This window comes from Pipistrellus hanaki, assembly GCF_964339955.1.
Source record: "Pipistrellus hanaki genome assembly, chromosome: 8".
NCBI classification, from domain to species: domain Eukaryota; kingdom Metazoa; phylum Chordata; class Mammalia; order Chiroptera; family Vespertilionidae; genus Pipistrellus; species Pipistrellus hanaki.
In genome coordinates this window covers 1,097,202-1,169,290 of record NC_140510.1, presented here as the reverse complement: position 1 = coordinate 1,169,290, position 72,089 = coordinate 1,097,202, and positions in this window count along the sequence as shown.

Below are 72,089 nucleotides of genomic sequence, written 5' to 3'. Positions count from 1 at the left end.
ATACAGTGTTTCATGTGATCTTAACTGGAATTAAGGATTTTCCTTATCTTAGGTACCTTTTGTACACTAAGAACTGACTTGGAGAATCTCTTTCAGCTGTTCTAAACAAGTTGGCATCTCTTTACAGTCATTTTCACTGAATTAATCATGTTTTCATGTAGTTTCCTATATTCTGCCTTCTGGTCCAAGTATAAGCTTTGCCCACTTTATCAAACAACTTCCTACACACTGTTATGAACTGAGGGAGCTAGGGAACATTGTCTCTCAACTGTGTTATATAAAGTGTAGTACTAAATTTCAGTGAAGTGTAAGGCTTTCCAAAGCTGCCGAACGTGTTTCTTTCTCTATTTCAATGGTATTCTGCCTTGTATAACACACATTTACCACTCTAGTCTCCTTTAAGTAAAGAATATAGGATTCATACAGTGTTTCATGTAATCTTAACTCGAATTAAGGATTTCCCGGATCTTAGCTACCTTTTCTGCACTAAGAACTGACTTGGAGAATCTCTTTCAGCTGTTCTAAACAAGTTCACATCTGTTTACAGTCATTTTCACTGAATGAATCATGCTTTCATGTAGTTTCCTATATTCTGCCTTCTGGTCCAAGTATAAGCTTTGCCCACTTTATCAAACAACTTCCTACACACTGTTAAGTACTGAGGCAGCTATTGAACATTGTCTCTCAACTGTGTTATAGAGTGTAGTACTACATTTCAGTGAAGTGTAAGGCTTTCCAAAGCTGCCGAACGTGTTTCTTTCTCTATTTCAATGGTATTCTGCCTTGTATAACACACATTTACCACTGTACTCTCCTTTAAGTAAAGAATATAGGATTCATACAGTGTTTCATATGATCTTAACTGGAATTAAGTATTTCCCTTATCTTACCTACCTTTTCTACACTAAGAACTGACTTGGAGATTCTCTTTCAGCTGTTCTAAACCAGTTCTCATCTGTTTACAGTCATTTTCACTGAATTATTCATGTTTTCATGTAGTTTCCTATATTCTGCCTTCTGGCCCAAGTATAAGCTTTGCCCACTTTATCAAACAACTTCCTAAACACTGTTAAGTACTGAGGCAGCTATTGAACATTGTCTCTCAACTGTGTTATAGAGTGTAGTACTACATTTCAGTGAAGTGTAAGGCTTTCCAAAGCTGCCGAACGTGTTTCTTTCTCTATTTCAATGGTATTCTGCCTTGTATAACACACATTTACCACTCTAGTCTCCTTTAAGTAAAGAATATAGGATTCATACAGTGTTTCATGTAATCTTAACTCGAATTAAGGATTTCCCGGATCTTAGCTACCTTTTCTACACTAAGAACTGACTTGGAGAATCTCTTTCAGCTGTTCTAAACAAGTTTACATCTGTTTACAGTCATTTTCACTGAATTAATCATGTTTTCATGTAGTTTCCTATATTCTGCCTTCTGGTCCAAGTATAAGCTTTGCCCACTTTATCAAACAACTTCCTACACACTGTTATGAACTGAGGGAGCTAGGGAACATTGTCTCTCAACTGTGTTATATAAAGTGTAGTACTACATTTCAGTGAAGTGTAAGGCTTTCCAAAGCTGCCGAACGTGTTTCTTTCTCTATTTCAATGGTATTCTGCCTTGTATAACACACATTTACCACTCTAGTCTCCTTTAAGTAAAGAATATAGGATTCATACAGTGTTTCATGTAATGTTAACTCGAATTAAGGATTTCCCGGATCTTAGCTACCTTTTCTACACTAAGAACTGACTTGGAGAATCTCTTTCAGCTGTTCTAAACAAGTTCACATCTGTTTACAGTCATTTTCACTGAATGAATCATGTTTTCATGTAGTTTCCTATATTCTGCCTTCTGGTCCAAGTATAAGCTTTGCCCACTTTATCAAACAACTTCCTACACACTGTTATGAACTGAGGGAGCTAGGGAACATTGTCTCTCAACTGTGTTATATAAAGTGTAGTACTACATTTCAGTGAAGTGTAAGGCTTTCCAAAGCTGCCGAACGTGTTTCTTTCTCTATTTCAATGGTATTCTGCCTTGTATAATACACATTTACCACTGTACTCTCCTTTAAGTAAAGAATATAGGATTCATACAGTGTTTCATGTAATGTTAACTCGAATTAAGTATTTCCCGGATGTTAGCTACCTTTTCTACACTAAGAACTGACTAGGAGAATCTCTTTCAGCTGTTCTAAACAAGTTCACATCTCTTTACAGTCATTTTCACTGAATTAATCATGTTTTCATGTAGTTTCCTATATTCTGCCTTCTGGCCCAAGTATAAGCTTTGCCCACTTTATCAAACAACTTCCTACACACTGTTATGAACTGAGGGAGCTAGGGAACATTGTCTCTCAACTGTGTTATATAAAGTGTAGTACTACATTTCAGTGAAGTGTAAGGCTTTCCAAAGCTGCCGAACGTGTTTCTTTCTCTATTTCAATGGTATTCTGCCTTGTATAACACACATTTACCACTCTAGTCTCCTTTAAGTAAAGAATACAGGATTCATACAGTGTTTCATGTGATCTTAACTGGAATTAAGGATTTTCCTTATCTTAGGTACCTTTTGTACACTAAGAACTGACTTGGAGAATCTCTTTCAGCTGTTCTAAACAAGTTGGCATCTCTTTACAGTCATTTTCACTGAATTAATCATGTTTTCATGTAGTTTCCTATATTCTGCCTTCTGGTCCAAGTATAAGCTTTGCCCACTTTATCAAACAACTTCCTACACACTGTTATGAACTGAGGGAGCTAGGGAACATTGTCTCTCAACTGTGTTATATAAAGTGTAGTACTAAATTTCAGTGAAGTGTAAGGCTTTCCAAAGCTGCCGAACGTGTTTCTTTCTCTATTTCAATGGTATTCTGCCTTGTATAACACACATTTACCACTCTAGTCTCCTTTAAGTAAAGAATATAGGATTCATACAGTGTTTCATGTAATCTTAACTCGAATTAAGGATTTCCCGGATCTTAGCTACCTTTTCTGCACTAAGAACTGACTTGGAGAATCTCTTTCAGCTGTTCTAAACAAGTTCACATCTGTTTACAGTCATTTTCACTGAAGTAATCATGTTTTCATGTAGTTTCCTATATTCTGCCTTCTGGTCCAAGTATAAGCTTTGCCCACTTTATCAAACAACTTCCTACACACTGTTATGAACTGAGGGATCAAGGGAACATTGTCTCTCAACTGTGTTATATAAAGTGTAGTACTACATTTCAGTGAAGTGTAAGGCTTTCCAAAGCTGCCGAACGTGTTTCTTTCTCTATTTCAATGGTATTCTGCCTTGTATAACACACATTTACCACTCTAGTCTCCTTTAAGTAAAGAATATAGGATTCATACAGTGTTTCATGTAATCTTAACTCGAATTAAGGATTTCCCGGATCTTAGCTACCTTTTCTACACTAAGAACTGACTTGGAGAATCTCTTTCAGCTGTTCTAAACAAGTTCACATCTGTTTACAGTCATTTTCACTGAATGAATCATGCTTTCATGTAGTTTCCTATATTCTGCCTTCTGGTCCAAGTATAAGCTTTGCCCACTTTATCAAACAACTTCCTACACACTGTTAAGTACTGAGGCAGCTATTGAACATTGTCTCTCAACTGTGTTATAGAGTGTAGTACTACATTTCAGTGAAGTGTAAGGCTTTCCAAAGCTGCCGAACGTGTTTCTTTCTCTATTTCAATGGTATTCTGCCTTGTATAACACACATTTACCACTGTACTCTCCTTTAAGTAAAGAATATAGGATTCATACAGTGTTTCATATGATCTTAACTGGAATTAAGTATTTCCCTTATCTTACCTACCTTTTCTACACTAAGAACTGACTTGGAGATTCTCTTTCAGCTGTTCTAAACCAGTTCTCATCTGTTTACAGTCATTTTCACTGAATTATTCATGTTTTCATGTAGTTTCCTATATTCTGCCTTCTGGCCCAAGTATAAGCTTTGCCCACTTTATCAAACAACTTCCTAAACACTGTTAAGTACTGAGGCAGCTATTGAACATTGTCTCTCAACTGTGTTATAGAGTGTAGTACTACATTTCAGTGAAGTGTAAGGCTTTCCAAAGCTGCCGAACGTGTTTCTTTCTCTATTTCAATGGTATTCTGCCTTGTATAACACACATTTACCACTCTAGTCTCCTTTAAGTAAAGAATATAGGATTCATACAGTGTTTCATGTAATCTTAACTCGAATTAAGGATTTCCCGGATCTTAGCTACCTTTTCTACACTAAGAACTGACTTGGAGAATCTCTTTCAGCTGTTCTAAACAAGTTCACATCTGTTTACAGTCATTTTCACTGAATTAATCATGTTTTCATGTAGTTTCCTATATTCTGCCTTCTGGTCCAAGTATAAGCTTTGCCCACTTTATCAAACAACTTCCTACACACTGTTAAGTACTGAGGCAGCTATTGAACATTGTCTCTCAACTGTGTTATAGAGTGTAGTACTACATTCCAGTGAAGTGTAAGGCTATCCAAAGCTGCCGAACGTGTTTCTTTCTCTATTTCAATGGTATTCTGCCTTGTATAACACACATTTACCACTCTAGTCTCCTTTAAGTAAAGAATATAGGATTCATACAGTGTTTCATGTAATCTTTACTCGAATTAAGGATTTCCCGGATCTTAGCTACCTTTTCTGCACTAAGAACTGACTTGGAGAATCTCTTTCAGCTGTTCTAAACAAGTTCACATCTGTTTACAGTCATTTTCACTGAATTAATCATGTTTTCATGTAGTTTCCTATATTCTGCCTTCTGGTCCAAGTATAAGCTTTGCCCACTTTATCAAACAACTTCCTACACACTGTTATGAACTGAGGGAGCTAGGGAACATTGTCTCTCAACTGTGTTATATAAAGTGTAGTACTACATTTCAGTGAAGTGTAAGGCTTTCCAAAGCTGCCGAACGTGTTTCTTTCTCTATTTCAATGGTATTCTGCCTTGTATAACACACATTTACCACTCTAGTCTCCTTTAAGTAAAGAATATAGGATTCATACAGTGTTTCATGTAATCTTAACTCGAATTAAGGATTTCCCGGATCTTAGCTACCTTTTCTACACTAAGAACTGACTTGGAGAATCTCTTTCAGCTGTTCTAAACAAGTTTACATCTGTTTACAGTCATTTTCACTGAATTAATCATGTTTTCATGTAGTTTCCTATATTCTGCCTTCTGGTCCAAGTATAAGCTTTGCCCACTTTATCAAACAACTTCCTACACACTGTTATGAACTGAGGGAGCTAGGGAACATTGTCTCTCAACTGTGTTATATAAAGTGTAGTACTACATTTCAGTGAAGTGTAAGGCTTTCCAAAGCTGCCGAACGTGTTTCTTTCTCTATTTCAATGGTATTCTGCCTTGTATAACACACATTTACCACTCTAGTCTCCTTTAAGTAAAGAATACAGGATTCATACAGTGTTTCATGTGATCTTAACTGGAATTAAGGATTTTCCTTATCTTAGGTACCTTTTGTACACTAAGAACTGACTTGGAGAATCTCTTTCAGCTGTTCTAAACAAGTTGGCATCTCTTTACAGTCATTTTCACTGAATTAATCATGTTTTCATGTAGTTTCCTATATTCTGCCTTCTGGTCCAAGTATAAGCTTTGCCCACTTTATCAAACAACTTCCTACACACTGTTATGAACTGAGGGAGCTAGGGAACATTGTCTCTCAACTGTGTTATATAAAGTGTAGTACTAAATTTCAGTGAAGTGTAAGGCTTTCCAAAGCTGCCGAACGTGTTTCTTTCTCTATTTCAATGGTATTCTGCCTTGTATAACACACATTTACCACTCTAGTCTCCTTTAAGTAAAGAATATAGGATTCATACAGTGTTTCATGTAATCTTAACTCGAATTAAGGATTTCCCGGATCTTAGCTACCTTTTCTGCACTAAGAACTGACTTGGAGAATCTCTTTCAGCTGTTCTAAACAAGTTCACATCTGTTTACAGTCATTTTCACTGAAGTAATCATGTTTTCATGTAGTTTCCTATATTCTGCCTTCTGGTCCAAGTATAAGCTTTGCCCACTTTATCAAACAACTTCCTACACACTGTTATGAACTGAGGGAGCAAGGGAACATTGTCTCTCAACTGTGTTATATAAAGTGTAGTACTACATTTCAGTGAAGTGTAAGGCTTTCCAAAGCTGCCGAACGTGTTTCTTTCTCTATTTCAATGGTATTCTGCCTTGTATAACACACATTTACCACTCTAGTCTCCTTTAAGTAAAGAATATAGGATTCATACAGTGTTTCATGTAATCTTAACTCGAATTAAGGATTTCCCGGATCTTAGCTACCTTTTCTACACTAAGAACTGACTTGGAGAATCTCTTTCAGCTGTTCTAAACAAGTTCACATCTGTTTACAGTCATTTTCACTGAATGAATCATGCTTTCATGTAGTTTCCTATATTCTGCCTTTTGGTCCAAGTATAAGCTTTGCCCACTTTATCAAACAACTTCCTACACACTGTTAAGTACTGAGGCAGCTATTGAACATTGTCTCTCAACTGTGTTATAGAGTGTAGTACTACATTTCAGTGAAGTGTAAGGCTTTCCAAAGCTGCCGAACGTGTTTCTTTCTCTATTTCAATGGTATTCTGCCTTGTATAACACACATTTACCACTGTACTCTCCTTTAAGTAAAGAATATAGGATTCATACAGTGTTTCATATGATCTTAACTGGAATTAAGTATTTCCCTTATCTTACCTACCTTTTCTACACTAAGAACTGACTTGGAGATTCTCTTTCAGCTGTTCTAAACCAGTTCTCATCTGTTTACAGTCATTTTCACTGAATTATTCATGTTTTCATGTAGTTTCCTATATTCTGCCTTCTGGCCCAAGTATAAGCTTTGCCCACTTTATCAAACAACTTCCTAAACACTGTTAAGTACTGAGGCAGCTATTGAACATTGTCTCTCAACTGTGTTATAGAGTGTAGTACTACATTTCAGTGAAGTGTAAGGCTTTCCAAAGCTGCCGAACGTGTTTCTTTCTCTATTTCAATGGTATTCTGCCTTGTATAACACACATTTACCACTCTAGTCTCCTTTAAGTAAAGAATATAGGATTCATACAGTGTTTCATGTAATCTTAACTCGAATTAAGGATTTCCCGGATCTTAGCTACCTTTTCTACACTAAGAACTGACTTGGAGAATCTCTTTCAGCTGTTCTAAACAAGTTCACATCTGTTTACAGTCATTTTCACTGAATTAATCATGTTTTCATGTAGTTTCCTATATTCTGCCTTCTGGTCCAAGTATAAGCTTTGCCCACTTTATCAAACAACTTCCTACACACTGTTAAGTACTGAGGCAGCTATTGAACATTGTCTCTCAACTGTGTTATAGAGTGTAGTACTACATTCCAGTGAAGTGTAAGGCTATCCAAAGCTGCCGAACGTGTTTCTTTCTCTATTTCAATGGTATTCTGCCTTGTATAACACACATTTACCACTCTAGTCTCCTTTAAGTAAAGAATATAGGATTCATACAGTGTTTCATGTAATCTTAACTCGAATTAAGGATTTCCCGGATCTTAGCTACCTTTTCTACACTAAGAACTGACTTGGAGAATCTCTTTCAGCTGTTCTAAACAAGTTCACATCTGTTTACAGTCATTTTCACTGAATGAATCATGCTTTCATGTAGTTTCCTATATTCTGCCTTCTGGTCCAAGTATAAGCTTTGCCCACTTTATCAAACAACTTCCTACACACTGTTAAGTACTGAGGCAGCTATTGAACATTGTCTCTCAACTGTGTTATAGAGTGTAGTACTACATTTCAGTGAAGTGTAAGGCTTTCCAAAGCTGCCGAACGTGTTTCTTTCTCTATTTCAATGGTATTCTGCCTTGTATAACACACATTTACCACTGTACTCTCCTTTAAGTAAAGAATATAGGATTCATACAGTGTTTCATATGATCTTAACTGGAATTAAGTATTTCCCTTATCTTACCTACCTTTTCTACACTAAGAACTGACTTGGAGATTCTCTTTCAGCTGTTCTAAACCAGTTCTCATCTGTTTACAGTCATTTTCACTGAATTATTCATGTTTTCATGTAGTTTCCTATATTCTGCCTTCTGGCCCAAGTATAAGCTTTGCCCACTTTATCAAAGAACTTCCTACACACTGTTATGAACTGAGGGAGCAAGGGAACATTGTCTCTCAACTGTGTTATATAAAGTGTAGTACTACATTTCAGTGAAGTGTAAGGCTTTCCAAAGCTGCCGAACGTGTTTCTTTCTCTATTTCAATGGTATTCTGCCTTGTATAACACACATTTACCACTCTAGTCTCCTTTAAGTAAAGAATATAGGATTCATACAGTGTTTCATGTAATCTTAACTCGAATTAAGGATTTCCCGGATCTTAGCTACCTTTTCTGCACTAAGAACTGACTTGGAGAATCTCTTTCAGCTGTTCTAAACAAGTTCACATCTGTTTACAGTCATTTTCACTGAATTAATCATGTTTTCATGTAGTTTCCTATATTCTGCCTTCTGGTCCAAGTATAAGCTTTGCCCACTTTATCAAACAACTTCCTACACACTGTTATGAACTGAGGGAGCTAGGGAACATTGTCTCTCAACTGTGTTATATAAAGTGTAGTACTACATTTCAGTGAAGTGTAAGGCTTTCCAAAGCTGCCGAACGTGTTTCTTTCTCTATTTCAATGGTATTCTGCCTTGTATAACACACATTTACCACTCTAGTCTCCTTTAAGTAAAGAATATAGGATTCATACAGTGTTTCATGTAATCTTAACTCGAATTAAGGATTTCCCGGATCTTAGCTACCTTTTCTACACTAAGAACTGACTTGGAGAATCTCTTTCAGCTGTTCTAAACAAGTTTACATCTGTTTACAGTCATTTTCACTGAATTAATCATGTTTTCATGTAGTTTCCTATATTCTGCCTTCTGGTCCAAGTATAAGCTTTGCCCACTTTATCAAACAACTTCCTACACACTGTTATGAACTGAGGGAGCTAGGGAACATTGTCTCTCAACTGTGTTATATAAAGTGTAGTACTACATTTCAGTGAAGTGTAAGGCTTTCCAAAGCTGCCGAACGTGTTTCTTTCTCTATTTCAATGGTATTCTGCCTTGTATAACACACATTTACCACTCTAGTCTCCTTTAAGTAAAGAATATAGGATTCATACAGTGTTTCATGTAATGTTAACTCGAATTAAGGATTTCCCGGATCTTAGCTACCTTTTCTACACTAAGAACTGACTTGGAGAATCTCTTTCAGCTGTTCTAAACAAGTTCACATCTGTTTACAGTCATTTTCACTGAATGAATCATGTTTTCATGTAGTTTCCTATATTCTGCCTTCTGGTCCAAGTATAAGCTTTGCCCACTTTATCAAACAACTTCCTACACACTGTTATGAACTGAGGGAGCTAGGGAACATTGTCTCTCAACTGTGTTATATAAAGTGTAGTACTACATTTCAGTGAAGTGTAAGGCTTTCCAAAGCTGCCGAACGTGTTTCTTTCTCTATTTCAATGGTATTCTGCCTTGTATAATACACATTTACCACTGTACTCTCCTTTAAGTAAAGAATATAGGATTCATACAGTGTTTCATGTAATGTTAACTCGAATTAAGTATTTCCCGGATGTTAGCTACCTTTTCTACACTAAGAACTGACTAGGAGAATCTCTTTCAGCTGTTCTAAACAAGTTCACATCTCTTTACAGTCATTTTCACTGAATTAATCATGTTTTCATGTAGTTTCCTATATTCTGCCTTCTGGCCCAAGTATAAGCTTTGCCCACTTTATCAAACAACTTCCTACACACTGTTATGAACTGAGGGAGCTAGGGAACATTGTCTCTCAACTGTGTTATATAAAGTGTAGTACTACATTTCAGTGAAGTGTAAGGCTTTCCAAAGCTGCCGAACGTGTTTCTTTCTCTATTTCAATGGTATTCTGCCTTGTATAACACACATTTACCACTCTAGTCTCCTTTAAGTAAAGAATACAGGATTCATACAGTGTTTCATGTGATCTTAACTGGAATTAAGGATTTTCCTTATCTTAGGTACCTTTTGTACACTAAGAACTGACTTGGAGAATCTCTTTCAGCTGTTCTAAACAAGTTGGCATCTCTTTACAGTCATTTTCACTGAATTAATCATGTTTTCATGTAGTTTCCTATATTCTGCCTTCTGGTCCAAGTATAAGCTTTGCCCACTTTATCAAACAACTTCCTACACACTGTTATGAACTGAGGGAGCTAGGGAACATTGTCTCTCAACTGTGTTATATAAAGTGTAGTACTAAATTTCAGTGAAGTGTAAGGCTTTCCAAAGCTGCCGAACGTGTTTCTTTCTCTATTTCAATGGTATTCTGCCTTGTATAACACACATTTACCACTCTAGTCTCCTTTAAGTAAAGAATATAGGATTCATACAGTGTTTCATGTAATCTTAACTCGAATTAAGGATTTCCCGGATCTTAGCTACCTTTTCTGCACTAAGAACTGACTTGGAGAATCTCTTTCAGCTGTTCTAAACAAGTTCACATCTGTTTACAGTCATTTTCACTGAAGTAATCATGTTTTCATGTAGTTTCCTATATTCTGCCTTCTGGTCCAAGTATAAGCTTTGCCCACTTTATCAAACAACTTCCTAAACACTGTTAAGTACTGAGGCAGCTATTGAACATTGTCTCTCAACTGTGTTATAGAGTGTAGTACTACATTTCAGTGAAGTGTAAGGCTTTCCAAAGCTGCCGAACGTGTTTCTTTCTCTATTTCAATGGTATTCTGCCTTGTATAACACACATTTACCACTCTAGTCTCCTTTAAGTAAAGAATATAGGATTCATACAGTGTTTCATGTAATCTTAACTCGAATTAAGGATTTCCCGGATCTTAGCTACCTTTTCTACACTAAGAACTGACTTGGAGAATCTCTTTCAGCTGTTCTAAACAAGTTCACATCTGTTTACAGTCATTTTCACTGAATTAATCATGTTTTCATGTAGTTTCCTATATTCTGCCTTCTGGTCCAAGTATAAGCTTTGCCCACTTTATCAAACAACTTCCTACACACTGTTAAGTACTGAGGCAGCTATTAAACATTGTCTCTCAACTGTGTTATAGAGTGTAGTACTACATTCCAGTGAAGTGTAAGGCTATCCAAAGCTGCCGAACGTGTTTCTTTCTCTATTTCAATGGTATTCTGCCTTGTATAACACACATTTACCACTCTAGTCTCCTTTAAGTAAAGAATATAGGATTCATACAGTGTTTCATGTAATCTTAACTCGAATTAAGGATTTCCCGGATCTTAGCTACCTTTTCTACACTAAGAACTGACTTGGAGAATCTCTTTCAGCTGTTCTAAACAAGTTCACATCTGTTTACAGTCATTTTCACTGAATGAATCATGCTTTCATGTAGTTTCCTATATTCTGCCTTCTGGTCCAAGTATAAGCTTTGCCCACTTTATCAAACAACTTCCTACACACTGTTAAGTACTGAGGCAGCTATTGAACATTGTCTCTCAACTGTGTTATAGAGTGTAGTACTACATTTCAGTGAAGTGTAAGGCTTTCCAAAGCTGCCGAACGTGTTTCTTTCTCTATTTCAATGGTATTCTGCCTTGTATAACACACATTTACCACTGTACTCTCCTTTAAGTAAAGAATATAGGATTCATACAGTGTTTCATATGATCTTAACTGGAATTAAGTATTTCCCTTATCTTACCTACCTTTTCTACACTAAGAACTGACTTGGAGATTCTCTTTCAGCTGTTCTAAACCAGTTCTCATCTGTTTACAGTCATTTTCACTGAATTATTCATGTTTTCATGTAGTTTCCTATATTCTGCCTTCTGGCCCAAGTATAAGCTTTGCCCACTTTATCAAAGAACTTCCTACACACTGTTATGAACTGAGGGAGCAAGGGAACATTGTCTCTCAACTGTGTTATATAAAGTGTAGTACTACATTTCAGTGAAGTGTAAGGCTTTCCAAAGCTGCCGAACGTGTTTCTTTCTCTATTTCAATGGTATTCTGCCTTGTATAACACACATTTACCACTCTAGTCTCCTTTAAGTAAAGAATATAGGATTCATACAGTGTTTCATGTAATCTTAACTCGAATTAAGGATTTCCCGGATCTTAGCTACCTTTTCTGCACTAAGAACTGACTTGGAGAATCTCTTTCAGCTGTTCTAAACAAGTTCACATCTGTTTACAGTCATTTTCACTGAATTAATCATGTTTTCATGTAGTTTCCTATATTCTGCCTTCTGGTCCAAGTATAAGCTTTGCCCACTTTATCAAACAACTTCCTACACACTGTTATGAACTGAGGGAGCTAGGGAACATTGTCTCTCAACTGTGTTATATAAAGTGTAGTACTACATTTCAGTGAAGTGTAAGGCTTTCCAAAGCTGCCGAACGTGTTTCTTTCTCTATTTCAATGGTATTCTGCCTTGTATAACACACATTTACCACTCTAGTCTCCTTTAAGTAAAGAATATAGGATTCATACAGTGTTTCATGTAATCTTAACTCGAATTAAGGATTTCCCGGATCTTAGCTACCTTTTCTACACTAAGAACTGACTTGGAGAATCTCTTTCAGCTGTTCTAAACAAGTTTACATCTGTTTACAGTCATTTTCACTGAATTAATCATGTTTTCATGTAGTTTCCTATATTCTGCCTTCTGGTCCAAGTATAAGCTTTGCCCACTTTATCAAACAACTTCCTACACACTGTTATGAACTGAGGGAGCTAGGGAACATTGTCTCTCAACTGTGTTATATAAAGTGTAGTACTACATTTCAGTGAAGTGTAAGGCTTTCCAAAGCTGCCGAACGTGTTTCTTTCTCTATTTCAATGGTATTCTGCCTTGTATAACACACATTTACCACTCTAGTCTCCTTTAAGTAAAGAATATAGGATTCATACAGTGTTTCATGTAATGTTAACTCGAATTAAGGATTTCCCGGATCTTAGCTACCTTTTCTACACTAAGAACTGACTTGGAGAATCTCTTTCAGCTGTTCTAAACAAGTTCACATCTGTTTACAGTCATTTTCACTGAATGAATCATGTTTTCATGTAGTTTCCTATATTCTGCCTTCTGGTCCAAGTATAAGCTTTGCCCACTTTATCAAACAACTTCCTACACACTGTTATGAACTGAGGGAGCTAGGGAACATTGTCTCTCAACTGTGTTATATAAAGTGTAGTACTACATTTCAGTGAAGTGTAAGGCTTTCCAAAGCTGCCGAACGTGTTTCTTTCTCTATTTCAATGGTATTCTGCCTTGTATAATACACATTTACCACTGTACTCTCCTTTAAGTAAAGAATATAGGATTCATACAGTGTTTCATGTAATGTTAACTCGAATTAAGTATTTCCCGGATGTTAGCTACCTTTTCTACACTAAGAACTGACTAGGAGAATCTCTTTCAGCTGTTCTAAACAAGTTCACATCTCTTTACAGTCATTTTCACTGAATTAATCATGTTTTCATGTAGTTTCCTATATTCTGCCTTCTGGCCCAAGTATAAGCTTTGCCCACTTTATCAAACAACTTCCTACACACTGTTATGAACTGAGGGAGCTAGGGAACATTGTCTCTCAACTGTGTTATATAAAGTGTAGTACTACATTTCAGTGAAGTGTAAGGCTTTCCAAAGCTGCCGAACGTGTTTCTTTCTCTATTTCAATGGTATTCTGCCTTGTATAACACACATTTACCACTCTAGTCTCCTTTAAGTAAAGAATACAGGATTCATACAGTGTTTCATGTGATCTTAACTGGAATTAAGGATTTTCCTTATCTTAGGTACCTTTTGTACACTAAGAACTGACTTGGAGAATCTCTTTCAGCTGTTCTAAACAAGTTGGCATCTCTTTACAGTCATTTTCACTGAATTAATCATGTTTTCATGTAGTTTCCTATATTCTGCCTTCTGGTCCAAGTATAAGCTTTGCCCACTTTATCAAACAACTTCCTACACACTGTTATGAACTGAGGGAGCTAGGGAACATTGTCTCTCAACTGTGTTATATAAAGTGTAGTACTAAATTTCAGTGAAGTGTAAGGCTTTCCAAAGCTGCCGAACGTGTTTCTTTCTCTATTTCAATGGTATTCTGCCTTGTATAACACACATTTACCACTCTAGTCTCCTTTAAGTAAAGAATATAGGATTCATACAGTGTTTCATGTAATCTTAACTCGAATTAAGGATTTCCCGGATCTTAGCTACCTTTTCTGCACTAAGAACTGACTTGGAGAATCTCTTTCAGCTGTTCTAAACAAGTTCACATCTGTTTACAGTCATTTTCACTGAAGTAATCATGTTTTCATGTAGTTTCCTATATTCTGCCTTCTGGTCCAAGTATAAGCTTTGCCCACTTTATCAAACAACTTCCTACACACTGTTATGAACTGAGGGAGCAAGGGAACATTGTCTCTCAACTGTGTTATATAAAGTGTAGTACTACATTTCAGTGAAGTGTAAGGCTTTCCAAAGCTGCCGAACGTGTTTCTTTCTCTATTTCAATGGTATTCTGCCTTGTATAACACACATTTACCACTCTAGTCTCCTTTAAGTAAAGAATATAGGATTCATACAGTGTTTCATGTAATCTTAACTCGAATTAAGGATTTCCCGGATCTTAGCTACCTTTTCTACACTAAGAACTGACTTGGAGAATCTCTTTCAGCTGTTCTAAACAAGTTCACATCTGTTTACAGTCATTTTCACTGAATGAATCATGCTTTCATGTAGTTTCCTATATTCTGCCTTCTGGTCCAAGTATAAGCTTTGCCCACTTTATCAAACAACTTCCTACACACTGTTAAGTACTGAGGCAGCTATTGAACATTGTCTCTCAACTGTGTTATAGAGTGTAGTACTACATTTCAGTGAAGTGTAAGGCTTTCCAAAGCTGCCGAACGTGTTTCTTTCTCTATTTCAATGGTATTCTGCCTTGTATAACACACATTTACCACTGTACTCTCCTTTAAGTAAAGAATATAGGATTCATACAGTGTTTCATATGATCTTAACTGGAATTAAGTATTTCCCTTATCTTACCTACCTTTTCTACACTAAGAACTGACTTGGAGATTCTCTTTCAGCTGTTCTAAACCAGTTCTCATCTGTTTACAGTCATTTTCACTGAATTATTCATGTTTTCATGTAGTTTCCTATATTCTGCCTTCTGGCCCAAGTATAAGCTTTGCCCACTTTATCAAACAACTTCCTAAACACTGTTAAGTACTGAGGCAGCTATTGAACATTGTCTCTCAACTGTGTTATAGAGTGTAGTACTACATTTCAGTGAAGTGTAAGGCTTTCCAAAGCTGCCGAACGTGTTTCTTTCTCTATTTCAATGGTATTCTGCCTTGTATAACACACATTTACCACTCTAGTCTCCTTTAAGTAAAGAATATAGGATTCATACAGTGTTTCATGTAATCTTAACTCGAATTAAGGATTTCCCGGATCTTAGCTACCTTTTCTACACTAAGAACTGACTTGGAGAATCTCTTTCAGCTGTTCTAAACAAGTTTACATCTGTTTACAGTCATTTTCACTGAATTAATCATGTTTTCATGTAGTTTCCTATATTCTGCCTTCTGGTCCAAGTATAAGCTTTGCCCACTTTATCAAACAACTTCCTACACACTGTTATGAACTGAGGGAGCTAGGGAACATTGTCTCTCAACTGTGTTATATAAAGTGTAGTACTACATTTCAGTGAAGTGTAAGGCTTTCCAAAGCTGCCGAACGTGTTTCTTTCTCTATTTCAATGGTATTCTGCCTTGTATAACACACATTTACCACTCTAGTCTCCTTTAAGTAAAGAATATAGGATTCATACAGTGTTTCATGTAATGTTAACTCGAATTAAGGATTTCCCGGATCTTAGCTACCTTTTCTACACTAAGAACTGACTTGGAGAATCTCTTTCAGCTGTTCTAAACAAGTTCACATCTGTTTACAGTCATTTTCACTGAATGAATCATGTTTTCATGTAGTTTCCTATATTCTGCCTTCTGGTCCAAGTATAAGCTTTGCCCACTTTATCAAACAACTTCCTACACACTGTTATGAACTGAGGGAGCTAGGGAACATTGTCTCTCAACTGTGTTATATAAAGTGTAGTACTACATTTCAGTGAAGTGTAAGGCTTTCCAAAGCTGCCGAACGTGTTTCTTTCTCTATTTCAATGGTATTCTGCCTTGTATAATACACATTTACCACTGTACTCTCCTTTAAGTAAAGAATATAGGATTCATACAGTGTTTCATGTAATGTTAACTCGAATTAAGTATTTCCCGGATGTTAGCTACCTTTTCTACACTAAGAACTGACTAGGAGAATCTCTTTCAGCTGTTCTAAACAAGTTCACATCTCTTTACAGTCATTTTCACTGAATTAATCATGTTTTCATGTAGTTTCCTATATTCTGCCTTCTGGCCCAAGTATAAGCTTTGCCCACTTTATCAAACAACTTCCTACACACTGTTATGAACTGAGGGAGCTAGGGAACATTGTCTCTCAACTGTGTTATATAAAGTGTAGTACTACATTTCAGTGAAGTGTAAGGCTTTCCAAAGCTGCCGAACGTGTTTCTTTCTCTATTTCAATGGTATTCTGCCTTGTATAACACACATTTACCACTCTAGTCTCCTTTAAGTAAAGAATACAGGATTCATACAGTGTTTCATGTGATCTTAACTGGAATTAAGGATTTTCCTTATCTTAGGTACCTTTTGTACACTAAGAACTGACTTGGAGAATCTCTTTCAGCTGTTCTAAACCAGTTGGCATCTCTTTACAGTCATTTTCACTGAATTATTCATGTTTTCATGTAGTTTCCTATATTCTGCCTTCTGGCCCAAGTATAAGCTTTGCCCACTTTATCAAACAACTTCCTAAACACTGTTAAGTACTGAGGCAGCTATTGAACATTGTCTCTCAACTGTGTTATAGAGTGTAGTACTACATTTCAGTGAAGTGTAAGGCTTTCCAAAGCTGCCGAACGTGTTTCTTTCTCTATTTCAATGGTATTCTGCCTTGTATAACACACATTTACCACTCTAGTCTCCTTTAAGTAAAGAATATAGGATTCATACAGTGTTTCATGTAATCTTAACTCGAATTAAGGATTTCCCGGATCTTAGCTACCTTTTCTACACTAAGAACTGACTTGGAGAATCTCTTTCAGCTGTTCTAAACAAGTTCACATCTGTTTACAGTCATTTTCACTGAATTAATCATGTTTTCATGTAGTTTCCTATATTCTGCCTTCTGGTCCAAGTATAAGCTTTGCCCACTTTATCAAACAACTTCCTACACACTGTTAAGTACTGAGGCAGCTATTGAACATTGTCTCTCAACTGTGTTATAGAGTGTAGTACTACATTCCAGTGAAGTGTAAGGCTATCCAAAGCTGCCGAACGTGTTTCTTTCTCTATTTCAATGGTATTCTGCCTTGTATAACACACATTTACCACTCTAGTCTCCTTTAAGTAAAGAATATAGGATTCATACAGTGTTTCATGTAATCTTTACTCGAATTAAGGATTTCCCGGATCTTAGCTACCTTTTCTGCACTAAGAACTGACTTGGAGAATCTCTTTCAGCTGTTCTAAACAAGTTCACATCTGTTTACAGTCATTTTCACTGAATTAATCATGTTTTCATGTAGTTTCCTATATTCTGCCTTCTGGTCCAAGTATAAGCTTTGCCCACTTTATCAAACAACTTCCTACACACTGTTATGAACTGAGGGAGCTAGGGAACATTGTCTCTCAACTGTGTTATATAAAGTGTAGTACTACATTTCAGTGAAGTGTAAGGCTTTCCAAAGCTGCCGAACGTGTTTCTTTCTCTATTTCAATGGTATTCTGCCTTGTATAACACACATTTACCACTCTAGTCTCCTTTAAGTAAAGAATATAGGATTCATACAGTGTTTCATGTAATCTTAACTCGAATTAAGGATTTCCCGGATCTTAGCTACCTTTTCTACACTAAGAACTGACTTGGAGAATCTCTTTCAGCTGTTCTAAACAAGTTTACATCTGTTTACAGTCATTTTCACTGAATTAATCATGTTTTCATGTAGTTTCCTATATTCTGCCTTCTGGTCCAAGTATAAGCTTTGCCCACTTTATCAAACAACTTCCTACACACTGTTATGAACTGAGGGAGCTAGGGAACATTGTCTCTCAACTGTGTTATATAAAGTGTAGTACTACATTTCAGTGAAGTGTAAGGCTTTCCAAAGCTGCCGAACGTGTTTCTTTCTCTATTTCAATGGTATTCTGCCTTGTATAACACACATTTACCACTCTAGTCTCCTTTAAGTAAAGAATACAGGATTCATACAGTGTTTCATGTGATCTTAACTGGAATTAAGGATTTTCCTTATCTTAGGTACCTTTTGTACACTAAGAACTGACTTGGAGAATCTCTTTCAGCTGTTCTAAACAAGTTGGCATCTCTTTACAGTCATTTTCACTGAATTAATCATGTTTTCATGTAGTTTCCTATATTCTGCCTTCTGGTCCAAGTATAAGCTTTGCCCACTTTATCAAACAACTTCCTACACACTGTTATGAACTGAGGGAGCTAGGGAACATTGTCTCTCAACTGTGTTATATAAAGTGTAGTACTAAATTTCAATGAAGTGTAAGGCTTTCCAAAGCTGCCGAACGTGTTTCTTTCTCTATTTCAATGGTATTCTGCCTTGTATAACACACATTTACCACTCTAGTCTCCTTTAAGTAAAGAATATAGGATTCATACAGTGTTTCATGTAATCTTAACTCGAATTAAGGATTTCCCGGATCTTAGCTACCTTTTCTGCACTAAGAACTGACTTGGAGAATCTCTTTCAGCTGTTCTAAACAAGTTCACATCTGTTTACAGTCATTTTCACTGAAGTAATCATGTTTTCATGTAGTTTCCTATATTCTGCCTTCTGGTCCAAGTATAAGCTTTGCCCACTTTATCAAACAACTTCCTACACACTGTTATGAACTGAGGGAGCAAGGGAACATTGTCTCTCAACTGTGTTATATAAAGTGTAGTACTACATTTCAGTGAAGTGTAAGGCTTTCCAAAGCTGCCGAACGTGTTTCTTTCTCTATTTCAATGGTATTCTGCCTTGTATAACACACATTTACCACTCTAGTCTCCTTTAAGTAAAGAATATAGGATTCATACAGTGTTTCATGTAATCTTAACTCGAATTAAGGATTTCCCGGATCTTAGCTACCTTTTCTACACTAAGAACTGACTTGGAGAATCTCTTTCAGCTGTTCTAAACAAGTTCACATCTGTTTACAGTCATTTTCACTGAATTAATCATGTTTTCATGTAGTTTCCTATATTCTGCCTTCTGGTCCAAGTATAAGCTTTGCCCACTTTATCAAACAACTTCCTACACACTGTTAAGTACTGAGGCAGCTATTGAACATTGTCTCTCAACTGTGTTATAGAGTGTAGTACTACATTTCAGTGAAGTGTAAGGCTTTCCAAAGCTGCCGAACGTGTTTCTTTCTCTATTTCAATGGTATTCTGCCTTGTATAACACACATTTACCACTGTACTCTCCTTTAAGTGAAGAATATAGGATTCATACAGTGTTTCATGTGATATTAACTGGAATTAAGTATTTCCCTTATCTTACCTACCTTTTCTACACTAAGAACTGACTTGGAGATTCTCTTTCAGCTGTTCTAAACAAGTTCTCATCTGTTTACAGTCATTTTCACTGAATTATTCATGTTTTCATGTAGTTTCCTATATTCTGCCTTCTGGCCCAAGTATAAGCTTTGCCCACTTTATCAAACAACTTCCTACACACTGTTATGAACTGAGGGAGCTAGGGAACATTGTCTCTCAACTGTGTTATATAAAGTGTAGTACTACATTTCAGTGAAGTGTAAGGCTTTCCAAAGCTGCCGAACGTGTTTCTTTCTCTATTTCAATGGTATTCTGCCTTGTATAACACACATTTACCACTCTAGTCTCCTTTAAGTAAAGAATACAGGATTCATACAGTGTTTCATGTGATCTTAACTGGAATTAAGGATTTTCCTTATCTTAGGTACCTTTTGTACACTAAGAACTGACTTGGAGAATCTCTTTCAGCTGTTCTAAACAAGTTGGCATCTCTTTACAGTCATTTTCACTGAATTAATCATGTTTTCATGTAGTTTCCTATATTCTGCCTTCTGGTCCAAGTATAAGCTTTGCCCACTTTATCAAACAACTTCCTACACACTGTTATGAACTGAGGGAGCTAGGGAACATTGTCTCTCAACTGTGTTATATAAAGTGTAGTACTAAATTTCAGTGAAGTGTAAGGCTTTCCAAAGCTGCCGAACGTGTTTCTTTCTCTATTTCAATGGTATTCTGCCTTGTATAACACACATTTACCACTCTAGTCTCCTTTAAGTAAAGAATATAGGATTCATACAGTGTTTCATGTAATCTTAACTCGAATTAAGGATTTTCCGGATCTTAGCTACCTTTTCTGCACTAAGAACTGACTTGGAGAATCTCTTTCAGCTGTTCTAAACAAGTTCACATCTGTTTACAGTCATTTTCACTGAAGTAATCATGTTTTCATGTAGTTTCCTATATTCTGCCTTCTGGTCCAAGTATAAGCTTTGCCCACTTTATCAAAGAACTTCCTACACACTGTTATGAACTGAGGGAGCAAGGGAACATTGTCTCTCAACTGTGTTATATAAAGTGTAGTACTACATTTCAGTGAAGTGTAAGGCTTTCCAAAGCTGCCGAACGTGTTTCTTTCTCTATTTCAATGGTATTCTGCCTTGTATAACACACATTTACCACTCTAGTCTCCTTTAAGTAAAGAATATAGGATTCATACAGTGTTTCATGTAATCTTAACTCGAATTAAGGATTTCCCGGATCTTAGCTACCTTTTCTACACTAAGAACTGACTTGGAGAATCTCTTTCAGCTGTTCTAAACAAGTTCACATCTGTTTACAGTCATTTTCACTGAATTAATCATGTTTTCATGTAGTTTCCTATATTCTGCCTTCTGGTCCAAGTATAAGCTTTGCCCACTTTATCAAACAACTTCCTACACACTGTTAAGTACTGAGGCAGCTATTGAACATTGTCTCTCAACTGTGTTATAGAGTGTAGTACTACATTTCAGTGAAGTGTAAGGCTATCCAAAGCTGCCGAACGTGTTTCTTTCTCTATTTCAATGGTATTCTGCCTTGTATAACACACATTTACCACTCTAGTCTCCTTTAAGTAAAGAATATAGGATTCATACAGTGTTTCATGTGATCTTAACTGGAATTAAGGATTTCCTTATCTTAGGTACCTTTTGTACACTAAGAACTGACTTGGAGATTCTCTTTCAGCTGTTCTAAACAAGTTCTCATCTGTTTACAGTCATTTTCACTGAATTATTCATGTTTTCATGTAGTTTCCTATATTCTGCCTTCTGGCCCAAGTATAAGCTTTGCCCACTTTATCAAACAACTTCCTACACACTGTTATGAACTGAGGGAGCTAGGGAACATTGTCTCTCAACTGTGTTATATAAAGTGTAGTACTACATTTCAGTGAAGTGTAAGGCTTTCCAAAGCTGCCGAACGTGTTTCTTTTCTATTTCAATGGTATTCTGCCTTGTATAACACACATTTACCACTCTAGTCTCCTTTAAGTAAAGAATACAGGATTCATACAGTGTTTCATGTGATCTTAACTGGAATTAAGGATTTTCCTTATCTTAGGTACCTTTTGTACACTAAGAACTGACTTGGAGAATCTCTTTCAGCTGTTCTAAACAAGTTGGCATCTCTTTACAGTCATTTTCACTGAATTAATCATGTTTTCATGTAGTTTCCTATATTCTGCCTTCTGGTCCAAGTATAAGCTTTGCCCACTTTATCAAAGAACTTCCTACACACTGTTATGAACTGAGGGAGCAAGGGAACATTGTCTCTCAACTGTGTTATATAAAGTGTAGTACTACATTTCAGTGAAGTGTAAGGCTTTCCAAAGCTGCCGAACGTGTTTCTTTCTCTATTTCAATGGTATTCTGCCTTGTATAACACACATTTACCACTCTAGTCTCCTTTAAGTAAAGAATATAGGATTCATACAGTGTTTCATGTAATCTTAACTCGAATTAAGGATTTCCCGGATCTTAGCTACCTTTTCTACACTAAGAACTGACTTGGAGAATCTCTTTCAGCTGTTCTAAACAAGTTCACATCTGTTTACAGTCATTTTCACTGAAGTAATCATGTTTTCATGTAGTTTCCTATATTCTGCCTTCTGGTCCAAGTATAAGCTTTGCCCACTTTATCAAAGAACTTCCTACACACTGTTATGAACTGAGGGAGCAAGGGAACATTGTCTCTCAACTGTGTTATATAAAGTGTAGTACTACATTTCAGTGAAGTGTAAGGCTTTCCAAAGCTGCCGAACGTGTTTCTTTCTCTATTTCAATGGTATTCTGCCTTGTATAACACACATTTACCACTCTAGTCTCCTTTAAGTAAAGAATATAGGATTCATACAGTGTTTCATGTAATCTTAACTCGAATTAAGGATTTCCCGGATCTTAGCTACCTTTTCTACACTAAGAACTGACTTGGAGAATCTCTTTCAGCTGTTCTAAACAAGTTCACATCTGTTTACAGTCATTTTCACTGAATTAATCATGTTTTCATGTAGTTTCCTATATTCTGCCTTCTGGTCCAAGTATAAGCTTTGCCCACTTTATCAAACAACTTCCTACACACTGTTAAGTACTGAGGCAGCTATTGAACATTGTCTCTCAACTGTGTTATAGAGTGTAGTACTACATTTCAGTGAAGTGTAAGGCTATCCAAAGCTGCCGAACGTGTTTCTTTCTCTATTTCAATGGTATTCTGCCTTGTATAACACACATTTACCACTCTAGTCTCCTTTAAGTAAAGAATATAGGATTCATACAGTGTTTCATGTGATCTTAACTGGAATTAAGGATTTCCTTATCTTAGGTACCTTTTGTACACTAAGAACTGACTTGGAGATTCTCTTTCAGCTGTTCTAAACAAGTTCTCATCTGTTTACAGTCATTTTCACTGAATTATTCATGTTTTCATGTAGTTTCCTATATTCTGCCTTCTGGCCCAAGTATAAGCTTTGCCCACTTTATCAAACAACTTCCTACACACTGTTATGAACTGAGGGAGCTAGGGAACATTGTCTCTCAACTGTGTTATATAAAGTGTAGTACTACATTTCAGTGAAGTGTAAGGCTTTCCAAAGCTGCCGAACGTGTTTCTTTTCTATTTCAATGGTATTCTGCCTTGTATAACACACATTTACCACTCTAGTCTCCTTTAAGTAAAGAATACAGGATTCATACAGTGTTTCATGTGATCTTAACTGGAATTAAGGATTTTCCTTATCTTAGGTACCTTTTGTACACTAAGAACTGACTTGGAGAATCTCTTTCAGCTGTTCTAAACAAGTTGGCATCTCTTTACAGTCATTTTCACTGAATTAATCATGTTTTCATGTAGTTTCCTATATTCTGCCTTCTGGTCCAAGTATAAGCTTTGCCCACTTTATCAAAGAACTTCCTACACACTGTTATGAACTGAGGGAGCAAGGGAACATTGTCTCTCAACTGTGTTATATAAAGTGTAGTACTACATTTCAGTGAAGTGTAAGGCTTTCCAAAGCTGCCGAACGTGTTTCTTTCTCTATTTCAATGGTATTCTGCCTTGTATAACACACATTTACCACTCTAGTCTCCTTTAAGTAAAGAATATAGGATTCATACAGTGTTTCATGTAATCTTAACTCGAATTAAGGATTTCCCGGATCTTAGCTACCTTTTCTACACTAAGAACTGACTTGGAGAATCTCTTTCAGCTGTTCTAAACAAGTTCACATCTGTTTACAGTCATTTTCACTGAATTAATCATGTTTTCATGTAGTTTCCTATATTCTGCCTTCTGGTCCAAGTATAAGCTTTGCCCACTTTATCAAACAACTTCCTACACACTGTTAAGTACTGAGGCAGCTATTGAACATTGTCTCTCAACTGTGTTATAGAGTGTAGTACTACATTTCAGTGAAGTGTAAGGCTATCCAAAGCTGCCGAACGTGTTTCTTTCTCTATTTCAATGGTATTCTGCCTTGTATAACACACATTTACCACTCTAGTCTCCTTTAAGTAAAGAATATAGGATTCATACAGTGTTTCATGTGATCTTAACTGGAATTAAGGATTTCCTTATCTTAGGTACCTTTTGTACACTAAGAACTGACTTGGAGATTCTCTTTCAGCTGTTCTAAACAAGTTCTCATCTGTTTACAGTCATTTTCACTGAATTATTCATGTTTTCATGTAGTTTCCTATATTCTGCCTTCTGGCCCAAGTATAAGCTTTGCCCACTTTATCAAACAACTTCCTACACACTGTTATGAACTGAGGGAGCTAGGGAACATTGTCTCTCAACTGTGTTATATAAAGTGTAGTACTACATTTCAGTGAAGTGTAAGGCTTTCCAAAGCTGCCGAACGTGTTTCTTTCTCTATTTCAATGGTATTCTGCCTTGTATAACACACATTTACCACTCTAGTCTCCTTTAAGTAAAGAATATAGGATTCATACAGTGTTTCATGTAATCTTAACTCGAATTAAGGATTTCCCGGATCTTAGCTACCTTTTCTACACTAAGAACTGACTTGGAGAATCTCTTTCAGCTGTTCTAAACAAGTTCACATCTGTTTACAGTCATTTTCACTGAATTAATCATGTTTTCATGTAGTTTCCTATATTCTGCCTTCTGGTCCAAGTATAAGCTTTGCCCACTTTATCAAACAACTTCCTACACACTGTTATGAACTGAGGGAGCTAGGGAACATTGTCTCTCAACTGTGTTATATAAAGTGTAGTACTACATTTCAGTGAAGTGTAAGGCTTTCCAAAGCTGCCGAACGTGTTTCTTTCTCTATTTCAATGGTATTCTGCCTTGTATAACACACATTTACCACTCTAGTCTCCTTTAAGTAAAGAATACAGGATTCATACAGTGTTTCATGTGATCTTAACTGGAATTAAGGATTTTCCTTATCTTAGGTACCTTTTGTACACTAAGAACTGACTTGGAGAATCTCTTTCAGCTGTTCTAAACAAGTTGGCATCTCTTTACAGTCATTTTCACTGAATTAATCATGTTTTCATGTAGTTTCCTATATTCTGCCTTCTGGTCCAAGTATAAGCTTTGCCCACTTTATCAAACAACTTCCTACACACTGTTATGAACTGAGGGAGCTAGGGAACATTGTCTCTCAACTGTGTTATATAAAGTGTAGTACTAAATTTCAGTGAAGTGTAAGGCTTTCCAAAGCTGCCGAACGTGTTTCTTTCTCTATTTCAATGGTATTCTGCCTTGTATAACACACATTTACCACTCTAGTCTCCTTTAAGTAAAGAATATAGGATTCATACAGTGTTTCATGTAATCTTAACTCGAATTAAGGATTTCCCGGATCTTAGCTACCTTTTCTGCACTAAGAACTGACTTGGAGAATCTCTTTCAGCTGTTCTAAACAAGTTCACATCTGTTTACAGTCATTTTCACTGAAGTAATCATGTTTTCATGTAGTTTCCTATATTCTGCCTTCTGGTCCAAGTATAAGCTTTGCCCACTTTATCAAAGAACTTCCTACACACTGTTATGAACTGAGGGAGCAAGGGAACATTGTCTCTCAACTGTGTTATATAAAGTGTAGTACTACATTTCAGTGAAGTGTAAGGCTTTCCAAAGCTGCCGAACGTGTTTCTTTCTCTATTTCAATGGTATTCTGCCTTGTATAACACACATTTACCACTCTAGTCTCCTTTAAGTAAAGAATATAGGATTCATACAGTGTTTCATGTAATCTTAACTCGAATTAAGGATTTCCCGGATCTTAGCTACCTTTTCTACACTAAGAACTGACTTGGAGAATCTCTTTCAGCTGTTCTAAACAAGTTCACATCTGTTTACAGTCATTTTCACTGAATTAATCATGTTTTCATGTAGTTTCCTATATTCTGCCTTCTGGTCCAAGTATAAGCTTTGCCCACTTTATCAAACAACTTCCTACACACTGTTAAGTACTGAGGCAGCTATTGAACATTGTCTCTCAACTGTGTTATAGAGTGTAGTACTACATTTCAGTGAAGTGTAAGGCTATCCAAAGCTGCCGAACGTGTTTCTTTCTCTATTTCAATGGTATTCTGCCTTGTATAACACACATTTACCACTCTAGTCTCCTTTAAGTAAAGAATATAGGATTCATACAGTGTTTCATGTGATCTTAACTGGAATTAAGGATTTCCTTATCTTAGGTACCTTTTGTACACTAAGAACTGACTTGGAGATTCTCTTTCAGCTGTTCTAAACAAGTTCTCATCTGTTTACAGTCATTTTCACTGAATTATTCATGTTTTCATGTAGTTTCCTATATTCTGCCTTCTGGCCCAAGTATAAGCTTTGCCCACTTTATCAAACAACTTCCTACACACTGTTATGAACTGAGGGAGCTAGGGAACATTGTCTCTCAACTGTGTTATATAAAGTGTAGTACTACATTTCAGTGAAGTGTAAGGCTTTCCAAAGCTGCCGAACGTGTTTCTTTCTCTATTTCAATGGTATTCTGCCTTGTATAACACACATTTACCACTCTAGTCTCCTTTAAGTAAAGAATATAGGATTCATACAGTGTTTCATGTAATCTTAACTCGAATTAAGGATTTCCCGGATCTTAGCTACCTTTTCTACACTAAGAACTGACTTGGAGAATCTCTTTCAGCTGTTCTAAACAAGTTCACATCTGTTTACAGTCATTTTCACTGAATTAATCATGTTTTCATGTAGTTTCCTATATTCTGCCTTCTGGTCCAAGTATAAGCTTTGCCCACTTTATCAAACAACTTCCTACACACTGTTATGAACTGAGGGAGCTAGGGAACATTGTCTCTCAACTGTGTTATATAAAGTGTAGTACTACATTTCAGTGAAGTGTAAGGCTTTCCAAAGCTGCCGAACGTGTTTCTTTCTCTATTTCAATGGTATTCTGCCTTGTATAACACACATTTACCACTCTAGTCTCCTTTAAGTAAAGAATATAGGATTCATACAGTGTTTCATGTAATGTTAACTCGAATTAAGGATTTCCCGGATCTTAGCTACCTTTTCTGCGCTAAGAACTGACTTGGAGAATCTCTTTCAGCTGTTCTAAACAAGTTCACATCTGTTTACAGTCATTTTCACTGAATTAATCATGTTTTCATGTAGTTTCCTATATTCTGCCTTCTGGTCCAAGTATAAGCTTTGCCCACTTTATCAAACAACTTCCTACACACTGTTATGAACTGAGGGAGCTAGGGAACATTGTCTCTCAACTGTGTTATATAAAGTGTAGTACTACATTTCAGTGAAGTGTAAGGCTTTCCAAAGCTGCCGAACGTGTTTCTTTCTCTATTTCAATGGTATTCTGCCTTGTATAACACACATTTACCACTCTAGTCTCCTTTAAGTAAAGAATATAGGATTCATACAGTGTTTCATGTAATGTTAACTCGAATTAAGGATTTCCCGGATCTTAGCTACCTTTTCTACACTAAGAACTGACTTGGAGAATCTCTTTCAGCTGTTCTAAACATGTTCACATCTGTTTACAGTCATTTTCACTGAATTAATCATGTTTTCATGTAGTTTCCTATATTCTGCCTTCTGGTCCAAGTATAAGCTTTGCCCACTTTATCAAACAACTTCCTACACACTGTTATGAACTGAGGGAGCTAGGGAACATTGTCTCTCAACTGTGTTATATAAAGTGTAGTACTACATTTCAGTGAAGTGTAAGGCTTTCCAAAGCTACCGAACGTGTTTCTTTCTCTATTTCAATGGTATTCTGCCTTGTATAACACACATTTACCACTCTAGTCTCCTTTAAGTAAAGAATATAGGATTCATACAGTGTTTCATGTAATGTTAACTCGAATTAAGGATTTCCCGGATCTTAGCTACCTTTTCTACACTAAGAACTGACTTGGAGAATCTCTTTCAGCTGTTCTAAACAAGTTCACATCTGTTTACAGTCATTTTCACTGAATTAATCATGTTTTCATGTAGTTTCCTATATTCTGCCTTCTGGTCCAAGTATAAGCTTTGCCCACTTTATCAAACAACTTCCTACACACTGTTAAGTACTGAGGCAGCTATTGAACATTGTCTCTCAACTGTGTTATAGAGTGTGGTACTACATTTCAGTGAAGTGTAAGGCTATCCAAAGCTGCCGAACGTGTTTCTTTCTCTATTTCAATGGTATTCTGCCTTGTATAACACACATTTACCACTCTAGTCTCCTTTAAGTAAAGAATATAGGATTCATACAGTGTTTCATGTAATGTTAACTCGAATTAAGGATTTCCCGGATCTTAGCTACCTTTTCTACACTAAGAACTGACTTGGAGAATCTCTTTCAGCTGTTCTAAACAAGTTCACATCTGTTTACAGTCATTTTCACTGAATTAATCATGTTTTCATGTAGTTTCCTATATTCTGCCTTCTGGTCCAAGTATAAGCTTTGCCCACTTTATCAACCAACTTCCTACACACTGTTATGAACTGAGGGAGCTAGGGAACATTGTCTCTCAACTGTGTTATATAAAGTGTAGTACTACATTTCAGTGAAGTGTAAGGCTTTCCAAAGCTGCCGAACGTGTTTCTTTCTCTATTTCAATGGTATTCTGCCTTGTATAACACACATTTACAACTCTAGTCTCCTTTAAGTAAAGAATATAGGATTCATACAGTGTTTCATGTAATGTTAACTCGAATTAAGGATTTCCCGGATGTTAGCTACCTTTTCTACACTAAGAACTGACTTGGAGAATCTCTTTCAGCTGTTCTAAACCAGTTCTCATCTGTTTACAGTCATTTTCACTGAATTATTCATGTTTTCATGTAGTTTCCTATATTCTGCCTTCTGGCCCAAGTATAAGCTTTGCCCACTTTATCAAACAACTTCCTACACACTGTTATGAACTGAGGGAGCTAGGGAACATTGTCTCTCAACTGTGTTATATAAAGTGTAGTACTACATTTCAGTGAAGTGTAAGGCTTTCCAAAGCTGCCGAACGTGTTTCTTTCTCTATTTCAATGGTATTCTGCCTTGTATAACACATATTTACAACTCTAGTCTCCTTTAAGTAAAGAATATAGGATTCATACAGTGTTTCATGTAATCTTAACTCGAATTAAGGATTTCCCGGATCTTAGCTACCTTTTCTGCACTAAGAACTGACTTGGAGAATCTCTTTCAGCTGTTCTAAACAAGTTCACATCTGTTTACAGTCATTTTCACTGAATTAATCATGTTTTCATGTAGTTTCCTATATTCTGCCTTCTGGTCCAAGTATAAGCTTTGCCCACTTTATCAAACAACTTCCTACACACTGTTATGAACTGAGGGAGCTAGGGAACATTGTCTCTCAACTGTGTTATATAAAGTGTAGTACTACATTTCAGTGAAGTGTAAGGCTTTCCAAAGCTGCCGAACGTGTTTCTTTCTCTATTTCAATGGTATTCTGCCTTGTATAACACACATTTACCACTCTAGTCTCCTTTAAGTAAAGAATATAGGATTCATACAGTGTTTCATGTAATGTTAACTCGAATTAAGGATTTCCCGGATCTTAGCTACCTTTTCTACACTAAGAACTGACTTGGAGAATCTCTTTCAGCTGTTCTAAACATGTTCACATCTGTTTACAGTCATTTTCACTGAATTAATCATGTTTTCATGTAGTTTCCTATATTCTGCCTTCTGGTCCAAGTATAAGCTTTGCCCACTTTATCAAACAACTTCCTACACACTGTTATGAACTGAGGGAGCTAGGGAACATTGTCTCTCAACTGTGTTATATAAAGTGTAGTACTACATTTCAGTGAAGTGTAAGGCTTTCCAAAGCTGCCGAACGTGTTTCTTTCTCTATTTCAATGGTATTCTGCCTTGTATAACACACATTTACCACTCTAGTCTCCTTTAAGTAAAGAATATAGGATTCATACAGTGTTTCATGTAATGTTAACTCGAATTAAGGATTTCCCGGATCTTAGCTACCTTTTCTACACTAAGAACTGACTTGGAGAATCTCTTTCAGCTGTTCTAAACAAGTTCACATCTGTTTACAGTCATTTTCACTGAATTAATCATGTTTTCATGTAGTTTCCTATATTCTGCCTTCTGGTCCAAGTATAAGCTTTGCCCACTTTATCAAACAACTTCCTACACACTGTTAAGTACTGAGGCAGCTATTGAACATTGTCTCTCAACTGTGTTATAGAGTGTGGTACTACATTTCAGTGAAGTGTAAGGCTATCCAAAGCTGCCGAACGTGTTTCTTTCTCTATTTCAATGGTATTCTGCCTTGTATAACACACATTTACCACTCTAGTCTCCTTTAAGTAAAGAATATAGGATTCATACAGTGTTTCATGTAATGTTAACTCGAATTAAGGATTTCCCGGATCTTAGCTACCTTTTCTACACTAAGAACTGACTTGGAGAATCTCTTTCAGCTGTTCTAAACAAGTTCACATCTGTTTACAGTCATTTTCACTGAATTAATCATGTTTTCATGTAGTTTCCTATATTCTGCCTTCTGGTCCAAGTATAAGCTTTGCCCACTTTATCAAACAACTTCCTACACACTGTTATGAACTGAGGGAGCTAGGGAACATTGTCTCTCAACTGTGTTATATAAAGTGTAGTACTACATTTCAGTGAAGTGTAAGGCTTTCCAAAGCTGCCGAACGTGTTTCTTTCTCTATTTCAATGGTATTCTGCCTTGTATAACACACATTTACCACTCTAGTCTCCTTTAAGTAAAGAATATAGGATTCATACAGTGTTTCATGTAATCTTAACTCGAATTAAGGATTTCCCGGATCTTAGCTACCTTTTCTAAACTAAGAACTGACTTGGAGAATCTCTTTCAGCTGTTCTAAACAAGTTCACATCTGTTTACAGTCATTTTCACTGAATTAATCATGTTTTCATGTAGTTTCCTATATTCTGCCTTCTGGTCCAAGTATAAGCTTTGCCCACTTTATCAAACAACTTCCTACACACTGTTATGAACTGAGGGAGCTAGGGAACATTGTCTCTCAACTGTGTTATATAAAGTGTAGTACTACATTTCAGTGAAGTGTAAGGCTATCCAAAGCTGCCGAACGTGTTTCTTTCTCTATTTCAATGGTATTCTGCCTTGTATAACACACATTTACCACTCTAGTCTCCTTTAAGTAAAGAATATAGGATTCATACAGTGTTTCATGTAATGTTAACTCGAATTAAGGATTTCCCGGATCTTAGCTACCTTTTCTACACTAAGAACTGACTTGGAGAATCTCTTTCAGCTGTTCTAAACATGTTCACATCTGTTTACAGTCATTTTCACTGAATTAATCATGTTTTCATGTAGTTTCCTATATTCTGCCTTCTGGTCCAAGTATAAGCTTTGCCCACTTTATCAAACAACTTCCTACACACTGTTATGAACTGAGGGAGCTAGGGAACATTGTCTCTCAACTGTGTTATATAAAGTGTAGTACTACATTTCAGTGAAGTGTAAGGCTTTCCAAAGCTGCCGAACGTGTTTCTTTCTCTATTTCAATGGTATTCTGCCTTGTATAACACACATTTACCACTCTAGTCTCCTTTAAGTAAAGAATATAGGATTCATACAGTGTTTCATGTAATGTTAACTCGAATTAAGGATTTCCCGGATCTTAGCTACCTTTTCTACACTAAGAACTGACTTGGAGAATCTCTTTCAGCTGTTCTAAACCAGTTCTCATCTGTTTACAGTCATTTTCACTGAATTATTCATGTTTTCATGTAGTTTCCTATATTCTGCCTTCTGGCCCAAGTATAAGCTTTGCCCACTTTATCAAACAACTTCCTACACACTGTTATGAACTGAGGGAGCTAGGGAACATTGTCTCTCAACTGTGTTATATAAAGTATAGTACTACATTTCAGTGAAGTGTAAGGCTTTCCAAAGCTGCCGAACGTGTTTCTTTCTCTATTTCAATGGTATTCTGCCTTGTATAACACACATTTACAACTCTAGTCTCCTTTAAGTAAAGAATATAGGATTCATACAGTGTTTCATGTAATCTTAACTCGAATTAAGGATTTCCCGGATCTTAGCTACCTTTTCTGCACTAAGAACTGACTTGGAGAATCTCTTTCAGCTGTTCTAAACAAGTTCACATCTGTTTACAGTCATTTTCACTGAATTAATCATGTTTTCATGTAGTTTCCTATATTCTGCCTTCTGGTCCAAGTATAAGCTTTGCCCACTTTATCAAACAACTTCCTACACACTGTTAAGTACTGAGGCAGCTATTGAACATTGTCTCTCAACTGTGTTATAGAGTGTGGTACTACATTTCAGTGAAGTGTAAGGCTATCCAAAGCTGCCGAACGTGTTTCTTTCTCTATTTCAATGGTATTCTGCCTTGTATAACACACATTTACCACTCTAGTCTCCTTTAAGTAAAGAATATAGGATTCATACAGTGTTTCATGTAATCTTAACTCGAATTAAGGATTTCCCGGATCTTAGCTACCTTTTCTACACTAAGAACTGACTTGGAGAATCTCTTTCAGCTGTTCTAAACAAGTTCACATCTGTTTACAGTCATTTTCACTGAATTAATCATGTTTTCATGTAGTTTCCTATATTCTGCCTTCTGGTCCAAGTATAAGCTTTGCCCACTTTATCAAACAACTTCCTACACACTGTTATGAACTGAGGGAGCTAGGGAACATTGTCTCTCAACTGTGTTATATAAAGTGTAGTACTACATTTCAGTGAAGTGTAAGGCTTTCCAAAGCTGCCGAACGTGTTTCTTTCTCTATTTCAATGGTATTCTGCCTTGTATAACACACATTTACCACTCTAGTCTCCTTTAAGTAAAGAATATAGGATTCATACAGTGTTTCATGTAATCTTAACTCGAATTAAGGATTTCCCGGATCTTAGCTACCTTTTCTAAACTAAGAACTGACTTGGAGAATCTCTTTCAGCTGTTCTAAACAAGTTCACATCTGTTTACAGTCATTTTCACTGAATTAATCATGTTTTCATGTAGTTTCCTATATTCTGCCTTCTGGTCCAAGTATAAGCTTTGCCCACTTTATCAAACAACTTCCTACACACTGTTATGAACTGAGGGAGCTAGGGAACATTGTCTCTCAACTATGTTATATAAAGTGTAGTACTACATTTCAGTGAAGTGTAAGGCTATCCAAAGCTGCCGAACGTGTTTCTTTCTCTATTTCAATGGTATTCTGCCTTGTATAACACACATTTACCACTCTAGTCTCCTTTAAGTAAAGAATATAGGATTCATACAGTGTTTCATGTAATGTTAACTCGAATTAAGGATTTCCCGGATCTTAGCTACCTTTTCTACACTAAGAACTGACTTGGAGAATCTCTTTCAGCTGTTCTAAACATGTTCACATCTGTTTACAGTCATTTTCACTGAATTAATCATGTTTTCATGTAGTTTCCTATATTCTGCCTTCTGGTCCAAGTATAAGCTTTGCCCACTTTATCAAACAACTTCCTACACACTGTTATGAACTGAGGGAGCTAGGGAACATTGTCTCTCAACTGTGTTATATAAAGTGTAGTACTACATTTCAGTGAAGTGTAAGGCTTTCCAAAGCTGCCGAACGTGTTTCTTTCTCTATTTCAATGGTATTCTGCCTTGTATAACACACATTTACCACTCTAGTCTCCTTTAAGTAAAGAATATAGGATTCATACAGTGTTTCATGTAATGTTAACTCGAATTAAGGATTTCCCGGATCTTAGCTACCTTTTCTACACTAAGAACTGACTTGGAGAATCTCTTTCAGCTGTTCTAAACAAGTTCACATCTGTTTACAGTCATTTTCACTGAATTAATCATGTTTTCATGTAGTTTCCTATATTCTGCCTTCTGGTCCAAGTATAAGCTTTGCCCACTTTATCAAACAACTTCTTACACACTGTTAAGTACTGAGGCAGCTATTGAACATTGTCTCTCAACTGTGTTATAGAGTGTGGTACTACATTTCAGTGAAGTGTAAGGCTATCCAAAGCTGCCGAACGTGTTTCTTTCTCTATTTCAATGGTATTCTGCCTTGTATAACACACATTTACCACTCTAGTCTCCTTTAAGTAAAGAATATAGGATTCATACAGTGTTTCATGTAATCTTAACTCGAATTAAGGATTTCCCGGATCTTAGCTACCTTTTCTACACTAAGAACTGACTTGGAGAATCTCTTTCAGCTGTTCTAAACAAGTTCACATCTGTTTACAGTCATTTTCACTGAATTAATCATGTTTTCATGTAGTTTCCTATATTCTGCCTTCTGGTCCAAGTATAAGCTTTGCCCACTTTATCAAACAACTTCCTACACACTGTTATGAACTGAGGGAGCTAGGGAACATTGTCTCTCAACTGTGTTATATAAAGTGTAGTACTACATTTCAGTGAAGTGTAAGGCTTTCCAAAGCTGCCGAACGTGTTTCTTTCTCTATTTCAATGGTATTCTGCCTTGTATAACACACATTTACCACTCTAGTCTCCTTTAAGTAAAGAATATAGGATTCATACAGTGTTTCATGTAATCTTAACTCGAATTAAGGATTTCCCGGATCTTAGCTACCTTTTCTAAACTAAGAACTGACTTGGAGAATCTCTTTCAGCTGTTCTAAACAAGTTCACATCTGTTTACAGTCATTTTCACTGAATTAATCATGTTTTCATGTAGTTTCCTATATTCTGCCTTCTGGTCCAAGTATAAGCTTTGCCCACTTTATCAAACAACTTCCTACACACTGTTATGAACTGAGGGAGCTAGGGAACATTGTCTCTCAACTGTGTTATATAAAGTGTAGTACTACATTTCAGTGAAGTGTAAGGCTATCCAAAGCTGCCGAACGTGTTTCTTTCTCTATTTCAATGGTATTCTGCCTTGTATAACACACATTTACCACTCTAGTCTCCTTTAAGTAAAGAATATAGGATTCATACAGTGTTTCATGTAATCTTAACTCGAATTAAGGATTTCCCGGATCTTAGCTACCTTTTCTACACTAAGAACTGACTTGGAGAATCTCTTTCAGCTGTTCTAAACATGTTCACATCTGTTTACAGTCATTTTCACTGAATTAATCATGTTTTCATGTAGTTTCCTATATTCTGCCTTCTGGTCCAAGTATAAGCTTTGCCCACTTTATCAAACAACTTCCTACACACTGTTATGAACTGAGGGAGCTAGGGAACATTGTCTCTCAACTGTGTTATATAAAGTGTAGTACTACATTTCAGTGAAGTGTAAGGCTTTCCAAAGCTGCCGAACGTGTTTCTTTCTCTATTTCAATGGTATTCTGCCTTGTATAACACACATTTACCACTCTAGTCTCCTTTAAGTAAAGAATATAGGATTCATACAGTGTTTCATGTAATGTTAACTCGAATTAAGGATTTCCCGAATCTTAGCTACCTTTTCTGCACTAAGAACTGACTTGGAGAATCTCTTTCAGCTGTTCTAAACAAGTTCACATCTGTTTACAGTCATTTTCACTGAATTAATCATGTTTTCATGTAGTTTCCTATATTCTGCCTTCTGGTCCAAGTATAAGCTTTGCCCACTTTATCAAACAACTTCCTACACACTGTTATGAACTGAGGGAGCTAGGGAACATTGTCTCTCAACTGTGTTATATAAAGTGTAGTACTACATTTCAGTGAAGTGTAAGGCTTTCCAAAGCTGCCGAACGTGTTTCTTTCTCTATTTCAATGGTATTCTGCCTTGTATAACACACATTTACCACTCTAGTCTCCTTTAAGTAAAGAATATAGGATTCATACAGTGTTTCATGTAATCTTAACTCGAATTAAGGATTTCCCGGATCTTAGCTACCTTTTCTACACTAAGAACTGACTTGGAGAATCTCTTTCAGCTGTTCTAAACAAGTTCACATCTGTTTACAGTCATTTTCACTGAATTAATCATGTTTTCATGTAGTTTCTTATATTCTGCCTTCTGGTCCAAGTATAAGCTTTGCCCACTTTATCAAACAACTTCCTACACACTGTTATGAACTGAGGGAGCTAGGGAACATTGTCTCTCAACTGTGTTATATAAAGTGTAGTACTACATTTCAGTGAAGTGTAAGGCTTTCCAAAGCTGCCGAACGTGTTTCTTTCTCTATTTCAATGGTATTCTGCCTTGTATAACACACATTTACCACTCTAGTCTCCTTTAAGTAAAGAATATAGGATTCATACAGTGTTTCATGTAATGTTAACTCGAATTAAGGATTTCCCGGATCTTAGCTACCTTTTCTGCACTAAGAACTGACTTGGAGAATCTCTTTCAGCTGTTCTAAACAAGTTCACATCTGTTTACAGTCATTTTCACTGAATTAATCATGTTTTCATGTAGTTTCCTATATTCTGCCTTCTGGTCCAAGTATAAGCTTTGCCCACTTTATCAAACAACTTCCTACACACTGTTAAGTACTGAGGCAGCTATTGAACATTGTCTCTCAACTGTGTTATAGAGTGTGGTACTACATTTCAGTGAAGTGTAAGGCTATCCAAAGCTGCCGAACGTGTTTCTTTCTCTATTTCAATGGTATTCTGCCTTGTATAACACACATTTACCACTCTAGTCTCCTTTAAGTAAAGAATATAGGATTCATACAGTGTTTCATGTAATGTTAACTCGAATTAAGGATTTCCCGGATCTTAGCTACCTTTTCTACACTAAGAACTGACTTGGAGAATCTCTTTCAGCTGTTCTAAACAAGTTCACATCTGTTTACAGTCATTTTCACTGAATTAATCATGTTTTCATGTAGTTTCCTATATTCTGCCTTCTGGTCCAAGTATAAGCTTTGCCCACTTTATCAAACAACTTCCTACACACTGTTATGAACTGAGGGAGCTAGGGAACATTGTCTCTCAACTGTGTTATATAAAGTGTAGTACTACATTTCAGTGAAGTGTAAGGCTTTCCAAAGCTGCCGAACGTGTTTCTTTCTCTATTTCAATGGTATTCTGCCTTGTATAACACACATTTACCACTCTAGTCTCCTTTAAGTAAAGAATATAGGATTCATACAGTGTTTCATGTAATCTTAACTCGAATTAAGGATTTCCCGGATCTTAGCTACCTTTTCTAAACTAAGAACTGACTTGGAGAATCTCTTTCAGCTGTTCTAAACAAGTTCACATCTGTTTACAGTCATTTTCACTGAATTAATCATGTTTTCATGTAGTTTCCTATATTCTGCCTTCTGGTCCAAGTATAAGCTTTGCCCACTTTATCAAACAACTTCCTACACACTGTTATGAACTGAGGGAGCTAGGGAACATTGTCTCTCAACTGTGTTATATAAAGTGTAGTACTACATTTCAGTGAAGTGTAAGGCTATCCAAAGCTGCCGAACGTGTTTCTTTCTCTATTTCAATGGTATTCTGCCTTGTATAACACACATTTACCACTCTAGTCTCCTTTAAGTAAAGAATATAGGATTCATACAGTGTTTCATGTAATGTTAACTCGAATTAAGGATTTCCCGGATCTTAGCTACCTTTTCTACACTAAGAACTGACTTGGAGAATCTCTTTCAGCTGTTCTAAACATGTTCACATCTGTTTACAGTCATTTTCACTGAATTAATCATGTTTTCATGTAGTTTCCTATATTCTGCCTTCTGGTCCAAGTATAAGCTTTGCCCACTTTATCAAACAACTTCCTACACACTGTTATGAACTGAGGGAGCTAGGGAACATTGTCTCTCAACTGTGTTATATAAAGTGTAGTACTACATTTCAGTGAAGTGTAAGGCTTTCCAAAGCTGCCGAACGTGTTTCTTTCTCTATTTCAATGGTATTCTGCCTTGTATAACACACATTTACCACTCTAGTCTCCTTTAAGTAAAGAATATAGGATTCATACAGTGTTTCATGTAATGTTAACTCGAATTAAGGATTTCCCGGATCTTAGCTACCTTTTCTACACTAAGAACTGACTTGGAGAATCTCTTTCAGCTGTTCTAAACAAGTTCACATCTGTTTACAGTCATTTTCACTGAATTAATCATGTTTTCATGTAGTTTCCTATATTCTGCCTTCTGGTCCAAGTATAAGCTTTGCCCACTTTATCAAACAACTTCTTACACACTGTTAAGTACTGAGGCAGCTATTGAACATTGTCTCTCAACTGTGTTATAGAGTGTGGTACTACATTTCAGTGAAGTGTAAGGCTATCCAAAGCTGCCGAACGTGTTTCTTTCTCTATTTCAATGGTATTCTGCCTTGTATAACACACATTTACCACTCTAGTCTCCTTTAAGTAAAGAATATAGGATTCATACAGTGTTTCATGTAATGTTAACTCGAATTAAGGATTTCCCGGATCTTAGCTACCTTTTCTACACTAAGAACTGACTTGGAGAATCTCTTTCAGCTGTTCTAAACATGTTCACATCTGTTTACAGTCATTTTCACTGAATTATTCATGTTTTCATGTAGTTTCCTATATTCTGCCTTCTGGTCCAAGTATAAGCTTTGCCCACTTTATCAAACAACTTCCTACACACTGTTATGAACTGAGGGAGCTAGGGAACATTGTCTCTCAACTGTGTTATATAAAGTGTAGTACTACATTTCAGTGAAGTGTAAGGCTTTCCAAAGCTGCCGAACGTGTTTCTTTCTCTATTTCAATGGTATTCTGCCTTGTATAACACACATTTACCACTCTAGTCTCCTTTAAGTAAAGAATATAGGATTCATACAGTGTTTCATGTAATCTTAACTCGAATTAAGGATTTCCCGAATCTTAGCTACCTTTTCTGCACTAAGAACTGACTTGGAGAATCTCTTTCAGCTGTTCTAAACAAGTTCACATCTGTTTACAGTCATTTTCACTGAATTAATCATGTTTTCATGTAGTTTCCTATATTCTGCCTTCTGGTCCAAGTATAAGCTTTGCCCACTTTATCAAACAACTTCCTACACACTGTTAAGTACTGAGGCAGCTATTGAACATTGTCTCTCAACTGTGTTATATAAAGTGTAGTACTACATTTCAGTGAAGTGTAAGGCTATCCAAAGCTGCCGAACGTGTTTCTTTCTCTATTTCAATGGTATTCTGCCTTGTATAACACACATTTACCACTCTAGTCTCCTTTAAGTAAAGAATATAGGATTCATACAGTGTTTCATGTAATCTTAACTCGAATTAAGGATTTCCCGAATCTTAGCTACCTTTTCTGCACTAAGAACTGACTTGGAGAATCTCTTTCAGCTGTTCTAAACAAGTTCACATCTGTTTACAGTCATTTTCACTGAATTAATCATGTTTTCATGTAGTTTCCTATATTCTGCCTTCTGGTCCAAGTATAAGCTTTGCCCACTTTATCAAACAACTTCCTACACACTGTTAAGTACTGAGGCAGCTATTGAACATTGTCTCTCAACTGTGTTATAGAGTGTGGTACTACATTTCAGTGAAGTGTAAGGCTATCCAAAGCTGCCGAACGTGTTTCTTTCTCTATTTCAATGGTATTCTGCCTTGTATAACACACATTTACCACTCTAGTCTCCTTTAAGTAAAGAATATAGGATTCATACAGTGTTTCATGTAATGTTAACTCGAATTAAGGATTTCCCGGATCTTAGCTACCTTTTCTACACTAAGAACTGACTTGGAGAATCTCTTTCAGCTGTTCTAAACAAGTTCACATCTGTTTACAGTCATTTTCACTGAATTAATCATGTTTTCATGTAGTTTCCTATATTCTGCCTTCTGGTCCAAGTATAAGCTTTGCCCACTTTATCAAACAACTTCCTACACACTGTTATGAACTGAGGGAGCTAGGGAACATTGTCTCTCAACTGTGTTATATAAAGTGTAGTACTACATTTCAGTGAAGTGTAAGGCTTTCCAAAGCTGCCGAACGTGTTTCTTTCTCTATTTCAATGGTATTCTGCCTTGTATAACACACATTTACCACTCTAGTCTCCTTTAAGTAAAGAATATAGGATTCATACAGTGTTTCATGTAATCTTAACTCGAATTAAGGATTTCCCGGATCTTAGCTACCTTTTCTAAACTAAGAACTGACTTGGAGAATCTCTTTCAGCTGTTCTAAACAAGTTCACATCTGTTTACAGTCATTTTCACTGAATTAATCATGTTTTCATGTAGTTTCCTATATTCTGCCTTCTGGTCCAAGTATAAGCTTTGCCCACTTTATCAAACAACTTCCTACACACTGTTATGAACTGAGGGAGCTAGGGAACATTGTCTCTCAACTGTGTTATATAAAGTGTAGTACTACATTTCAGTGAAGTGTAAGGCTATCCAAAGCTGCCGAACGTCTTTCTTTCTCTATTTCAATGGTATTCTGCCTTGTATAACACACATTTACCACTCTAGTCTCCTTTAAGTAAAGAATATAGGATTCATACAGTGTTTCATGTAATGTTAACTCGAATTAAGGATTTCCCGGATCTTAGCTACCTTTTCTACACTAAGAACTGACTTGGAGAATCTCTTTCAGCTGTTCTAAACATGTTCACATCTGTTTACAGTCATTTTCACTGAATTAATCATGTTTTCATGTAGTTTCCTATATTCTGCCTTCTGGTCCAAGTATAAGCTTTGCCCACTTTATCAAACAACTTCCTACACACTGTTATGAACTGAGGGAGCTAGGGAACATTGTCTCTCAACTGTGTTATATAAAGTGTAGTACTACATTTCAGTGAAGTGTAAGGCTTTCCAAAGCTGCCGAACGTGTTTCTTTCTCTATTTCAATGGTATTCTGCCTTGTATAACACACATTTACCACTCTAGTCTCCTTTAAGTAAAGAATATAGGATTCATACAGTGTTTCATGTAATGTTAACTCGAATTAAGGATTTCCCGGATCTTAGCTACCTTTTCTACACTAAGAACTGACTTGGAGAATCTCTTTCAGCTGTTCTAAACAAGTTCACATCTGTTTACAGTCATTTTCACTGAATTAATCATGTTTTCATGTAGTTTCCTATATTCTGCCTTCTGGTCCAAGTATAAGCTTTGCCCACTTTATCAAACAACTTCTTACACACTGTTAAGTACTGAGGCAGCTATTGAACATTGTCTCTCAACTGTGTTATAGAGTGTGGTACTACATTTCAGTGAAGTGTAAGGCTATCCAAAGCTGCCGAACGTGTTTCTTTCTCTATTTCAATGGTATTCTGCCTTGTATAACACACATTTACCACTCTAGTCTCCTTTAAGTAAAGAATATAGGATTCATACAGTGTTTCATGTAATGTTAACTCGAATTAAGGATTTCCCGGATCTTAGCTACCTTTTCTACACTAAGAACTGACTTGGAGAATCTCTTTCAGCTGTTCTAAACATGTTCACATCTGTTTACAGTCATTTTCACTGAATTATTCATGTTTTCATGTAGTTTCCTATATTCTGCCTTCTGGTCCAAGTATAAGCTTTGCCCACTTTATCAAACAACTTCCTACACACTGTTATGAACTGAGGGAGCTAGGGAACATTGTCTCTCAACTGTGTTATATAAAGTGTAGTACTACATTTCAGTGAAGTGTAAGGCTTTCCAAAGCTGCCGAACGTGTTTCTTTCTCTATTTCAATGGTATTCTGCCTTGTATAACACACATTTACCACTCTAGTCTCCTTTAAGTAAAGAATATAGGATTCATACAGTGTTTCATGTAATCTTAACTCGAATTAAGGATTTCCCGAATCTTAGCTACCTTTTCTGCACTAAGAACTGACTTGGAGAATCTCTTTCAGCTGTTCTAAACAAGTTCACATCTGTTTACAGTCATTTTCACTGAATTAATCATGTTTTCATGTAGTTTCCTATATTCTGCCTTCTGGTCCAAGTATAAGCTTTGCCCACTTTATCAAACAACTTCCTACACACTGTTAAGTACTGAGGCAGCTATTGAACATTGTCTCTCAACTGTGTTATATAAAGTGTAGTACTACATTTCAGTGAAGTGTAAGGCTATCCAAAGCTGCCGAACGTGTTTCTTTCTCTATTTCAATGGTATTCTGCCTTGTATAACACACATTTACCACTCTAGTCTCCTTTAAGTAAAGAATATAGGATTCATACAGTGTTTCATGTAATCTTAACTCGAATTAAGGATTTCCCGAATCTTAGCTACCTTTTCTGCACTAAGAACTGACTTGGAGAATCTCTTTCAGCTGTTCTAAACAAGTTCACATCTGTTTACAGTCATTTTCACTGAATTAATCATGTTTTCATGTAGTTTCCTATATTCTGCCTTCTGGTCCAAGTATAAGCTTTGCCCACTTTATCAAACAACTTCCTACACACTGTTAAGTACTGAGGCAGCTATTGAACATTGTCTCTCAACTGTGTTATAGAGTGTGGTACTACATTTCAGTGAAGTGTAAGGCTATCCAAAGCTGCCGAACGTGTTTCTTTCTCTATTTCAATGGTATTCTGCCTTGTATAACACACATTTACCACTCTAGTCTCCTTTAAGTAAAGAATATAGGATTCATACAGTGTTTCATGTAATGTTAACTCGAATTAAGGATTTCCCGGATCTTAGCTACCTTTTCTACACTAAGAACTGACTTGGAGAATCTCTTTCAGCTGTTCTAAACAAGTTCACATCTGTTTACAGTCATTTTCACTGAATTAATCATGTTTTCATGTAGTTTCCTATATTCTGCCTTCTGGTCCAAGTATAAGCTTTGCCCACTTTATCAAACAACTTCCTACACACTGTTATGAACTGAGGGAGCTAGGGAACATTGTCTCTCAACTGTGTTATATAAAGTGTAGTACTACATTTCAGTGAAGTGTAAGGCTTTCCAAAGCTGCCGAACGTGTTTCTTTCTCTATTTCAATGGTATTCTGCCTTGTATAACACACATTTACCACTCTAGTCTCCTTTAAGTAAAGAATATAGGATTCATACAGTGTTTCATGTAATCTTAACTCGAATTAAGGATTTCCCGGATCTTAGCTACCTTTTCTAAACTAAGAACTGACTTGGAGAATCTCTTTCAGCTGTTCTAAACAAGTTCACATCTGTTTACAGTCATTTTCACTGAATTAATCATGTTTTCATGTAGTTTCCTATATTCTGCCTTCTGGTCCAAGTATAAGCTTTGCCCACTTTATCAAACAACTTCCTACACACTGTTATGAACTGAGGGAGCTAGGGAACATTGTCTCTCAACTGTGTTATATAAAGTGTAGTACTACATTTCAGTGAAGTGTAAGGCTATCCAAAGCTGCCGAACGTCTTTCTTTCTCTATTTCAATGGTATTCTGCCTTGTATAACACACATTTACCACTCTAGTCTCCTTTAAGTAAAGAATATAGGATTCATACAGTGTTTCATGTAATGTTAACTCGAATTAAGGATTTCCCGGATCTTAGCTACCTTTTCTACACTAAGAACTGACTTGGAGAATCTCTTTCAGCTGTTCTAAACATGTTCACATCTGTTTACAGTCATTTTCACTGAATTAATCATGTTTTCATGTAGTTTCCTATATTCTGCCTTCTGGTCCAAGTATAAGCTTTGCCCACTTTATCAAACAACTTCCTACACACTGTTATGAACTGAGGGAGCTAGGGAACATTGTCTCTCAACTGTGTTATATAAAGTGTAGTACTACATTTCAGTGAAGTGTAAGGCTTTCCAAAGCTGCCGAACGTGTTTCTTTCTCTATTTCAATGGTATTCTGCCTTGTATAACACACATTTACCACTCTAGTCTCCTTTAAGTAAAGAATATAGGATTCATACAGTGTTTCATGTAATGTTAACTCGAATTAAGGATTTCCCGGATCTTAGCTACCTTTTCTACACTAAGAACTGACTTGGAGAATCTCTTTCAGCTGTTCTAAACAAGTTCACATCTGTTTACAGTCATTTTCACTGAATTAATCATGTTTTCATGTAGTTTCCTATATTCTGCCTTCTGGTCCAAGTATAAGCTTTGCCCACTTTATCAAACAACTTCTTACACACTGTTAAGTACTGAGGCAGCTATTGAACATTGTCTCTCAACTGTGTTATAGAGTGTGGTACTACATTTCAGTGAAGTGTAAGGCTATCCAAAGCTGCCGAACGTGTTTCTTTCTCTATTTCAATGGTATTCTGCCTTGTATAACACACATTTACCACTCTAGTCTCCTTTAAGTAAAGAATATAGGATTCATACAGTGTTTCATGTAATCTTAACTCGAATTAAGGATTTCCCGGATCTTAGCTACCTTTTCTACACTAAGAACTGACTTGGAGAATCTCTTTCAGCTGTTCTAAACAAGTTCACATCTGTTTACAGTCATTTTCACTGAATTAATCATGTTTTCATGTAGTTTCCTATATTCTGCCTTCTGGTCCAAGTATAAGCTTTGCCCACTTTATCAAACAACTTCCTACACACTGTTATGAACTGAGGGAGCTAGGGAACATTGTCTCTCAACTGTGTTATATAAAGTGTAGTACTACATTTCAGTGAAGTGTAAGGCTTTCCAAAGCTGCCGAACGTGTTTCTTTCTCTATTTCAATGGTATTCTGCCTTGTATAACACACATTTACCACTCTAGTCTCCTTTAAGTAAAGAATATAGGATTCATACAGTGTTTCATGTAATCTTAACTCGAATTAAGGATTTCCCGGATCTTAGCTACCTTTTCTAAACTAAGAACTGACTTGGAGAATCTCTTTCAGCTGTTCTAAACAAGTTCACATCTGTTTACAGTCATTTTCACTGAATTAATCATGTTTTCATGTAGTTTCCTATATTCTGCCTTCTGGTCCAAGTATAAGCTTTGCCCACTTTATCAAACAACTTCCTACACACTGTTATGAACTGAGGGAGCTAGGGAACATTGTCTCTCAACTGTGTTATATAAAGTGTAGTACTACATTTCAGTGAAGTGTAAGGCTATCCAAAGCTGCCGAACGTGTTTCTTTCTCTATTTCAATGGTATTCTGCCTTGTATAACACACATTTACCACTCTAGTCTCCTTTAAGTAAAGAATATAGGATTCATACAGTGTTTCATGTAATCTTAACTCGAATTAAGGATTTCCCGGATCTTAGCTACCTTTTCTACACTAAGAACTGACTTGGAGAATCTCTTTCAGCTGTTCTAAACATGTTCACATCTGTTTACAGTCATTTTCACTGAATTAATCATGTTTTCATGTAGTTTCCTATATTCTGCCTTCTGGTCCAAGTATAAGCTTTGCCCACTTTATCAAACAACTTCCTACACACTGTTATGAACTGAGGGAGCTAGGGAACATTGTCTCTCAACTGTGTTATATAAAGTGTAGTACTACATTTCAGTGAAGTGTAAGGCTTTCCAAAGCTGCCGAACGTGTTTCTTTCTCTATTTCAATGGTATTCTGCCTTGTATAACACACATTTACCACTCTAGTCTCCTTTAAGTAAAGAATATAGGATTCATACAGTGTTTCATGTAATGTTAACTCGAATTAAGGATTTCCCGAATCTTAGCTACCTTTTCTGCACTAAGAACTGACTTGGAGAATCTCTTTCAGCTGTTCTAAACAAGTTCACATCTGTTTACAGTCATTTTCACTGAATTAATCATGTTTTCATGTAGTTTCCTATATTCTGCCTTCTGGTCCAAGTATAAGCTTTGCCCACTTTATCAAACAACTTCCTACACACTGTTATGAACTGAGGGAGCTAGGGAACATTGTCTCTCAACTGTGTTATATAAAGTGTAGTACTACATTTCAGTGAAGTGTAAGGCTTTCCAAAGCTGCCGAACGTGTTTCTTTCTCTATTTCAATGGTATTCTGCCTTGTATAACACACATTTACCACTCTAGTCTCCTTTAAGTAAAGAATATAGGATTCATACAGTGTTTCATGTAATCTTAACTCGAATTAAGGATTTCCCGGATCTTAGCTACCTTTTCTACACTAAGAACTGACTTGGAGAATCTCTTTCAGCTGTTCTAAACAAGTTCACATCTGTTTACAGTCATTTTCACTGAATTAATCATGTTTTCATGTAGTTTCTTATATTCTGCCTTCTGGTCCAAGTATAAGCTTTGCCCACTTTATCAAACAACTTCCTACACACTGTTATGAACTGAGGGAGCTAGGGAACATTGTCTCTCAACTGTGTTATATAAAGTGTAGTACTACATTTCAGTGAAGTGTAAGGCTTTCCAAAGCTGCCGAACGTGTTTCTTTCTCTATTTCAATGGTATTCTGCCTTGTATAACACACATTTACCACTCTAGTCTCCTTTAAGTAAAGAATATAGGATTCATACAGTGTTTCATGTAATGTTAACTCGAATTAAGGATTTCCCGGATCTTAGCTACCTTTTCTACACTAAGAACTGACTTGGAGAATCTCTTTCAGCTGTTCTAAACATGTTCACATCTGTTTACAGTCATTTTCACTGAATTATTCATGTTTTCATGTAGTTTCCTATATTCTGCCTTCTGGTCCAAGTATAAGCTTTGCCCACTTTATCAAACAACTTCCTACACACTGTTATGAACTGAGGGAGCTAGGGAACATTGTCTCTCAACTGTGTTATATAAAGTGTAGTACTACATTTCAGTGAAGTGTAAGGCTTTCCAAAGCTGCCGAACGTGTTTCTTTCTCTATTTCAATGGTATTCTGCCTTGTATAACACACATTTACCACTCTAGTCTCCTTTAAGTAAAGAATATAGGATTCATACAGTGTTTCATGTAATCTTAACTCGAATTAAGGATTTCCCGAATCTTAGCTACCTTTTCTGCACTAAGAACTGACTTGGAGAATCTCTTTCAGCTGTTCTAAACAAGTTCACATCTGTTTACAGTCATTTTCACTGAATTAATCATGTTTTCATGTAGTTTCCTATATTCTGCCTTCTGGTCCAAGTATAAGCTTTGCCCACTTTATCAAACAACTTCCTACACACTGTTAAGTACTGAGGCAGCTATTGAACATTGTCTCTCAACTGTGTTATAGAGTGTGGTACTACATTTCAGTGAAGTGTAAGGCTATCCAAAGCTGCCGAACGTGTTTCTTTCTCTATTTCAATGGTATTCTGCCTTGTATAACACACATTTACCACTCTAGTCTCCTTTAAGTAAAGAATATAGGATTCATACAGTGTTGCATGTAATGTTAACTCGAATTAAGGATTTCCCGGATCTTAGCTACCTTTTCTGCGCTAAGAACTGACTTGGAGAATCTCTTTCAGCTGTTCTAAACAAGTTCACATCTGTTTACAGTCATTTTCACTGAATTAATCATGTTTTCATGTAGTTTCCTATATTCTGCCTTCTGGTCCAAGTATAAGCTTTGCCCACTTTATCAAACAACTTCCTACACACTGTTATGAACTGAGGGAGCTAGGGAACATTGTCTCTCAACTGTGTTATATAAAGTGTAGTACTACATTTCAGTGAAGTGTAAGGCTTTCCAAAGCTGCCGAACGTGTTTCTTTCTCTATTTCAATGGTATTCTGCCTTGTATAACACACATTTACCACTCTAGTCTCCTTTAAGTAAAGAATATAGGATTCATACAGTGTTTCATGTAATGTTAACTCGAATTAAGGATTTCCCGGATCTTAGCTACCTTTTCTACACTAAGAACTGACTTGGAGAATCTCTTTCAGCTGTTCTAAACAAGTTCACATCTGTTTACAGTCATTTTCACTGAATTAATCATGTTTTCATGTAGTTTCCTATATTCTGCCTTCTGGTCCAAGTATAAGCTTTGCCCACTTTATCAAACAACTTCCTACACACTGTTAAGTACTGAGGCAGCTATTGAACATTGTCTCTCAACTGTGTTATAGAGTGTGGTACTACATTTCAGTGAAGTGTAAGGCTATCCAAAGCTGCCGAACGTGTTTCTTTCTCTATTTCAATGGTATTCTGCCTTGTATAACACACATTTACCACTCTAGTCTCCTTTAAGTAAAGAATATAGGATTCATACAGTGTTTCATGTGATCTTAACTGGAATTAAGGATTTCCTTATCTTAGGTACCTTTTGTACACTAAGAACTGACTTGGAGATTCTCTTTCAGCTGTTCTAAATAAGTTCACATCTGTTTACAGTCATTTTCACTGAATTAATCATGTTTTCATGTAGTTTCCTATATTCTGCCTTCTGGTCCAAGTATAAGCTTTGCCCACTTTATCAAACAACTTCCTACACACTGTTATGAACTGAGGGAGCTAGGGAACATTGTCTCTCAACTGTGTTATATAAAGTGTAGTACTACATTTCAGTGAAGTGTAAAACTTTCCAAAGCTGCCGAACGTGTTTCTTTCTCTATTTCAATGGTATTCTGCCTTGTATAACACACATTTACCACTCTAGTCTCCTTTAAGTAAAGAATATAGGATTCATACAGTGTTTCATGTAATCTTAACTCGAATTAAGGATTTCCCGGATCTTAGCTACCTTTTCTAAACTAAGAACTGACTTGGAGAATCTCTTTCAGCTGTTCTAAACAAGTTCACATCTGTTTACAGTCATTTTCACTGAATTAATCATGTTTTCATGTAGTTTCCTATATTCTGCCTTCTGGTCCAAGTATAAGCTTTGCCCACTTTATCAAACAACTTCCTACACACTGTTATGAACTGAGGGAGCTAGGGAACATTGTCTCTCAACTATGTTATATAAAGTGTAGTACTACATTTCAGTGAAGTGTAAGGCTATCCAAAGCTGCCGAACGTGTTTCTTTCTCTATTTCAATGGTATTCTGCCTTGTATAACACACATTTACCACTCTAGTCTCCTTTAAGTAAAGAATATAGGATTCATACAGTGTTTCATGTAATGTTAACTCGAATTAAGGATTTCCCGGATCTTAGCTACCTTTTCTACACTAAGAACTGACTTGGAGAATCTCTTTCAGCTGTTCTAAACATGTTCACATCTGTTTACAGTCATTTTCACTGAATTAATCATGTTTTCATGTAGTTTCCTATATTCTGCCTTCTGGTCCAAGTATAAGCTTTGCCCACTTTATCAAACAACTTCCTACACACTGTTATGAACTGAGGGAGCTAGGGAACATTGTCTCTCAACTGTGTTATATAAAGTGTAGTACTACATTTCAGTGAAGTGTAAGGCTTTCCAAAGCTGCCGAACGTGTTTCTTTCTCTATTTCAATGGTATTCTGCCTTGTATAACACACATTTACCACTCTAGTCTCCTTTAAGTAAAGAATATAGGATTCATACAGTGTTTCATGTAATGTTAACTCGAATTAAGGATTTCCCGGATCTTAGCTACCTTTTCTACACTAAGAACTGACTTGGAGAATCTCTTTCAGCTGTTCTAAACAAGTTCACATCTGTTTACAGTCATTTTCACTGAATTAATCATGTTTTCATGTAGTTTCCTATATTCTGCCTTCTGGTCCAAGTATAAGCTTTGCCCACTTTATCAAACAACTTCTTACACACTGTTAAGTACTGAGGCAGCTATTGAACATTGTCTCTCAACTGTGTTATAGAGTGTGGTACTACATTTCAGTGAAGTGTAAGGCTATCCAAAGCTGCCGAACGTGTTTCTTTCTCTATTTCAATGGTATTCTGCCTTGTATAACACACATTTACCACTCTAGTCTCCTTTAAGTAAAGAATATAGGATTCATACAGTGTTTCATGTAATCTTAACTCGAATTAAGGATTTCCCGGATCTTAGCTACCTTTTCTACACTAAGAACTGACTTGGAGAATCTCTTTCAGCTGTTCTAAACAAGTTCACATCTGTTTACAGTCATTTTCACTGAATTAATCATGTTTTCATGTAGTTTCCTATATTCTGCCTTCTGGTCCAAGTATAAGCTTTGCCCACTTTATCAAACAACTTCCTACACACTGTTATGAACTGAGGGAGCTAGGGAACATTGTCTCTCAACTGTGTTATATAAAGTGTAGTACTACATTTCAGTGAAGTGTAAGGCTTTCCAAAGCTGCCGAACGTGTTTCTTTCTCTATTTCAATGGTATTCTGCCTTGTATAACACACATTTACCACTCTAGTCTCCTTTAAGTAAAGAATATAGGATTCATACAGTGTTTCATGTAATCTTAACTCGAATTAAGGATTTCCCGGATCTTAGCTACCTTTTCTAAACTAAGAACTGACTTGGAGAATCTCTTTCAGCTGTTCTAAACAAGTTCACATCTGTTTACAGTCATTTTCACTGAATTAATCATGTTTTCATGTAGTTTCCTATATTCTGCCTTCTGGTCCAAGTATAAGCTTTGCCCACTTTATCAAACAACTTCCTACACACTGTTATGAACTGAGGGAGCTAGGGAACATTGTCTCTCAACTGTGTTATATAAAGTGTAGTACTACATTTCAGTGAAGTGTAAGGCTATCCAAAGCTGCCGAACGTGTTTCTTTCTCTATTTCAATGGTATTCTGCCTTGTATAACACACATTTACCACTCTAGTCTCCTTTAAGTAAAGAATATAGGATTCATACAGTGTTTCATGTAATCTTAACTCGAATTAAGGATTTCCCGGATCTTAGCTACCTTTTCTACACTAAGAACTGACTTGGAGAATCTCTTTCAGCTGTTCTAAACATGTTCACATCTGTTTACAGTCATTTTCACTGAATTAATCATGTTTTCATGTAGTTTCCTATATTCTGCCTTCTGGTCCAAGTATAAGCTTTGCCCACTTTATCAAACAACTTCCTACACACTGTTATGAACTGAGGGAGCTAGGGAACATTGTCTCTCAACTGTGTTATATAAAGTGTAGTACTACATTTCAGTGAAGTGTAAGGCTTTCCAAAGCTGCCGAACGTGTTTCTTTCTCTATTTCAATGGTATTCTGCCTTGTATAACACACATTTACCACTCTAGTCTCCTTTAAGTAAAGAATATAGGATTCATACAGTGTTTCATGTAATGTTAACTCGAATTAAGGATTTCCCGAATCTTAGCTACCTTTTCTGCACTAAGAACTGACTTGGAGAATCTCTTTCAGCTGTTCTAAACAAGTTCACATCTGTTTACAGTCATTTTCACTGAATTAATCATGTTTTCATGTAGTTTCCTATATTCTGCCTTCTGGTCCAAGTATAAGCTTTGCCCACTTTATCAAACAACTTCCTACACACTGTTATGAACTGAGGGAGCTAGGGAACATTGTCTCTCAACTGTGTTATATAAAGTGTAGTACTACATTTCAGTGAAGTGTAAGGCTTTCCAAAGCTGCCGAACGTGTTTCTTTCTCTATTTCAATGGTATTCTGCCTTGTATAACACACATTTACCACTCTAGTCTCCTTTAAGTAAAGAATATAGGATTCATACAGTGTTTCATGTAATCTTAACTCGAATTAAGGATTTCCCGGATCTTAGCTACCTTTTCTACACTAAGAACTGACTTGGAGAATCTCTTTCAGCTGTTCTAAACAAGTTCACATCTGTTTACAGTCATTTTCACTGAATTAATCATGTTTTCATGTAGTTTCTTATATTCTGCCTTCTGGTCCAAGTATAAGCTTTGCCCACTTTATCAAACAACTTCCTACACACTGTTATGAACTGAGGGAGCTAGGGAACATTGTCTCTCAACTGTGTTATATAAAGTGTAGTACTACATTTCAGTGAAGTGTAAGGCTTTCCAAAGCTGCCGAACGTGTTTCTTTCTCTATTTCAATGGTATTCTGCCTTGTATAACACACATTTACCACTCTAGTCTCCTTTAAGTAAAGAATATAGGATTCATACAGTGTTTCATGTAATGTTAACTCGAATTAAGGATTTCCCGGATCTTAGCTACCTTTTCTACACTAAGAACTGACTTGGAGAATCTCTTTCAGCTGTTCTAAACATGTTCACATCTGTTTACAGTCATTTTCACTGAATTATTCATGTTTTCATGTAGTTTCCTATATTCTGCCTTCTGGTCCAAGTATAAGCTTTGCCCACTTTATCAAACAACTTCCTACACACTGTTATGAACTGAGGGAGCTAGGGAACATTGTCTCTCAACTGTGTTATATAAAGTGTAGTACTACATTTCAGTGAAGTGTAAGGCTTTCCAAAGCTGCCGAACGTGTTTCTTTCTCTATTTCAATGGTATTCTGCCTTGTATAACACACATTTACCACTCTAGTCTCCTTTAAGTAAAGAATATAGGATTCATACAGTGTTTCATGTAATCTTAACTCGAATTAAGGATTTCCCGAATCTTAGCTACCTTTTCTGCACTAAGAACTGACTTGGAGAATCTCTTTCAGCTGTTCTAAACAAGTTCACATCTGTTTACAGTCATTTTCACTGAATTAATCATGTTTTCATGTAGTTTCCTATATTCTGCCTTCTGGTCCAAGTATAAGCTTTGCCCACTTTATCAAACAACTTCCTACACACTGTTAAGTACTGAGGCAGCTATTGAACATTGTCTCTCAACTGTGTTATAGAGTGTGGTACTACATTTCAGTGAAGTGTAAGGCTATCCAAAGCTGCCGAACGTGTTTCTTTCTCTATTTCAATGGTATTCTGCCTTGTATAACACACATTTACCACTCTAGTCTCCTTTAAGTAAAGAATATAGGATTCATACAGTGTTTCATGTAATGTTAACTCGAATTAAGGATTTCCCGGATCTTAGCTACCTTTTCTACACTAAGAACTGACTTGGAGAATCTCTTTCAGCTGTTCTAAACAAGTTCACATCTGTTTACAGTCATTTTCACTGAATTAATCATGTTTTCATGTAGTTTCCTATATTCTGCCTTCTGGTCCAAGTATAAGCTTTGCCCACTTTATCAAACAACTTCCTACACACTGTTATGAACTGAGGGAGCTAGGGAACATTGTCTCTCAACTGTGTTATATAAAGTGTAGTACTACATTTCAGTGAAGTGTAAGGCTTTCCAAAGCTGCCGAACGTGTTTCTTTCTCTATTTCAATGGTATTCTGCCTTGTATAACACACATTTACCACTCTAGTCTCCTTTAAGTAAAGAATATAGGATTCATACAGTGTTTCATGTAATCTTAACTCGAATTAAGGATTTCCCGGATCTTAGCTACCTTTTCTAAACTAAGAACTGACTTGGAGAATCTCTTTCAGCTGTTCTAAACAAGTTCACATCTGTTTACAGTCATTTTCACTGAATTAATCATGTTTTCATGTAGTTTCCTATATTCTGCCTTCTGGTCCAAGTATAAGCTTTGCCCACTTTATCAAACAACTTCCTACACACTGTTATGAACTGAGGGAGCTAGGGAACATTGTCTCTCAACTGTGTTATATAAAGTGTAGTACTACATTTCAGTGAAGTGTAAGGCTATCCAAAGCTGCCGAACGTGTTTCTTTCTCTATTTCAATGGTATTCTGCCTTGTATAACACACATTTACCACTCTAGTCTCCTTTAAGTAAAGAATATAGGATTCATACAGTGTTTCATGTAATGTTAACTCGAATTAAGGATTTCCCGGATCTTAGCTACCTTTTCTACACTAAGAACTGACTTGGAGAATCTCTTTCAGCTGTTCTAAACATGTTCACATCTGTTTACAGTCATTTTCACTGAATTAATCATGTTTTCATGTAGTTTCCTATATTCTGCCTTCTGGTCCAAGTATAAGCTTTGCCCACTTTATCAAACAACTTCCTACACACTGTTATGAACTGAGGGAGCTAGGGAACATTGTCTCTCAACTGTGTTATATAAAGTGTAGTACTACATTTCAGTGAAGTGTAAGGCTTTCCAAAGCTGCCGAACGTGTTTCTTTCTCTATTTCAATGGTATTCTGCCTTGTATAACACACATTTACCACTCTAGTCTCCTTTAAGTAAAGAATATAGGATTCATACAGTGTTTCATGTAATGTTAACTCGAATTAAGGATTTCCCGGATCTTAGCTACCTTTTCTACACTAAGAACTGACTTGGAGAATCTCTTTCAGCTGTTCTAAACAAGTTCACATCTGTTTACAGTCATTTTCACTGAATTAATCATGTTTTCATGTAGTTTCCTATATTCTGCCTTCTGGTCCAAGTATAAGCTTTGCCCACTTTATCAAACAACTTCTTACACACTGTTAAGTACTGAGGCAGCTATTGAACATTGTCTCTCAACTGTGTTATAGAGTGTGGTACTACATTTCAGTGAAGTGTAAGGCTATCCAAAGCTGCCGAACGTGTTTCTTTCTCTATTTCAATGGTATTCTGCCTTGTATAACACACATTTACCACTCTAGTCTCCTTTAAGTAAAGAATATAGGATTCATACAGTGTTTCATGTAATGTTAACTCGAATTAAGGATTTCCCGGATCTTAGCTACCTTTTCTACACTAAGAACTGACTTGGAGAATCTCTTTCAGCTGTTCTAAACATGTTCACATCTGTTTACAGTCATTTTCACTGAATTATTCATGTTTTCATGTAGTTTCCTATATTCTGCCTTCTGGTCCAAGTATAAGCTTTGCCCACTTTATCAAACAACTTCCTACACACTGTTATGAACTGAGGGAGCTAGGGAACATTGTCTCTCAACTGTGTTATATAAAGTGTAGTACTACATTTCAGTGAAGTGTAAGGCTTTCCAAAGCTGCCGAACGTGTTTCTTTCTCTATTTCAATGGTATTCTGCCTTGTATAACACACATTTACCACTCTAGTCTCCTTTAAGTAAAGAATATAGGATTCATACAGTGTTTCATGTAATCTTAACTCGAATTAAGGATTTCCCGAATCTTAGCTACCTTTTCTGCACTAAGAACTGACTTGGAGAATCTCTTTCAGCTGTTCTAAACAAGTTCACATCTGTTTACAGTCATTTTCACTGAATTAATCATGTTTTCATGTAGTTTCCTATATTCTGCCTTCTGGTCCAAGTATAAGCTTTGCCCACTTTATCAAACAACTTCCTACACACTGTTAAGTACTGAGGCAGCTATTGAACATTGTCTCTCAACTGTGTTATATAAAGTGTAGTACTACATTTCAGTGAAGTGTAAGGCTATCCAAAGCTGCCGAACGTGTTTCTTTCTCTATTTCAATGGTATTCTGCCTTGTATAACACACATTTACCACTCTAGTCTCCTTTAAGTAAAGAATATAGGATTCATACAGTGTTTCATGTAATCTTAACTCGAATTAAGGATTTCCCGAATCTTAGCTACCTTTTCTGCACTAAGAACTGACTTGGAGAATCTCTTTCAGCTGTTCTAAACAAGTTCACATCTGTTTACAGTCATTTTCACTGAATTAATCATGTTTTCATGTAGTTTCCTATATTCTGCCTTCTGGTCCAAGTATAAGCTTTGCCCACTTTATCAAACAACTTCCTACACACTGTTAAGTACTGAGGCAGCTATTGAACATTGTCTCTCAACTGTGTTATAGAGTGTGGTACTACATTTCAGTGAAGTGTAAGGCTATCCAAAGCTGCCGAACGTGTTTCTTTCTCTATTTCAATGGTATTCTGCCTTGTATAACACACATTTACCACTCTAGTCTCCTTTAAGTAAAGAATATAGGATTCATACAGTGTTTCATGTAATGTTAACTCGAATTAAGGATTTCCCGGATCTTAGCTACCTTTTCTACACTAAGAACTGACTTGGAGAATCTCTTTCAGCTGTTCTAAACAAGTTCACATCTGTTTACAGTCATTTTCACTGAATTAATCATGTTTTCATGTAGTTTCCTATATTCTGCCTTCTGGTCCAAGTATAAGCTTTGCCCACTTTATCAAACAACTTCCTACACACTGTTATGAACTGAGGGAGCTAGGGAACATTGTCTCTCAACTGTGTTATATAAAGTGTAGTACTACATTTCAGTGAAGTGTAAGGCTTTCCAAAGCTGCCGAACGTGTTTCTTTCTCTATTTCAATGGTATTCTGCCTTGTATAACACACATTTACCACTCTAGTCTCCTTTAAGTAAAGAATATAGGATTCATACAGTGTTTCATGTAATCTTAACTCGAATTAAGGATTTCCCGGATCTTAGCTACCTTTTCTAAACTAAGAACTGACTTGGAGAATCTCTTTCAGCTGTTCTAAACAAGTTCACATCTGTTTACAGTCATTTTCACTGAATTAATCATGTTTTCATGTAGTTTCCTATATTCTGCCTTCTGGTCCAAGTATAAGCTTTGCCCACTTTATCAAACAACTTCCTACACACTGTTATGAACTGAGGGAGCTAGGGAACATTGTCTCTCAACTGTGTTATATAAAGTGTAGTACTACATTTCAGTGAAGTGTAAGGCTATCCAAAGCTGCCGAACGTCTTTCTTTCTCTATTTCAATGGTATTCTGCCTTGTATAACACACATTTACCACTCTAGTCTCCTTTAAGTAAAGAATATAGGATTCATACAGTGTTTCATGTAATGTTAACTCGAATTAAGGATTTCCCGGATCTTAGCTACCTTTTCTACACTAAGAACTGACTTGGAGAATCTCTTTCAGCTGTTCTAAACATGTTCACATCTGTTTACAGTCATTTTCACTGAATTAATCATGTTTTCATGTAGTTTCCTATATTCTGCCTTCTGGTCCAAGTATAAGCTTTGCCCACTTTATCAAACAACTTCCTACACACTGTTATGAACTGAGGGAGCTAGGGAACATTGTCTCTCAACTGTGTTATATAAAGTGTAGTACTACATTTCAGTGAAGTGTAAGGCTTTCCAAAGCCGCCGAACGTGTTTCTTTCTCTATTTCAATGGTATTCTGCCTTGTATAACACACATTTACCACTCTAGTCTGCTTTAAGTAAAGAATATAGGATTCATACAGTGTTTCATGTAATCTTAACTCGAATTAAGGATTTCCCGGATCTTAGCTACCTTTTCTACACTAAGAACTGACTTGGAGAATCTCTTTCAGCTGTTCTAAACAAGTTCACATCTGTTTACAGTCATTTTCACTGAATTAATCATGTTTTCATGTAGTTTCCTATATTCTGCCTTCTGGTCCAAGTATAAGCTTTGCCCACTTTATCAAACAACTTCTTACACACTGTTAAGTACTGAGGCAGCTATTGAACATTGTCTCTCAACTGTGTTATAGAGTGTGGTACTACATTTCAGTGAAGTGTAAGGCTATCCAAAGCTGCCGAACGTGTTTCTTTCTCTATTTCAATGGTATTCTGCCTTGTATAACACACATTTACCACTCTAGTCTCCTTTAAGTAAAGAATATAGGATTCATACAGTGTTTCATGTAATCTTAACTCGAATTAAGGATTTCCCGGATCTTAGCTACCTTTTCTACACTAAGAACTGACTTGGAGAATCTCGTTCAGCTGTTCTAAACAAGTTCACATCTGTTTACAGTCATTTTCACTGAATTAATCATGTTTTCATGTAGTTTCCTATATTCTGCCTTCTGGTCCAAGTATAAGCTTTGCCCACTTTATCAAACAACTTCCTACACACTGTTATGAACTGAGGGAGCTAGGGAACATTGTCTCTCAACTGTGTTATATAAAGTGTAGTACTACATTTCAGTGAAGTGTAAGGCTTTCCAAAGCTGCCGAACGTGTTTCTTTCTCTATTTCAATGGTATTCTGCCTTGTATAACACACATTTACCACTCTAGTCTCCTTTAAGTAAAGAATATAGGATTCATACAGTGTTTCATGTAATCTTAACTCGAATTAAGGATTTCCCGGATCTTAGCTACCTTTTCTAAACTAAGAACTGACTTGGAGAATCTCTTTCAGCTGTTCTAAACAAGTTCACATCTGTTTACAGTCATTTTCACTGAATTAATCATGTTTTCATGTAGTTTCCTATATTCTGCCTTCTGGTCCAAGTATAAGCTTTGCCCACTTTATCAAACAACTTCCTACACACTGTTATGAACTGAGGGAGCTAGGGAACATTGTCTCTCAACTGTGTTATATAAAGTGTTTCATGTAATCTTAACTCGAATTAAGGATTTCCCGAATCTTAGCTACCTTTTCTGCACTAAGAACTGACTTGGAGAATCTCTTTCAGCTGTTCTAAACAAGTTCACATCTGTTTACAGTCATTTTCACTGAATTAATCATGTTTTCATGTAGTTTCCTATATTCTGCCTTCTGGTCCAAGTATAAGCTTTGCCCACTTTATCAAACAACTTCCTACACACTGTTATGAACTGAGGGAGCTAGGGAACATTGTCTCTCAACTGTGTTATATAAAGTGTAGTACTACATTTCAGTGAAGTGTAAGGCTTTCCAAAGCTGCCGAACGTGTTTCTTTCTCTATTTCAATGGTATTCTGCCTTGTATAACACACATTTACCACTCTAGTCTCCTTTAAGTAAAGAATATAGGATTCATACAGTGTTTCATGTAATCTTAACTCGAATTAAGGATTTCCCGGATCTTAGCTACCTTTTCTACACTAAGAACTGACTTGGAGAATCTCTTTCAGCTGTTCTAAACAAGTTCACATCTGTTTACAGTCATTTTCACTGAATTAATCATGTTTTCATGTAGTTTCTTATATTCTGCCTTCTGGTCCAAGTATAAGCTTTGCCCACTTTATCAAACAACTTCCTACACACTGTTATGAACTGAGGGAGCTAGGGAACATTGTCTCTCAACTGTGTTATATAAAGTGTAGTACTACATTTCAGTGAAGTGTAAGGCTTTCCAAAGCTGCCGAACGTGTTTCTTTCTCTATTTCAATGGTATTCTGCCTTGTATAACACACATTTACCACTCTAGTCTCCTTTAAGTAAAGAATATAGGATTCATACAGTGTTTCATGTAATGTTAACTCGAATTAAGGATTTCCCGGATCTTAGCTACCTTTTCTACACTAAGAACTGACTTGGAGAATCTCTTTCAGCTGTTCTAAACATGTTCACATCTGTTTACAGTCATTTTCACTGAATTATTCATGTTTTCATGTAGTTTCCTATATTCTGCCTTCTGGTCCAAGTATAAGCTTTGCCCACTTTATCAAACAACTTCCTACACACTGTTATGAACTGAGGGAGCTAGGGAACATTGTCTCTCAACTGTGTTATATAAAGTGTAGTACTACATTTCAGTGAAGTGTAAGGCTTTCCAAAGCTGCCGAACGTGTTTCTTTCTCTATTTCAATGGTATTCTGCCTTGTATAACACACATTTACCACTCTAGTCTCCTTTAAGTAAAGAATATAGGATTCATACAGTGTTTCATGTAATCTTAACTCGAATTAAGGATTTCCCGAATCTTAGCTACCTTTTCTGCACTAAGAACTGACTTGGAGAATCTCTTTCAGCTGTTCTAAACAAGTTCACATCTGTTTACAGTCATTTTCACTGAATTAATCATGTTTTCATGTAGTTTCCTATATTCTGCCTTCTGGTCCAAGTATAAGCTTTGCCCACTTTATCAAACAACTTCCTACACACTGTTAAGTACTGAGGCAGCTATTGAACATTGTCTCTCAACTGTGTTATAGAGTGTGGTACTACATTTCAGTGAAGTGTAAGGCTATCCAAAGCTGCCGAACGTGTTTCTTTCTCTATTTCAATGGTATTCTGCCTTGTATAACACACATTTACCACTCTAGTCTCCTTTAAGTAAAGAATATAGGATTCATACAGTGTTGCATGTAATGTTAACTCGAATTAAGGATTTCCCGGATCTTAGCTACCTTTTCTGCGCTAAGAACTGACTTGGAGAATCTCTTTCAGCTGTTCTAAACAAGTTCACATCTGTTTACAGTCATTTTCACTGAATTAATCATGTTTTCATGTAGTTTCCTATATTCTGCCTTCTGGTCCAAGTATAAGCTTTGCCCACTTTATCAAACAACTTCCTACACACTGTTATGAACTGAGGGAGCTAGGGAACATTGTCTCTCAACTGTGTTATATAAAGTGTAGTACTACATTTCAGTGAAGTGTAAGGCTTTCCAAAGCTGCCGAACGTGTTTCTTTCTCTATTTCAATGGTATTCTGCCTTGTATAACACACATTTACCACTCTAGTCTCCTTTAAGTAAAGAATATAGGATTCATACAGTGTTTCATGTAATGTTAACTCGAATTAAGGATTTCCCGGATCTTAGCTACCTTTTCTACACTAAAAACTGACTTGGAGAATCTCTTTCAGCTGTTCTAAACAAGTTCACATCTGTTTACAGTCATTTTCACTGAATTAATCATGTTTTCATGTAGTTTCCTATATTCTGCCTTCTGGTCCAAGTATAAGCTTTGCCCACTTTATCAAACAACTTCCTACACACTGTTAAGTACTGAGGCAGCTATTGAACATTGTCTCTCAACTGTGTTATAGAGTGTGGTACTACATTTCAGTGAAGTGTAAGGCTATCCAAAGCTGCCGAACGTGTTTCTTTCTCTATTTCAATGGTATTCTGCCTTGTATAACACACATTTACCACTCTAGTCTCCTTTAAGTAAAGAATATAGGATTCATACAGTGTTTCATGTGATCTTAACTGGAATTAAGGATTTCCTTATCTTAGGTACCTTTTGTACACTAAGAACTGACTTGGAGATTCTCTTTCAGCTGTTCTAAATAAGTTCACATCTGTTTACAGTCATTTTCACTGAATTAATCATGTTTTCATGTAGTTTCCTATATTCTGCCTTCTGGTCCAAGTATAAGCTTTGCCCACTTTATCAAACAACTTCCTACACACTGTTATGAACTGAGGGAGCTAGGGAACATTGTCTCTCAACTGTGTTATATAAAGTGTAGTACTACATTTCAGTGAAGTGTAAGGCTTTCCAAAGCTGCCGAACGTGTTTCTTTCTCTATTTCAATGGTATTCTGCCTTGTATAACACACATTTACCACTCTAGTCTCCTTTAAGTAAAGAATATAGGATTCATACAGTGTTTCATGTAATCTTAACTCGAATTAAGGATTTCCCGGATCTTAGCTACCTTTTCTACACTAAGAACTGACTTGGAGAATCTCTTTCAGCTGTTCTAAACAAGTTCACATCTGTTTACAGTCATTTTCACTGAATTAATCATGTTTTCATGTAGTTTCTTATATTCTGCCTTCTGGTCCAAGTATAAGCTTTGCCCACTTTATCAAACAACTTCCTACACACTGTTATGAACTGAGGGAGCTAGGGAACATTGTCTCTCAACTGTGTTATATAAAGTGTAGTACTACATTTCAGTGAAGTGTAAGGCTTTCCAAAGCTGCCGAACGTGTTTCTTTCTCTATTTCAATGGTATTCTGCCTTGTATAACACACATTTACCACTCTAGTCTCCTTTAAGTAAAGAATATAGGATTCATACAGTGTTTCATGTAATGTTAACTCGAATTAAGGATTTCCCGGATCTTAGCTACCTTTTCTACACTAAGAACTGACTTGGAGAATCTCTTTCAGCTGTTCTAAACATGTTCACATCTGTTTACAGTCATTTTCACTGAATTATTCATGTTTTCATGTAGTTTCCTATATTCTGCCTTCTGGTCCAAGTATAAGCTTTGCCCACTTTATCAAACAACTTCCTACACACTGTTATGAACTGAGGGAGCTAGGGAACATTGTCTCTCAACTGTGTTATATAAAGTGTAGTACTACATTTCAGTGAAGTGTAAGGCTTTCCAAAGCTGCCGAACGTGTTTCTTTCTCTATTTCAATGGTATTCTGCCTTGTATAACACACATTTACCACTCTAGTCTCCTTTAAGTAAAGAATATAGGATTCATACAGTGTTTCATGTAATCTTAACTCGAATTAAGGATTTCCCGAATCTTAGCTACCTTTTCTGCACTAAGAACTGACTTGGAGAATCTCTTTCAGCTGTTCTAAACAAGTTCACATCTGTTTACAGTCATTTTCACTGAATTAATCATGTTTTCATGTAGTTTCCTATATTCTGCCTTCTGGTCCAAGTATAAGCTTTGCCCACTTTATCAAACAACTTCCTACACACTGTTAAGTACTGAGGCAGCTATTGAACATTGTCTCTCAACTGTGTTATAGAGTGTGGTACTACATTTCAGTGAAGTGTAAGGCTATCCAAAGCTGCCGAACGTGTTTCTTTCTCTATTTCAATGGTATTCTGCCTTGTATAACACACATTTACCACTCTAGTCTCCTTTAAGTAAAGAATATAGGATTCATACAGTGTTGCATGTAATGTTAACTCGAATTAAGGATTTCCCGGATCTTAGCTACCTTTTCTGCGCTAAGAACTGACTTGGAGAATCTCTTTCAGCTGTTCTAAACAAGTTCACATCTGTTTACAGTCATTTTCACTGAATTAATCATGTTTTCATGTAGTTTCCTATATTCTGCCTTCTGGTCCAAGTATAAGCTTTGCCCACTTTATCAAACAACTTCCTACACACTGTTATGAACTGAGGGAGCTAGGGAACATTGTCTCTCAACTGTGTTATATAAAGTGTAGTACTACATTTCAGTGAAGTGTAAGGCTTTCCAAAGCTGCCGAACGTGTTTCTTTCTCTATTTCAATGGTATTCTGCCTTGTATAACACACATTTACCACTCTAGTCTCCTTTAAGTAAAGAATATAGGATTCATACAGTGTTTCATGTAATGTTAACTCGAATTAAGGATTTCCCGGATCTTAGCTACCTTTTCTACACTAAGAACTGACTTGGAGAATCTCTTTCAGCTGTTCTAAACAAGTTCACATCTGTTTACAGTCATTTTCACTGAATTAATCATGTTTTCATGTAGTTTCCTATATTCTGCCTTCTGGTCCAAGTATAAGCTTTGCCCACTTTATCAAACAACTTCCTACACACTGTTAAGTACTGAGGCAGCTATTGAACATTGTCTCTCAACTGTGTTATAGAGTGTGGTACTACATTTCAGTGAAGTGTAAGGCTATCCAAAGCTGCCGAACGTGTTTCTTTCTCTATTTCAATGGTATTCTGCCTTGTATAACACACATTTACCACTCTAGTCTCCTTTAAGTAAAGAATATAGGATTCATACAGTGTTTCATGTGATCTTAACTGGAATTAAGGATTTCCTTATCTTAGGTACCTTTTGTACACTAAGAACTGACTTGGAGATTCTCTTTCAGCTGTTCTAAATAAGTTCTCATCTGTTTACAGTCATTTTCACTGAATTATTCATGTTTTCATGTAGTTTCCTATATTCTGCCTTCTGGCCCAAGTATAAGCTTTGCCCACTTTATCAAACAACTTCCTACACACTGTTATGAACTGAGGGAGCTAGGGAACATTGTCTCTCAACTGTGTTATATAAAGTGTAGTACTACATTTCAGTGAAGTGTAAGGCTTTCCAAAGCTGCCGAACGTGTTTCTTTCTCTATTTCAATGGTATTCTGCCTTGTATAACACACATTTACCACTCTAGTCTCCTTTAAGTAAAGAATATAGGATTCATACAGTGTTTCATGTAATCTTAACTCGAATTAAGGATTTCCCGGATCTTAGCTACCTTTTCTACACTAAGAACTGACTTGGAGAATCTCTTTCAGCTGTTCTAAACAAGTTCACATCTGTTTACAGTCATTTTCACTGAATTAATCATGTTTTCATGTAGTTTCCTATATTCTGCCTTCTGGTCCAAGTATAAGCTTTGCCCACTTTATCAAACAACTTCCTACACACTGTTATGAACTGAGGGAGCTAGGGAACATTGTCTCTCAACTGTGTTATATAAAGTGTAGTACTACATTTCAGTGAAGTGTAAGGCTTTCCAAAGCTGCCGAACGTGTTTCTTTCTCTATTTCAATGGTATTCTGCCTTGTATAACACACATTTACCACTCTAGTCTCCTTTAAGTAAAGAATATAGGATTCATACAGTGTTTCATGTAATGTTAACTCGAATTAAGGATTTCCCGGATCTTAGCTACCTTTTCTGCGCTAAGAACTGACTTGGAGAATCTCTTTCAGCTGTTCTAAACAAGTTCACATCTGTTTACAGTCATTTTCACTGAATTAATCATGTTTTCATGTAGTTTCCTATATTCTGCCTTCTGGTCCAAGTATAAGCTTTGCCCACTTTATCAAACAACTTCCTACACACTGTTATGAACTGAGGGAGCTAGGGAACATTGTCTCTCAACTGTGTTATATAAAGTGTAGTACTACATTTCAGTGAAGTGTAAGGCTTTCCAAAGCTGCCGAACGTGTTTCTTTCTCTATTTCAATGGTATTCTGCCTTGTATAACACACATTTACCACTCTAGTCTCCTTTAAGTAAAGAATATAGGATTCATACAGTGTTTCATGTAATGTTAACTCGAATTAAGGATTTCCCGGATCTTAGCTACCTTTTCTACACTAAGAACTGACTTGGAGAATCTCTTTCAGCTGTTCTAAACAAGTTCACATCTGTTTACAGTCATTTTCACTGAATTAATCATGTTTTCATGTAGTTTCCTATATTCTGCCTTCTGGTCCAAGTATAAGCTTTGCCCACTTTATCAAACAACTTCCTACACACTGTTAAGTACTGAGGCAGCTATTGAACATTGTCTCTCAACTGTGTTATAGAGTGTGGTACTACATTTCAGTGAAGTGTAAGGCTATCCAAAGCTGCCGAACGTGTTTCTTTCTCTATTTCAATGGTATTCTGCCTTGTATAACACACATTTACCACTCTAGTCTCCTTTAAGTAAAGAATATAGGATTCATACAGTGTTTCATGTAATGTTAACTCGAATTAAGGATTTCCCGGATCTTAGCTACCTTTTCTACACTAAGAACTGACTTGGAGAATCTCTTTCAGCTGTTCTAAACAAGTTCACATCTGTTTACAGTCATTTTCACTGAATTAATCATGTTTTCATGTAGTTTCCTATATTCTGCCTTCTGGTCCAAGTATAAGCTTTGCCCACTTTATCAAACAACTTCCTACACACTGTTATGAACTGAGGGAGCTAGGGAACATTGTCTCTCAACTGTGTTATATAAAGTGTAGTACTACATTTCAGTGAAGTGTAAGGCTTTCCAAAGCTGCCGAACGTGTTTCTTTCTCTATTTCAATGGTATTCTGCCTTGTATAACACACATTTACCACTCTAGTCTCCTTTAAGTAAAGAATATAGGATTCATACAGTGTTTCATGTAATCTTAACTCGAATTAAGGATTTCCCGGATCTTAGCTACCTTTTCTAAACTAAGAACTGACTTGGAGAATCTCTTTCAGCTGTTCTAAACAAGTTCACATCTGTTTACAGTCATTTTCACTGAATTAATCATGTTTTCATGTAGTTTCCTATATTCTGCCTTCTGGTCCAAGTATAAGCTTTGCCCACTTTATCAAACAACTTCCTACACACTGTTATGAACTGAGGGAGCTAGGGAACATTGTCTCTCAACTGTGTTATATAAAGTGTAGTACTACATTTCAGTGAAGTGTAAGGCTATCCAAAGCTGCCGAACGTCTTTCTTTCTCTATTTCAATGGTATTCTGCCTTGTATAACACACATTTACCACTCTAGTCTCCTTTAAGTAAAGAATATAGGATTCATACAGTGTTTCATGTAATGTTAACTCGAATTAAGGATTTCCCGGATCTTAGCTACCTTTTCTACACTAAGAACTGACTTGGAGAATCTCTTTCAGCTGTTCTAAACATGTTCACATCTGTTTACAGTCATTTTCACTGAATTAATCATGTTTTCATGTAGTTTCCTATATTCTGCCTTCTGGTCCAAGTATAAGCTTTGCCCACTTTATCAAACAACTTCCTACACACTGTTATGAACTGAGGGAGCTAGGGAACATTGTCTCTCAACTGTGTTATATAAAGTGTAGTACTACATTTCAGTGAAGTGTAAGGCTTTCCAAAGCTGCCGAACGTGTTTCTTTCTCTATTTCAATGGTATTCTGCCTTGTATAACACACATTTACCACTCTAGTCTGCTTTAAGTAAAGAATATAGGATTCATACAGTGTTTCATGTAATCTTAACTCGAATTAAGGATTTCCCGGATCTTAGCTACCTTTTCTACACTAAGAACTGACTTGGAGAATCTCTTTCAGCTGTTCTAAACAAGTTCACATCTGTTTACAGTCATTTTCACTGAATTAATCATGTTTTCATGTAGTTTCCTATATTCTGCCTTCTGGTCCAAGTATAAGCTTTGCCCACTTTATCAAACAACTTCTTACACACTGTTAAGTACTGAGGCAGCTATTGAACATTGTCTCTCAACTGTGTTATAGAGTGTGGTACTACATTTCAGTGAAGTGTAAGGCTATCCAAAGCTGCCGAACGTGTTTCTTTCTCTATTTCAATGGTATTCTGCCTTGTATAACACACATTTACCACTCTAGTCTCCTTTAAGTAAAGAATATAGGATTCATACAGTGTTTCATGTAATCTTAACTCGAATTAAGGATTTCCCGGATCTTAGCTACCTTTTCTACACTAAGAACTGACTTGGAGAATCTCGTTCAGCTGTTCTAAACAAGTTCACATCTGTTTACAGTCATTTTCACTGAATTAATCATGTTTTCATGTAGTTTCCTATATTCTGCCTTCTGGTCCAAGTATAAGCTTTGCCCACTTTATCAAACAACTTCCTACACACTGTTATGAACTGAGGGAGCTAGGGAACATTGTCTCTCAACTGTGTTATATAAAGTGTAGTACTACATTTCAGTGAAGTGTAAGGCTTTCCAAAGCTGCCGAACGTGTTTCTTTCTCTATTTCAATGGTATTCTGCCTTGTATAACACACATTTACCACTCTAGTCTCCTTTAAGTAAAGAATATAGGATTCATACAGTGTTTCATGTAATCTTAACTCGAATTAAGGATTTCCCGGATCTTAGCTACCTTTTCTAAACTAAGAACTGACTTGGAGAATCTCTTTCAGCTGTTCTAAACAAGTTCACATCTGTTTACAGTCATTTTCACTGAATTAATCATGTTTTCATGTAGTTTCCTATATTCTGCCTTCTGGTCCAAGTATAAGCTTTGCCCACTTTATCAAACAACTTCCTACACACTGTTATGAACTGAGGGAGCTAGGGAACATTGTCTCTCAACTGTGTTATATAAAGTGTTTCATGTAATCTTAACTCGAATTAAGGATTTCCCGAATCTTAGCTACCTTTTCTGCACTAAGAACTGACTTGGAGAATCTCTTTCAGCTGTTCTAAACAAGTTCACATCTGTTTACAGTCATTTTCACTGAATTAATCATGTTTTCATGTAGTTTCCTATATTCTGCCTTCTGGTCCAAGTATAAGCTTTGCCCACTTTATCAAACAACTTCCTACACACTGTTATGAACTGAGGGAGCTAGGGAACATTGTCTCTCAACTGTGTTATATAAAGTGTAGTACTACATTTCAGTGAAGTGTAAGGCTTTCCAAAGCTGCCGAACGTGTTTCTTTCTCTATTTCAATGGTATTCTGCCTTGTATAACACACATTTACCACTCTAGTCTCCTTTAAGTAAAGAATATAGGATTCATACAGTGTTTCATGTAATCTTAACTCGAATTAAGGATTTCCCGGATCTTAGCTACCTTTTCTACACTAAGAACTGACTTGGAGAATCTCTTTCAGCTGTTCTAAACAAGTTCACATCTGTTTACAGTCATTTTCACTGAATTAATCATGTTTTCATGTAGTTTCTTATATTCTGCCTTCTGGTCCAAGTATAAGCTTTGCCCACTTTATCAAACAACTTCCTACACACTGTTATGAACTGAGGGAGCTAGGGAACATTGTCTCTCAACTGTGTTATATAAAGTGTAGTACTACATTTCAGTGAAGTGTAAGGCTTTCCAAAGCTGCCGAACGTGTTTCTTTCTCTATTTCAATGGTATTCTGCCTTGTATAACACACATTTACCACTCTAGTCTCCTTTAAGTAAAGAATATAGGATTCATACAGTGTTTCATGTAATGTTAACTCGAATTAAGGATTTCCCGGATCTTAGCTACCTTTTCTACACTAAGAACTGACTTGGAGAATCTCTTTCAGCTGTTCTAAACATGTTCACATCTGTTTACAGTCATTTTCACTGAATTATTCATGTTTTCATGTAGTTTCCTATATTCTGCCTTCTGGTCCAAGTATAAGCTTTGCCCACTTTATCAAACAACTTCCTACACACTGTTATGAACTGAGGGAGCTAGGGAACATTGTCTCTCAACTGTGTTATATAAAGTGTAGTACTACATTTCAGTGAAGTGTAAGGCTTTCCAAAGCTGCCGAACGTGTTTCTTTCTCTATTTCAATGGTATTCTGCCTTGTATAACACACATTTACCACTCTAGTCTCCTTTAAGTAAAGAATATAGGATTCATACAGTGTTTCATGTAATCTTAACTCGAATTAAGGATTTCCCGAATCTTAGCTACCTTTTCTGCACTAAGAACTGACTTGGAGAATCTCTTTCAGCTGTTCTAAACAAGTTCACATCTGTTTACAGTCATTTTCACTGAATTAATCATGTTTTCATGTAGTTTCCTATATTCTGCCTTCTGGTCCAAGTATAAGCTTTGCCCACTTTATCAAACAACTTCCTACACACTGTTAAGTACTGAGGCAGCTATTGAACATTGTCTCTCAACTGTGTTATAGAGTGTGGTACTACATTTCAGTGAAGTGTAAGGCTATCCAAAGCTGCCGAACGTGTTTCTTTCTCTATTTCAATGGTATTCTGCCTTGTATAACACACATTTACCACTCTAGTCTCCTTTAAGTAAAGAATATAGGATTCATACAGTGTTGCATGTAATGTTAACTCGAATTAAGGATTTCCCGGATCTTAGCTACCTTTTCTGCGCTAAGAACTGACTTGGAGAATCTCTTTCAGCTGTTCTAAACAAGTTCACATCTGTTTACAGTCATTTTCACTGAATTAATCATGTTTTCATGTAGTTTCCTATATTCTGCCTTCTGGTCCAAGTATAAGCTTTGCCCACTTTATCAAACAACTTCCTACACACTGTTATGAACTGAGGGAGCTAGGGAACATTGTCTCTCAACTGTGTTATATAAAGTGTAGTACTACATTTCAGTGAAGTGTAAGGCTTTCCAAAGCTGCCGAACGTGTTTCTTTCTCTATTTCAATGGTATTCTGCCTTGTATAACACACATTTACCACTCTAGTCTCCTTTAAGTAAAGAATATAGGATTCATACAGTGTTTCATGTAATGTTAACTCGAATTAAGGATTTCCCGGATCTTAGCTACCTTTTCTACACTAAGAACTGACTTGGAGAATCTCTTTCAGCTGTTCTAAACAAGTTCACATCTGTTTACAGTCATTTTCACTGAATTAATCATGTTTTCATGTAGTTTCCTATATTCTGCCTTCTGGTCCAAGTATAAGCTTTGCCCACTTTATCAAACAACTTCCTACACACTGTTAAGTACTGAGGCAGCTATTGAACATTGTCTCTCAACTGTGTTATAGAGTGTGGTACTACATTTCAGTGAAGTGTAAGGCTATCCAAAGCTGCCGAACGTGTTTCTTTCTCTATTTCAATGGTATTCTGCCTTGTATAACACACATTTACCACTCTAGTCTCCTTTAAGTAAAGAATATAGGATTCATACAGTGTTTCATGTGATCTTAACTGGAATTAAGGATTTCCTTATCTTAGGTACCTTTTGTACACTAAGAACTGACTTGGAGATTCTCTTTCAGCTGTTCTAAATAAGTTCACATCTGTTTACAGTCATTTTCACTGAATTAATCATGTTTTCATGTAGTTTCCTATATTCTGCCTTCTGGTCCAAGTATAAGCTTTGCCCACTTTATCAAACAACTTCCTACACACTGTTATGAACTGAGGGAGCTAGGGAACATTGTCTCTCAACTGTGTTATATAAAGTGTAGTACTACATTTCAGTGAAGTGTAAGGCTTTCCAAAGCTGCCGAACGTGTTTCTTTCTCTATTTCAATGGTATTCTGCCTTGTATAACACACATTTACCACTCTAGTCTCCTTTAAGTAAAGAATATAGGATTCATACAGTGTTTCATGTAATCTTAACTCGAATTAAGGATTTCCCGGATCTTAGCTACCTTTTCTGCACTAAGAACTGACTTGGAGAATCTCTTTCAGCTGTTCTAAACAAGTTCACATCTGTTTACAGTCATTTTCACTGAATTAATCATGTTTTCATGTAGTTTCCTATATTCTGCCTTCTGGTCCAAGTATAAGCTTTGCCCACTTTATCAAACAACTTCCTACACACTGTTATGAACTGAGGGAGCTAGGGAACATTGTCTCTCAACTGTGTTATATAAAGTGTAGTACTACATTTCAGTGAAGTGTAAGGCTTTCCAAAGCTGCCGAACGTGTTTCTTTCTCTATTTCAATGGTATTCTGCCTTGTATAACACACATTTACCACTCTAGTCTCCTTTAAGTAAAGAATATAGGATTCATACAGTGTTTCATGTAATGTTAACTCGAATTAAGGATTTCCCGGATCTTAGCTACCTTTTCTACACTAAGAACTGACTTGGAGAATCTCTTTCAGCTGTTCTAAACAAGTTCACATCTGTTTACAGTCATTTTCACTGAATTAATCATGTTTTCATGTAGTTTCCTATATTCTGCCTTCTGGTCCAAGTATAAGCTTTGCCCACTTTATCAAACAACTTCCTACACACTGTTAAGTACTGAGGCAGCTATTGAACATTGTCTCTCAACTGTGTTATAGAGTGTGGTACTACATTTCAGTGAAGTGTAAGGCTATCCAAAGCTGCCGAACGTGTTTCTTTCTCTATTTCAATGGTATTCTGCCTTGTATAACACACATTTACCACTCTAGTCTCCTTTAAGTAAAGAATATAGGATTCATACAGTGTTTCATGTGATCTTAACTGGAATTAAGGATTTCCTTATCTTAGGTACCTTTTGTACACTAAGAACTGACTTGGAGATTCTCTTTCAGCTGTTCTAAATAAGTTCACATCTGTTTACAGTCATTTTCACTGAATTAATCATGTTTTCATGTAGTTTCCTATATTCTGCCTTCTGGTCCAAGTATAAGCTTTGCCCACTTTATCAAACAACTTCCTACACACTGTTATGAACTGAGGGAGCTAGGGAACATTGTCTCTCAACTGTGTTATATAAAGTGTAGTACTACATTTCAGTGAAGTGTAAGGCTTTCCAAAGCTGCCGAACGTGTTTCTTTCTCTATTTCAATGGTATTCTGCCTTGTATAACACACATTTACCACTCTAGTCTCCTTTAAGTAAAGAATATAGGATTCATACAGTGTTTCATGTAATCTTAACTCGAATTAAGGATTTCCCGGATCTTAGCTACCTTTTCTACACTAAGAACTGACTTGGAGAATCTCTTTCAGCTGTTCTAAACAAGTTCACATCTGTTTACAGTCATTTTCACTGAATTAATCATGTTTTCATGTAGTTTCTTATATTCTGCCTTCTGGTCCAAGTATAAGCTTTGCCCACTTTATCAAACAACTTCCTACACACTGTTATGAACTGAGGGAGCTAGGGAACATTGTCTCTCAACTGTGTTATATAAAGTGTAGTACTACATTTCAGTGAAGTGTAAGGCTTTCCAAAGCTGCCGAACGTGTTTCTTTCTCTATTTCAATGGTATTCTGCCTTGTATAACACACATTTACCACTCTAGTCTCCTTTAAGTAAAGAATATAGGATTCATACAGTGTTTCATGTAATGTTAACTCGAATTAAGGATTTCCCGGATCTTAGCTACCTTTTCTACACTAAGAACTGACTTGGAGAATCTCTTTCAGCTGTTCTAAACATGTTCACATCTGTTTACAGTCATTTTCACTGAATTATTCATGTTTTCATGTAGTTTCCTATATTCTGCCTTCTGGTCCAAGTATAAGCTTTGCCCACTTTATCAAACAACTTCCTACACACTGTTATGAACT